Source organism: Pristiophorus japonicus, chromosome 2 (assembly GCF_044704955.1).
Source record: "Pristiophorus japonicus isolate sPriJap1 chromosome 2, sPriJap1.hap1, whole genome shotgun sequence".
Lineage (NCBI taxonomy): Eukaryota > Metazoa > Chordata > Chondrichthyes > Pristiophoridae > Pristiophorus > Pristiophorus japonicus.
The window spans coordinates 252133946-252206034 of NC_091978.1; the positions used below are offsets into that span (position 1 = coordinate 252133946).

General features: G+C 44.5%; 1 protein-coding gene across 2 annotated transcripts; it reads left to right on the top strand.

Annotated features, from left to right (window-relative positions):
• The first annotated feature begins 13211 nt into the window (after positions 1-13211).
• arsj (arylsulfatase family, member J) lies at positions 13212-42129 on the top strand. Of its 2 annotated transcripts, XM_070864107.1 has the most exons (3): positions 13212-14007; positions 37098-37927; positions 41986-42129. In XM_070864107.1, the coding sequence occupies exons 1-3, from the start codon at positions 13700-13702 to the stop codon at positions 42045-42047; spliced, it is 1200 nt and encodes a 399-aa protein (XP_070720208.1). In that variant the 5' UTR covers positions 13212-13699; the 3' UTR covers positions 42048-42129. The 2 variants fall into 2 exon arrangements, with proteins under 2 accessions (XP_070720208.1, XP_070720201.1); XM_070864100.1 differs by lacking the exon at positions 41986-42129 and having other exon boundaries at positions 37098-38819.
• The last annotated feature ends 29960 nt before the right edge of the window (positions 42130-72089 follow it).

Sequence of the window (72089 nt, forward strand, 5' to 3'; positions counted from 1 at the left end):
GCATCCACCTTGTCGAGCCTCCTCATTATCTTATATGTTTCAATAAGATCACCTCTCATTCTTCTGAACTCCAATGAGTATAGGACCAACCTACTCAACCTATCTTCATAAGTCAACCCCCTCATCTCTGGAATCAACCTAGTGAACCTTCTCTGAACAGCCTCCAATGCAAGTATATCCTTCCTTGAAAAGGGAGACCAAAACTGTATGCAGTACTCTAGGTGTGGCCTCACCAATACCCTGTACAGTTGTAGGAGGATTTCCGTGCTTTTATAGTCGATCCCCCTTGCAATAAAGGCCAACATTCCATTTGCCTTCCTGATTATTGCTGTACCTGCATAATTAACTTTTTGTGCTTCCTGCACAAGGATCCCCAGGTCCCTCTGTACTGGAGCACTTTGCAATTTTTCTCCATTTAAATTATTAATTTGTTTTCTGTTTTTTCTGCACAAGTGGATAACCTCACATTTTCCCACATTATACTCCATCTGCCAAATTTTTGCCCACTCACTTAGCCTGCCTGTATCCCTTTGCAGATTTGTTGTGTCCTCCTCACAATTTGGTTTCCCATCCATCTTTGTATCATCAGCAAACTTGGCTATATTACACTTGGTCCCTGCATCCAAGTCATTAATATAGATTGTAAATAGTTGAGGACCCAGCACCGATCCCTGCGGCACCCCACTAGTTACTGTTTGCCAACCGGAATTATTAAAGATAAAATATCAGCGCATTTGGAAAGCAGTGACCAGATCGGTCCAAGCCAGCATGGATTTATGAAAGGGAAATCATGCTTGACAAATCTTCTGGAATTTTTTGAGGATGTAACTAGCAGAGTGGACAAGGGAGAACCAGTGGATGTGGTGTATTTAGACTTTCAAAAGGCTTTTGACAAGGTCCCACACAAGAGATTGGTGTGCAAAATCAAAGCACAGGGTAATGTACTGACGTGGATAGAGAACTGGTTGGCAGACAGGAAGCAGAGAGTTGGGATAAATGGCAGGCAGTGATGAGTGGGGTGCCCTAGGGCTCAGTGCTGCGACCCCAGCTCTTTACAATATACATTAATGATTTGGATCAAGGAATTGAGGGTAATATCTCCAAGTTTTCAGATGACACTAAGCTGGGTGGCGGTGTGAGCTGTGAGGAGGATGCTAAGAGGCTGCAGGGTGACTTGGACAGGTTAGGTGAGTGGGCAAATGCATGGCAGATGCAGTATAATGTGAATAATTGTGAGGTTAACCACTTTGGGGGCAAAAACACGAAGGCAGAATATTATCTGAATGGCAGCAGATTAGGAAAAGGGGAGGTGCAATGAGAACTGGGTGTCATACATCAGTCATTGAAAGTTGGCGCGCAGGTACAGCAGGCGGTGAAGAAGGCAAATGGTATGTTGGCCTTCATAGAAACATAGAAAATAGGTGCAGGAGTAGGCCATTCGGCCCTTCTAGCCTGCACCGCTATTCAATGAGTTCATGGCTGAACATTCAACTTCAGTACCCCATTCCTGCTTTCTCGCCATACCCCTTGATCCCCCTAGTAGTAAGGACCTCATCTAACTCCTTTTTGAATATATTTAGTGAATTGGCCTCAACAACTTTCTGTGGTAGAGAATTCCACAGGTTCACCACTCTCTGGGTGAAGAAGTTCCTCCGCATCTCGGTCCTAAATGGCTTACCCCTTATCCTTCGACTGTGACCTCTGGTTCTGGACTTCCCCAACATTGGGAACATTCTTCCTGCATCTAACCTGTCTAACCCCGTCAGAATTTTAAATGTTTCTATGAGGTCCCCTCTCATTCTTCTGAACTCCAGTGAATACAAGCCCAGTTGATCCAGTCTTTCTTGATAGGTCAGTCCCGCCGTCCCGGGAATCAGTCTGGTGAACCTTCGCTGCACTCCCTCAATAGCAAGAATGTCCTTCCTCAGGTTAGGAGACCAAAACTGTACACAATACTCCAGGTGTGGCCTCACCAATGCCCTGTACAACTGTAGCAACACCTTCCTGCCCCTGTACTCAAATCCCCTTGCTATGAAGGCCAACATGCCATTTGCTTTCTTAACCGCCTGCTGCACCTGCATGCCAACCTTCAATGACTGATGTACCATGACACCCAGGTCTCTTTGCACCTCCCCTTTTCCTAATCTGTCACCATTCAGATAATAGTCTGCCTCTCTGTTTTTACCACCAAAGTGGATAACTTCACATTTATCCACATTATACTTCATCTGCCATGCATTTGCCCACTCACCTAACCTATCCAAGTCGCTCTGCAGCCTCACAGCATCCTCCTCGCAGCTCACACTGCCACCCAACTTAGTGTCATCCGCAAATTTGGAGATACTACATTTAATCCCCTCATCTAAATCATTAATGTACAGTGTAAACAGCTGGGGCCCCAGCACAGAACCTTGCGGTACCCCACTAGTCACTGCCTGCCATTCTGAAAAGTCCCCATTTACTCCTACTCTTTGCTTCCTGTCTGACAACCAGTTCTCAATCCATGTCAGCACACTACCCCCAATCCCATGTGCTCTAACTTTGCACATCAATCTCTTGTGTGGGACCTTGTCAAACGCCTTCTGAAAGTCCAAATATACCACATCAACTGGTTCTCCCTTGTCCACTCTACTGGAAACATCCTCAAAAAATTCCAGAAGATTTGTCAAGCATGATTTCCCTTTCACAAATCCATGCTGACTTGGACCTATCATGTCACCTCTTTCCAAATGCACTGCTATGACATCCTTAATAATTGATTCCATCATTTTACCCACTACCGATGTCAGGCTGACCGGTCTATAATTCCCTGTTTTCTCTCTCCCTCCTTTTTTAAAAAGTGGGGTTACATTGGCTACCCTCCACTCTATAGGAACTGATCCAGAGTCAATGGAATGTTGGAAAATGACTGTCAATGCATCCACTATTTCCAAGGCCACCTCCTTAAGTACTCTGGGATGCAGTCCATCAGGCCCTGGGGATTTATCGGCCTTCAATCCCATCAATTTCCCCAACACAATTTCCTGGCTAATAAGGATTTCCCTCAGTTCCTCCTCCTTACTAGACCCCCCGACCCCTTTTATAACCGGAAGGTTGTTTGTGTCCTCCTTCGTGAATACCGAACCAAAGTACTTGTTCAATTGGTCCGCCATTTCTTTGTTCCCCGTTATGACTTCCCCTGATTCTGACTGCAGGGGATTTGAATATAGGAGCAGGGAGGTCTTACTGCAGTTGTACAGGGCTTTGGTGAGGCTTCACCTGGAATATTGTGTTCAGTTTTAGTCTCCTACTCTGAGGAAGGACGTTCTTGCTATTGAGGGAATGCAGTGAAGGTTCACCAGACTGATTCCCAGGATGACAGGACTGACATATGAGGAGAGACTGGATCGACTGGGCCTGTATTCACTGGAGTTTAAAAGGATGAAAGGGGATCTCATAGAAACATATAAAATTCTGACAGGACTGGACAGGTTAGATGCAGGAAGAATGTTCCCGATGTTGGGAAAGTCCAGAACCAGAGGACACAGTCTAAGGATAAGGGGTAAGCCATTTAGGACTGAGATGAGGAGATACCTCTTCACTCAGAGAGTTGTTAACCTTTGGAATTCCCGACCGCAGAAAGTTGTCAATGCCAGTTCATTGTGTATATTCAAGAGGGAGTTAGGTATGGTTCTTACGGCTAAAGGGATCAAAGGATATGGAGAGAAAGCAGGAAAGGGGTACTGAGGTGAATGATCAGCCATGATCTTATTGAATGGTGGTGCAAGCTTGAAGGGCTAAATGGCCTACTTCTGCACCTATTTTCTAAGTTTCTATGTTTCTGTGTTTCTATGACCCATTTATCCTGATGCTCTGTTTTCTGTTAGTTAGCCAATCCTCTATCCGTGCTAATATATTACCCCCAACCCCATGAACTTTTATCTTGTGCAGTAACCTTTTATGTGGCACCTTATCGAATGCCTTCTGGAATCCAAATACACCATATCCACTGGTTCCCCCTTATCCAGCCTGCTCGTTACATCCTCAAAGAATTCCAGCAAATTTGTCAAACATGATTTCCCTTTCATAAACCCATGCTGACTCTGCTTGATTGAATTATGCTTTTTCAAATGTCCTGCTCCTGCTTCCTTAATAATGGACTCCAGCATTTTCCCAATAACAGATGTTAGGCTAACTGGTCTAGTGTTTCCTGCTTTCTGTCTGCCTTCTTTTTTAAATAGGGGCGTTAAATTTGCAGTTTTGCAATCTGCTGGAACCTCGCCAGAATCCAGGGAATTTTAGTAGATTACAACCAGAGCATCCACTATCTCTGCAGCCACATCTTTTAACATCCGAGGATGTAAGCCATCAGGATCAGGGGACTTGTCTGCCTTTAGTCCCATTATTTTACTGAGTACTACTTCTTTAATGATAGTGGTTGTATCAAATTCCTCTCTCCCTATAGCTCTTGCTCTTATATTTATAAAAACTTTTGCTATAATCTTTGATAGCCCTTGCAAGTTATTTTTTTCACATTATCTTTTTGCACTTCTTAATCCTTTCTTTGTATCACTTTGTTGCTTTTTATAGCTCTCCTAGTCTGCTGGATTTTGACTTGTGGTTGCATTTGTGTAGCATTTTATTTTAGCTTGATACTGTATCTTACCTCATTTGTTGACCATAGTTGTTTAATTGAATAAGTGGATATGTACTGGTTTTGTATTATACCAAATACTTCTTTGAATACTTCCCATTGTTTGTCTGTAGGTTCATCCCAGTTTACTTTCGTCAACTTATGCCCATCCTTTCAATGTTTGTCTTGCTTAAATTTAAAACATTGGTTTGTGATTCTCTCTTCTTCCACTCAAACCTAATATTCCAATTCAGTCATATTATAGTCACTCTTTCCTTACCATCAAATTTTTAGCGAATGCTGATTCGTTATTCATCACAAAATCAAGTATGGCCCGTTCCCTTGTCAATTCTAAAATATACTGCCCCGGATTTTGCTGTAGTAATGACGGCAAACTGACAGCGTTCATCATCATTACCCATCTGAAACTGACCGTAACTTCAGGATTTAGCGCATGCGCAGCTAAACGTGGAAATCCTGAAGTTGTACTTAGTCATTCACTGCTCCGTTATAGGCTGCACTATGGACTGCCATCCCCATAGCCGGCAATCAGTGAAATCAGTGAAACTGACAAAAGCTTATGTTTTCTGCATTAATATTGATTTTAAAAACCCCATTAAATATCAACGGCCGAAAATTTGTTACCACCCAGGCAGTAAAAGCTGCGAGGCCGGAGTTCCTGCGCCAGATGCAGAAGTCCCCACCATGAGCTATATTGGGCTTACCACCCCCAAGAGGAACTGGAGCACAAAATCTCAGGCTCCACATCCTCTTGGGGGCAGGACTGGGGTGCAAAGCAATTTTCTATTTTCTAGCCCTTGTTTCCTCTGTCTTCGAAATTCACCTTCTACTTTTCTGTTTTCCAATTCCAGCTTTGCTTCTCTCCCTTCTGAATCTATTCTCAGGTTCCCATCACCCTGCCAAGCTAGGTTAAACCCTCCCCAACAGCACTAGCAAACCCCACCCCCAGCGACGTTATTGGTTCCAGCTCTGTTGAGTTGCAACCCGTGCGGCTTGTACAGGTCCCACTTCCCCCAGAAACAGTCCCAATGCCTCAGGAATCTAAAGCCCTCCCTCCTGCACCATCTCTCCAGCCACACATTCATCTGCTGTATCCTTCTATTTCTGTACTCACTAGCATGTGGCACCGGGAGTAATCCGGAGATTACTACCTTTTATGTCCTGCTTTTTAATCTCTCTCCTACCTCCCTAAAATCTGCTTGCAGGACCTCATCCCTTTTTCTACCTATGTCAGTGGTACCAATATGAACCACAATCTCTGGCTGTTCACCCTCTCCCCCCAGAATGCCCTGAAGCCGCTCGGTGACATCCTTGACCCTGGCACCAGGGAGGTAACATACCATCCTGGAGTCACGTATGCAGCCACAGAAATGCCTGTCTGCTCCCCTAACTATCGAATCCCCTACCACTATTGCTCTTCCACTCTTCTTCCTCACCCAACCCCCCCCCCCTCCCACTCCACTCGCCCCCCTGTTCAGCTGAGCTACCTGTGGTGCCGTGGACTTGGCTCTGGCTGCACTCCACAGAGTACTCAGAACAGAATACTAGTTGGAGAGTGTGATGCACTCCGGGGACTCCTGCACTACCTTCCTGGTCCTCCTCTTCTGTCTGGCAGTCACCCATTCCCTCTCTGTCCGCACAATCTTAAGCTGCGGGGTGGCCACCTCTAGAAACATGCTATCCACGAAGTTCTCAGCATCGTGAATGCACCGCAATGACTCCAGCTGCCACTCAAACTCTGAAACCCGGAGCTCGAGTTGCTATAGCTGCACATGTGGTCGTCCAGGCTATATGAAGCATCCAGGGCTTCCCACAGGGCGCAGGATGTGCACTCCATGGGACTGAGCTGCCCTGCCATTTGACTATGAAACAAACTAGGAACTATGAACTATTTGACTATGAAATAAACTTAAAACTAGAAGTCAAAAACACTCACCGGCTACTCACCAATAAGCGGTTTACTTCAGCTGACAACACTCTGATGTCACACTTTGTATTTTATCTCTGGTGAGTCACTCCCGCTCTTTTATCCCGCTTCTCTGCTGCTCTGCTCCCCCTCCGTTCAGGTCCACTGCCTCTGGAAGGTCATTGATGAAGTAGCTGAAGATGGTTTGGCCTAGGACACTGCCCTAAGAAACTCCTGCATTGATACCCAGGGGCTGTGATGATTGACCTCCAACCACCACAGCCATCTTCCTTTGTGCTAGGTATGACTCCAGCCAGTGAAGAGATTTCCCCCTGATTCACTTTCACTTCACTTTTTCTTGGAGTCCTTGATACCACACTTGGTCAAATGCTGCCTTGATGTCAAGGGCAGTCATTCTCACCTCACCTCTGGAATTCAGCTTTTTATTCATGTTTGGACCAAGGCTGTAATGAGGTCTGGAGACGAGTGGTCCTGACAAAACCCAAACTGCGCATCAGTGAGCAGGTTATTGATGAGTAAGTGTCACTTGATAGCACTGTCGACGACACCATCCATCACTTTGCTGATGATTGAAAGTAGACTGATGGGGCAGTAATTGGCCGGATTGGATTTGTCCTGCTTTTTGAGGACAGGACGTACCTAGGCAGTTTTCCACATTGTTGGATAGATGTCAGTATTGTAGCTGTACTGGAACGGCAGCTATTTCTGGAACACAAGTCTTCAGCACGACAGCCGGGATGTTGTCAGGGCTCAGAGCCTTTGCTGTATTCAGTTTGTTCACTAGTTGTGCTTCTAACAAGTTTGTTTTATTCCTTTTGCTACATGAATTTGTGTCAAGAACCCTTAGTTAGGCAACTGTCACCACCCTGCTCAAATTTTTTGATGGTACTCTTATCTCACTTTTTCAGCTATGATACTTTTTGTTGCTGTTGCTCTGTACATGTAACAATGTAAGAGCAGCAGAAATATCACAGTATAGCAATAGGCTCATCCTACTCACTGAGACAAAGGTGAGTCATGAAGTGTCCTTTTATGTTCAAATTTATACTCTCGCACAGTCCCACTACTATAGTGCTGAATAAATTGAACATAAAAGGCACCAAATGTCACGCTCACCTCAGTTACATAGCACGGAAGCAAATAGGGCTCTGACGTGGATTTGGCAAATTAGTCAATGATGCCTTGGTACTATGCACCTGTAATTTGGGGATTTGAGTAACAAAAATCATGTGTCTTTATGACCCCTTTTGGTGTGCCAAACAGTTTGAAAATCTATGGAGTTGACAGTTTCAATTGAAGAGCTAGCATTAGCAGGGGGAGAAAGGGTTAATGGCCTTCTTCTGTGATGTATGATTCTAAGTTATGGAAATATGGGCCAAGCACAATATGCTCCAACACTGTGCCTCAGAAAAGTACCTCAGCTCTATCATGTGAATCCTCAGTTGCATACATCAGTCACTATGTGACCTCATGTAAGGAAAATGCCAATTCAACATCAAACTCATTTTCCATTCATGCAAATTGTCCTCTTTTGTGCTGTGGGTTTGTGGGTGGGATAAAACTGCAAACTCATTTTACTTAGGCCAACACAACCAGCACAGAGAGAGAAAGTGAAAAGTATTCATCCCATCTGTTTGGATTGGATTCAAACTGTACTCTCAGAAATGAAAGGACTGTGTTCTAATCCACTTTGCTAATCAATTCCCCTGTAACAATATCTTCTTTAATATAATTATATTCTAGAGATTGTTTGCTACGATTACTCAACAACTTCATTATCATTGTACCATGCAACTACCCAACTACAAGGATGGTAGAGTGCAAACTAGATGGACCATGGTCTATTTTCTTCTACCAGTTCCTATGTTACTGATGTAAACTGCACATAATGGCACGTTTCTGTTGTTCTTTGAACATTTTGTTAGAATTAGATATCATTGAATCATAGAATGGGTACAGCATGGAAGAAGGCCATTCGGCCTGTCGAGCCTGTGCCGGCTATCTACAAGAGCAGTTTGCCAATCTCACTCCCCTGCCCTTTCCCCATAGCCAGGGGAGGATTAACCATGAGGCAGATGGAGCTGCAGCCCCAGGCCCAGCAAAGAACATAGGCCCACCAAATAAATGTAGGAAAAATATATAAGGCCTCCCAAGTAGGCTGAATAGAATCGACAATAAGAGAGGAAAAACAAGACTGAGGAAAATATTGTTTATTAGCCTAATGTGTACATACCTATTTTTGCAGAATACCTATATGCACTAATGTACCTAAATACAGAACAGAATATGTACTAGCCTGTTTTATTTCACATGTTATTGAGAGAAATTTGTACATAAGTATAGGAATCTAGTATTGCAATGCTACCAGAACCAGAATATATACCTACTTGATACAGAATATATGCTTTCATTGTTGAATATACTGGCCTATGTTTTCATACTCAGAATCAGAATCATATATGTAATGTAATGAACATGAACAAATATAACTATCAGCCCAGTTAGATCAGTTTGCCCCAGGACCATCAGGCCCTTAATCCGGCCCTGCCCATAGTCTTGCTAATTTTTTTCCTTCAGGTACTTATCCAACTCTCTTTTGAAAGCCGTGATTGAGTCTGTCTCCACCATTCTTTCAGGCAGTGCATTCCAGATCCTTATCACTCGCTTATGTCGCCCTTGGTTCTTTTGCCAATCATCTTAAATCTGTGTTCTCTGGTTCTCGACCCTTCTGCCATAACAGTTTCTCTCTATCTACTCTGTCCAGACCCCTCATGATTTTGAACACCTCTATCAAGTCTTCTCTTAATATTCTCTGCTCTAAGGAGAACGACCTCAGCTTCTCCAGTCTATCCACGTAACTGAAGTCCCTCATCCCTGGAATCATTCTCGTAAATCTTTTCTGTATCCTCTCTAAGGCCTTCATATCCTTCCTAAAGTGCGGTGTCCAGAATTTGACACAATACTCCAGTTGAGGCCGAACCAGTGTTTTATGCAGGTTTATCATAAATTCCATATGGTACATATGTTAAACTATAAAGAACAAAACTCTAAACCTTTTATTTCAAAATAAAGGAAAAGAAACACTTTTCTTGAGCACATATTAAAGATTACTGTGGCAATCATTTCAATGCATATCATTACCAGTGAATGTTGAACCAGGGACTAGCCACATAGCAGATGCAAAAGAGAACTCCCATTATTTGTTACATTAAAATTATATGGACAAGGAGAGATCATCACTGCTGGACAATGTACAGCATCTAGAGAAAAGTCTATTCCTCCAACTGATCCAAAACATCAGAATAGTTGTACTTGAGCTGATTAAAGTTACAAGAATGCATCTATCAACAACCAGGAGTGCAGCATCGTGCTTAAATTACTGGACTAATAATCCAGAAGCCTGGACTAATAATCTGTAAAATGTGAGTTCAAATCCTGCAGCAGCTATGGAATTTAAATTCACTTAATTAAATCTGAAATTTAAAAAAAAAGCTTATGTCAGTAATGGTGACCATGGAACTACTGTTTTGTCATAAAAAATGATTTGGTTCACTAAAGCCCTTTAGGGAAGGAATTCTGCTGGCTGTCCTTACTGGGTCTGGCCTATAGGTGACTCCATACCCACAGCAATGTGGCTGACTCTTAACTGCCCTCTGAAATGACCCAGCAACCACTCAGTTGTAATAAACCGCTACAATAAACAATAAGAAGAATAAAACCAGATAGACCACCCAGCATCGTGATGCCCACATCCCAGGGAATGAATAATTTAAAAAAATTAGGAATGATTTTCTTTAAATCCAAAGTTCACTGGGAATCTGCAAAATAAGAAGCTCATATTTTGCGCATAGTTGACCTAAGAGCCAAAGGCCGGAGATTACATTGTCCAGTACTTTTGGTACCAGTGCTTAATGTTTTTTTTATTTTTTCCGGTGATGTGGGCATCACTGGCAAGGCCAGCATTTATTGCCCATCCCTATTTGCCCTTGAGAAGGTGGTGGTGAGCCACCTTCTTGGACCGCTGCATTCCTTCTGGTGAAGGTACTCCCATGGTGTTGTTAGGAAGGGAGTTCCATGATTTTGACTCAGCGACGATGAAGGAATGGTGATATATTTCCAAGTCAGCATGGTGCGTGATTTGGAGGGGAACTTGGAGGTGATGGTGTACCCATACGCCTGCTGCCCTTGTCCTTCGTGTGGAGGTCGCGGGTTTGGGAGGTGCTGTTGAAGCAGCCTTGGCAAGTTGCAACAGTGCATCTTGTAGATGGTACACAAACAGTGTGTCGGTGGTGGAGGGAGTGAATGTTTAAGATGGTGGATAGGGTTTCAGTCAAGCAGGCTGCTTTGTTCCGGATGGTGTCTAGTTTCTTGAGTGTTGTTGGAACTGCACTCATCCAGGCAAGTGGAGAGTATTCCATTACACTCCTTACTTGTGCCTTGTAGATGGTTGAAAAGTCTTGCGGAGTCAAGAGGTAAGTCAGTCACTGCAGAATACCCAGCCTCTGACCTGCTCTTGTAGCCACAGTATTTATGTGGTGTGGCTGGTCTTGTTAAGTTTCTGGTCAATGGTGACCCCAGGATTTGGAGGATATGGTGGAGGATTCGGTGATGGTAATGTTGTTGAATATCTAGGTGTGGTGGTCAGGCTTTCTTTTGTTGGAGATAGTCATTACCTGGCACTTGTGTGGAGTGAATCATACTTGCCACTTGTCAGCCCAAGCCTGAATGTCGTCCAGATCTTATTGCTTGCGGGCATGGATAGTTTCATTATCTGATGAGTTGTCAATGGAACTGAACACTGTGCAATCATCAGCGAACATCCCCACTTCTTATGATGGAGGGAATGTCATTGATGAAGCAGCTGAAGATGGTTGGACCTGCCCTGAGGAACTCCTACAGAGATATCCAGGGACTGAGTGATTGGCCTCCAACAACCACAACCATCTTCCTTTGTGCTAGGTATGACTCCAACCAGTGGAGAGTTTTCCCCCTGAATTCCATTGACTTCAATTTCATGAGGGCTCCTTGATGCCTCACTCTGTCAAATGCTGCCTTGATGTCAAGGGCAATCACTCTCACTTCACCTCTGGAATTCAGCTCTTTTCTCTATGTTTGGACCAAGGCTGTAATGTGGTCTGCAGCAGAGTGGTTGAAGGCTTATGTAATGGCAGGGATCTCGGGAGGAGGCCATTATGGATCATCCACTCGACACTCCTGGCTGAAGATGGTTGCGAATGCTTCAGCCTTGTCTTTTGCACTTACCTACTGAGCGATGCCATTATTGAGGATGGGGATATTCATGGAGCCTCCTCCTCCCATTAGTTGTTTAATTGTTCACCACCATTTACGACTGCATGTGGCAGGAACTTGATCTGATCTGTTGGTTTTGGGATCACTTTGCCCTGTCTATATTATGCTACTTCTGCTGTTTTAGCATGTATGTAGTCCTATATTGCAGCTTCCCCAGGTTGGCACCTCATTTTTAGGTACACCTGATGCTGCTCCTTGCGTGCTCTTCCATACTCCTCCTTGGTCCCCTGGCGTGATAGTAACGACAGGGTGAGGGATATGCCGGGCCATGAGGTTACAGATTGCGGTGGAATACAATTCTGCTGCTGCTGATGACCCACAGTGTCTCATGGATGCCTAGTTTTGAACTACTAGATCTGTTCTGAACCTATCCTATTTAGCTTAGTGGTAATGACACACAACACGGTGGAGGGTGTCCTCAGTGTGAAGACGGGACTTCGTCTCCACAAGGACTGTGCAGTGGTCACTGCTAGCAATACATAAAAAAAAGGAGAAGGAGTAGGCTATTCGGCCCCTCGAGCCTGCTCCACAGCAGGTAGATTGGTGAGGAATAGGATTTTCCCCTCGTGTTGTTTCTCTCACTACCTGCCACAGGCCCAGTCTGGCAACTATGTTCTTCAGGACTCGGCCAGCTTTGTCAGTAGTTGTGCTACTGAGCCACTCTTAGTGAAGGACATTGAAGTCCCCCACCCAGAGTACATTCTGTGCCCTTGCTACCCTCAGTAGATTTCAAGTTCCTCAGCCAAAAGACAAGAAGGCGGTGGTTTTAACAGGTTAATACAGTACTTCATTTAAAGCAGCAGGCAAAAAATTTATATGAGTGCATTTGTAGGACTTTAAATATTTACTTTATATTTTGATCGCATATTGTTGAGCAGGAAATGTAAGTTAAAAGGAACTCACTGGTGGCTATTAAACGTGCAATGAAGTGATGTTACTTCACATTGGTAGGATATTGAATCTATTCGGTATATGTAAATAATTTAAGGACTGTAAATACTATAGTCACAAACCTGCCGCCCCCAACAGTTGGCAGGGCTATCTCTCTGGGACAAACTGCAGCTCACTGAATCCAGGCATGCCGTCCTCTATTATAACACATTTGTTTATTTTTTCGCATTCTTTAAAATAAATGCAAATCCCAACCCTGTTACTCATTAAATGATAAGGCTCTATTATGAGTTTTGTGGGATAAATGTGAGTGCGGCACATTCCTGGTATTTCATATGTTATCTGATTGGCATTAAAGCACTGTAGCAGGGTTGGGCAGCTGAAGGTTCGCCCCTTCCGCCCGCTGTATAAGGGAGCAGTGCCCTAGTTCTGAACGTGGTTATATGGCAGATTGTGTGTGCTGGCAAGATATTGGTTATCAGTCGGTCACCGTGTGCTGGACGCTGCGGACTTTGTGAAAGAACAATGAGCGAGGTGGGCGGAGAGCGGCCACACCGAGGATCAGCTCGACCGAAGGAGAAAGGAAAGCAACTCTCGCAGAAACGCCAGCAGCTCATCTGACACACACACACACAGACATATACATACAGCATCTCCGTGCATGAAGTGAACTCCAGTACAAGAGTCCAGGATGGTGAACACAAACCCCGGAGAAGATCCCAACGCCAGTCTGCAGAGTTCAATCTGAATGTGCCTGTCTTTTCTTTGCAAGAAAGTAACTTTTTTCATATTTATATATATTTTAAAAAGGCACCGTGATTATATTTCACCGAGTGCATTTTGAAGCGACGAGTCTGTAACACTGTTTAAGTGCTCCGGAAAACTGAGCTTTTAATGTCTCAAAGGAAAATCGTGAGAGGGAAGATCCCCGTCTAGTCATGTTTGGTGCTCTGGCTGGTTTTTCAGTGGCGAGTTTACTGACGTTTGGTTACTTGTCCTGGGACTGGCTCGAACCTGGACTCGAAGACCCCGGTTTAAAGGATCTGCTGATAGATAGCGTAAATCCGTCTAAACCTCACATCATCTTCATCCTAGCTGACGATCAGGGCTTCCACGATGTGGGTTATCACGGATCCGAGATCCACACCCCTACCCTGGACAGACTTGCTGCTCAAGGGGTTAAATTGGAAAACTACTACATCCAGCCCATCTGCTCCCCGTCCAGGAGCCAACTCATCACAGGCCGGTTAAGTACTGAATATGTTTCTCCTCGCCCTCCAAAAATAACATTTGTGTTATTATAAAGAGTCGTAATGATTATGCGTATGTTTGCAGGATCCGATCGAGGCACAGAACTACTTTAGGCGATTTCCACATAGTTTGTCAGTTAATTTAGATCTAATATATTACTGCAATGAATTACCAGGTTCCAGTAGCAATTGGCAGTTGGGTATTGCTTTTATTGTGTTAGCATGATGATACCTGCAGGTAATGCAAATAAAAACAGCAGGTGAAGTTATAAATCCCTGCCTGAATCCTGTTAACGTGCTGCCAATTGCTTGTATATATTTCTTCTAGATTAAGAGTAAAAACTGCATAGTGTGTGGCAATAGGTAAAAGTACGGTTCTTAAAAATGACTGGGCCTGAAATCCCGGCCTCACTGGGTCCGTACAGAGTGTGTACGGACCCGGGGAGGCATCGCAAAAGCGATGCGCATGCGCCGAAAACCGGCTTTTCCGATCTGTCAATTTCTGGCTTGACAGATCCTCCACATCTTCGGGAGAAGGACATTGCACTATTTGCCCATCTCTTGCCCAGCGAATGTCCTTTAAACTCTTGCGCCTGGTAAAAGCAAGCGCATAGCCTACTTTTACCAGCTTAAAAGTTTTAAAACATATAAAAAACATTTAAAAATAAAATTTTAAAAACACATTTTTATGTTAAAAAAACCCTGCCCACTAAGGTAAGTTTATTTTAAACTCCGATTACAAAACTTTTTTTTTTTGAATCAGGAAAATATTTTTTTCTAACACATTTATTAACTTTAATTTAAATTAATTTTAATTATGTGAGGTGTTTTGTTTATGTGTTGTGTTTAGTGTGTTTGTTTATTTCTCATTAATAGCAATGAGAACTCATAGATACGGCATTCTTATTGCTATTAATGAGAATACTGTACCTGATTTGTTGTGCAGTCAAACGTCACTGCACCTTTTGCATCTGAACGTCGAGGACAGGAGCGCGCTCCAATGCGCGGGAAGAGAAGGCCTCCCCACCGGAATAGCAGGTGCCTCCGAGACCACCAGGTAAATTCGTAAAAAATTCTCGGGTTGTAGGCGTTTGTCCAAAAGAAGCCTCCGACCGGAATTTCAGGCCCATTGTATTTTCCATGAGGTGCTGGCAGAAGAGGTAAATAGTGCTTGCTTGACTAAAAACGTTCTGTAATTCTTCACAGCAAATACTTGGAAAAGGTTTCCTCCAAGCCCCATGTGTAAGAAAAATATAAACATATTGGCCTGGGATTTGTGGTCAGCGGCGAAGCGAAGGCGTTTGCCGCTAGCCCTGAGGTACACTTCACACAAAGATCTCTCGATCTCTGTATCATGAAGTTTGGGTTTTCCTACGTTCAAATCAACAGAGTATAATGGGAATCGCCTATTCCGAGCTGCTGTGATGTCAGCAAGCTGTCTAAGCAGCCAATCAAAATGCAGAATTCTCACAGACAGCGAACAATGAAGTGGGTAAGCTCTTAAAATTCTAACTTAAAAAAAATGTTAGCCAGAGCAAAACAAAGATTTGGGCTCTCACATGGGGAAAAGGCAAACCTGAAATAAAGATGGACAAACATAAAAACATTTTTTTCAAACGTTTCTTAAAAACTTTAATTTTATTAAAATGGACAAATTTCATACTGTGCAAATTTAAAATTAGATTTTCAGGCCCTCAACATTTGTTTATCAGTAATCACACTGTTAAAACCCTTTGGGTGTAGCTTTTAGTGGGGAATTTAACAGCATAATAGGTGAAGTTTCTCCCGGTTGAAGTGATTACACTGATTGCCGGCTCCGTGGCATGGTGGAGCAGGTGGGGTAGGAGGGAACAGCACAGCCTGTGTCAGAGCAGTGAATGTCAGATCACAACTTCCGGATTTCCGCATGGGTCTGCGCATGCACCAAATCCTGAAATTGCGTTCAGTTTCAAAGGCAGAATGACAGTGAACGCTGTTAGTTCACCGTCATCCGGACCATAAACTCCAGGTCGTTCTTTAGATATGATTTTGATTTTGTTACACATAGGGCACAGAATAATTATTCCTGGTGAATTTGAGCTGTAGCCCCTCCAAGGCCAACATATCTTTCCTGACGTTTAGTGCCCAAAACGGAACAAAGTAGTCCAGATGGGGTGTGACAAGGCTCTGTACAACTGTGTCAGCTGTGGTTCAGTTGGTAGCACCCTCACCTCTGAGTCAGAAGGTTGTGGGGGTCAAGTCCCACTCCCGAGAATTGAGCACAAAAATCTAGGCTGTCATTGAGGGAGTGCTGCAATGTCGGAAATGCTGTCTTTCGGATGAGAAATCTGCTCTCTCAGGTGGATGTAAAAGATCCCATGGTACTATTTCGAAAAAGAGCGGGGAAGTTATCCCTGGTGCCCTGGCCAATATTTATCCCTCAATCATCATCACTAAAAACAAACAGATTGGGCCATAATTTGCGGTTCCTACGGGTACGTACGAGGTGTATATGTGCCTGTAGGGCCATGCAAGTTCGTGGTTTAGGCATGCTAAGCGCATGCGCTAAAACCCAGAACTTGCGATCTGTCAAGAATCTTCTTGGCAGATTGCACTCATCCCGAGGGAGGATCTCCACATGTGGAGAGTTGGGCTATTTTACCAACTTCCACCCAGCGAATGCCCTTGAAATTCTTAAGCTGGATAAAAGCAGGCTCCACTTCCTGTTGGGCGGTGTCTGAGGTGCTACATGGGCAGGATCGGCAGCGCTACACAGCCTTTCCACATAGCACTGATGCGTTTAGATGCCCCTCCCCTTCCATTAAACTCTGCAGGCTCTTTGATGGCCTCCACTGGGCCACCAGGGCTGCGTAGTTTCGTGGCCACTAGCACCAAAACAGAGTGCCGGGCTGCACGATGGCGGCCCAGACCACGTGACATCGATGGAGCACAGGTCGACCGGTGACTCGGCCAAAGAAAAAATGGTGGCGTGCGGCGCAGCACACATCCCCTTTAACTTCTGCCCTGTGAGCAGAGGTCGGCCCGGTTCACGACTTGCGAGAATGGCGCAGGCATTGCAAGCAACAGCCTCGTGGGGCGCTGGCCAATTTCCACCACGGGGTAGAAAGTGGTCGCTGCGGGGCACAAAGGGGTTGCCGCACACGCCGATGCTGTCATCGCCAGAGGCATGTCAGCCTGGAGCGTTACTAGTGGGATGCAGCACTATCATGTTCGCGCCTCTACTAACTCCCGCGGGAGCCGGAAGCAACCCCCCTCCTTGGGCGAAGACTGGCTCGCCACCCCGGAGACGCTAACGAGAGGTGCACAACAAGGGAATTTCGCCCCCTGGAGTTGTGGTGAAACAAAGGGATTTATGTGTACATGTACACAAATCATTAAAAACGAGTGTACAGGCGCAAAAAGTAACTTGATAAACCAATGGAATGTTGGCTTTTATCTCAATGGGGTTGGAATACAAAAGTAATGAAGTGATGGTTCAGTTGTACAGAGCCATGATCAGACCCCATTTGAACGACTTTGTTCAGTTTTGGGCACTGAACTTCAGGAACGATTTCAACAAATATCCACTATAAACCCACTGACTCGCACAGCTACCTGGACTACACTTCCTCACACCCCACTTCCTGTAAGGACTCCATTCCATGTTCCCAGTTTCTCCACCTCTCATCGCAACTGTTCTGACAGTGCCACCTTCCATATTAGTGCTTCCGATATGTCTTCCTTTTAACGCAATCAAGAATTTGCCTCTACCGCAGTTGACATGACCCTCGACCGTATCTGTTCCATTTCCCGCACTTCTGCTCTCACCCTTTCCCCTCACTCCCAGAACCATAATAGGGTTCCCCTCATCCTCACCTTTCACCCCACCGGCCTCCACATTCAACGGATCATTCTCTGCTATCTCCAGCGTGATCCCACCACCAAACACATCTTCCCCTCCCCTTTCAACATACTGAAGGGACCGGTCCCTCCGCGATACCCTGATCCACTCCTCAATCACCCTCAACATCCCCTCCCCTTCCTACGACACCTTCCCATGCAAGCGCAAGAGATGCAACACCTGCCTATTTACCTACCCCCTTCCCACTATCTAGGGCCCCAAACACTCCTTCCAGGTGAAACAGCAATTTACTTGTACTACTTGCAATTTAGTATACTGTATTCGCTGCTCACGATGTGGTCTCTTTTATTTGGGGAGATCAAATGGAGATTGGGTGATCATATTGTGAAGCACCTCCGTTCAGTCCGTAACCATGGCCATGAGCTTCCAGCCGCCTGTCACTTTAATTCTCCGCTCCATTACCACTCTGACCTCTCTGTCCTTGGCCACTTACACTGTTCCAATGAAGCTCAATGTAAGCTCAAGGAACAGCACTTCATCTTTCGATTATGCACTTTACAGCCTTCTGGACTCAACATCAAGTTCAACAATTTCAGACTATTATCTCTACCTTTATTTTTTCACATGGCAGCTATTGATAATTCTGCCATTCCCATTTACACTTCTTCTAGACCCATCTTTTGTTTCTTTACTTGTTCCATTACCATCTCCTTTTGCTTTGTACTATCATCCCTCTTGTCATTTAATCACTCCTGCCTTCCACCCCATTACAGACCTTCCTTTTTGTTCTTTCCTCCCCTGCCCCCTTTCTCTGCCTCTGCACTTGCTTAAAATCTGTTACATCTCTTAACTATTTCTAGTTCTGACGAAAGGTCATCGACCTGAAATGTTAACTCTGTTTCTCTCTCCACAGATGCTGCCTGACCTGCTGAGTATTTCCAGCATTTTCAGATTTTATTTCAGGAAAGATATGTTGGCCTTGGAGGGGGTACAGCTCAAATTCACCCGAATGATACCAGGGCTTAAAGGGTTAAATTGTAAGCACATGTTGCATAAACTTGGTTTGTATTCTCTTGCATTTAGAAGGTTGAGGGGTGATCGAATGAAGTATTTAAAATTGTAAAGGAATTCAATAGGGTAGGTACAGAGAAACTATTTCCACTGGTGAAGGAATCCAGAACAAGAAACAAGAGGGCATAATCGTAAAATTAGAGTTAAGCCATTTAGAAGTGAAATCAGGAAGTTCTTTTTCACACAAAGGGTAGTGGCAATCTGGAACACTCCCCAAAAGGCTGAAACTTTTAAGACTGAGATCGATATTTTTTAGGTAAGTGCTTCAATGAATATGGAGCAGAGGCAGATAAATGTTGAGGTGTACATCAGCCATGATTAATTGAATGGATGAACAGGCTCAAAGGGCTGAATGGCCTACTCCTGTTTCAATGTTCTTATCTGGTGCACTACTGGTTTGGCCAATCATTGTGAGATCTGGTTGGATCACTACTTAGGCTTACTGTCCTCTGCTAAAACCTTTCAGTATTCTAGGATTAAACCCAGAGGAAAAATACAATATTGGAATTTTCTCCATTATCAATCAACTCCTTAAACCCCTCTCCCTTAATCCATCTAGCCTCAGCTCGAACAGCAAGTGTGAGGAGTTTATTGATTTCTTTGTCAGAAAAATAAGACATCCAGTATTGGATAAGCTACAATTTCCTCCAGTTAAACCTTAGGAAGACCAAAGCCATTTTGTCCCTGTTACAAACTCTGCCTCAAACTTAGTTGCCTAGGTTACACCCTCTGGAATTTTTACTACAAACCTCTCTGTCTCACCAGCGCCCTCATCCAATAAGACACGACTCAAAACCCACTCTTTCACCAAGCATTTGGTCACCTCCTAATATCTCCTTCTTTAACTTGGTGTCTGTTTATTTTCTTACACTTCTGTGAAGTGCCTTAGGTAATTCTCTACATTAAAGATGCTACGTAAATGAAAGTTGTTGTATTTTTCACAGTCTTGATTAACATAGAATCGTAGAAATTTATGTCATTCGGCCGATTGTGTCTATGCCGGCCGAAAAAGAGCTATCCATCCTAATCCCAATTTCCAACTCTTGTAGGTTACTGCACTTCCAATGCATATCCAAGTACTTTCTAAATGACCTGGAAATCGCAGCCTCCCCGGTCCGTACGGAGTGTGTATGGACCCGGGAAGGCATCACGAAAGCCGGTTTTCAGCGCACAATGCGCATGTGCTGAAAACAGCTTATCCGATCAAGCTCCAGCATGACAGATCCTCCACCTATCGGGAGCGAGGACATTTGTATGGGCAAGATTGCAGTATTTACCCATATCTCACCCAGCAAATGTCCTGAAAACGCTTGCACCTGATAAAAGCAGGTGCATAGCTTACTTTTACAGGCGTAAGAGTTTTAAAACACACAAAAACATGTTGGCCCTGAAATTCTGGTCAGAGGCATCCTTTGAACGAAGGCCTCCGACCCGAAATCTCTCTACGAATGTACCCGATGGTCCGGGAGGCGCCTTGGATTCCGGTCGGAGGCCTTTTTTTCCCACGCTTCGCAGTGCATCCACATCTTCTAGATACGGACGGAGAAGCTGGAGACACATGGGCCTGGACCACCAATCACGATACAGTATTCTCATTGGTCGTAATGGGAACTCTGATTCTCCGAGTTTCCATTACTATCAATGCGAATAACCCCCTAAAACACCCAATTACAACATAATAAATTTTTTAAAAACACCACACATATTTAAAATTAATTGAAATTAAAGTTAACTAAATGTTTTAGAAAAAAACAATTGGGGGGATTTTTTTTAAATGTGTTTTAATAGGGTTTAAAATTAATTTACCTTAGTGGACAGGGTTTTTACTTATTTTTATGTTTTAAAATTCTTAGGCTGGTAAAAATAGGCTATGCATCTGCTTTTACCAGGCATAAAAGTTTGAAGGACATTCGCTGGGCAAGAGATGGGCAAATAGCCCAATCTCGCCCGCGCAGATGTCCTTCTCCTGGGGATGCGGAGGACTGATCAGAAAAAACAGTTTTCGGCGCATGCGCATTGCATGCCAAAAAACGGCTGTTGCAAGGCCTCGCCGGGGTCAGTAGGTATTCCGTACGGACCCAGCGAGGCCGGAATTTCAGGGCCATTAAAATAAAATTTTAAAAACACATTTTATTATTAAAAACCCGGCCCACTATGATAAGATTTATTTTAAACTATAATAAAAAAAATTTTTTTTTAAATCGGATTTTTTTTTTCTGAGACATTTATTAAGTTTAATTTCAATTAATTTTAACTATGTGAGGTGTGTTTTTTATTTTTTACTATGGTGTTTAGAGTTTTTTTTCTTCCTCATTAATAGCAATAAGAACTTGTAGATACGGAGTTCTCATTGCTATTAATGAGAAAGCTGTGGAATACTGTACCTGATTGGTTGTGCAGTCACACATGACTGCACCTTCTGCGTGGGCACCTCGAGGACCGGAGCTCGCTTCGCTGCGCGGGAAGAGAAGGCCTCCCCACCGAAATCGCACACTCCTCCGGGACCACCAGGTAATTTTGTAAAAATTCTCCAGTCGGAGGCGTTCATCCAAAAGAAACTTCTGACCGGAATGTCAGGGATTGTGATGAGGGTTTCTAAACCGTACCATCCTTTCAGCAGTGTGGTCCAGGCTGCCACCACCCTCTGGGTAAAAATGTTTCTCCTCAACTCCTATCTAATCCTTCTACCAATTACTTTAAATCTGTGGGAATCTATGCAGGGAGGCAGAGGGAAATAAAAGGGAGACAGAGGCAAAAGATAGACAGGAGAATAGTAAAAGTGGAGGGCAGAGAATCCCAAGGCAAAAAACAAAAAGGGCCACATTACAGCAAAATTCGAAAGGGGCAAGGTGTGTTAAAGGGACAAGCCTGAAGGCTCTGTGCCTCAATGTAAGGAGTATTCAGAATAAGGTGGACGAATTAACTGCGCAGATAGCAGTTAATGGATACGATGTAATTGGCATCACAGAGACATGGCTCCAAGGTGACCAAGGCTGGGAACGCAACATCCAGGGGTAGTCAGCATTTAGGAAGGATAGACAGAGTAGAAAAGGAGGCGGGTTGGCATTGCTGGTCAAAGAAGAAATTAATGCAATAGTAAGGAAGGACATTGGCTTGGATGATATGGAATCGGTATGGGTGGAGCTGCGGAGTACCAAAGGGCAGAAAACACTGGTGGGAGTTGTGTACAGGCCACCAAACAGTAGTAGTGAGGTGGGGGAAAGCATAAAACAAGAAATAAGGGATGTGTGCAATAAAGGTACAGCAGTTATCATGGGCAACTTTAATTTACATATAGATTGGGTCAACCAAACTGGTGACAATGCGGTAGAGGAGGATTTCCTGGAGTGTATTAGGGATGGTTTTCTTGACCAATATGTGGAAGAACCGACTAGAGAGCTGGCCATCCTAGACTGGGTGATGTGTAATGAGAAGAGACTAATTAGCAATCTTGTTGTGCGAGGCCCCTTGGGGAAGAGTGACCATAATATGGTAGAATTCTTATTAAGATTTAGAGTAACACAGTTAATTCAGAAACTAGTGTCCTAAACGTAAGGAAAGCTAACTTCGATGGCATGAGGCGTGGATTGGCTAGAATAGACTGGCAAATGATACTTAAAGGCTTGATGGTGGATAGGCAATGGCAAACATTTATAGATCACATGGATGAACTTCAACAGTTGTACATCCCTGTCTGGAATAAAAATAAAACAGGGAAGGTGGCTCAACTGTGGCTAACAAGAGAAATTAAGGATAGTGTTAGATTCAAGGAAGAGGCATATAAATTGGCCAGAAAAAGTAGCAAACCTGAGGACTGGGAGAAATTTAAAATTCAGCAGAGGAGGACAAAGGGTTTAATTAGGAGGGGGAAAATAGAGTATGAGAGGAAGCTTGCCAGGAACTGACTGCAAAAGCTTCTATAGATATGTGAAGAGAAAAAGATTGGTGAAAACAAACATAGGTCCCTTGCAGTCAGACTCAGGTGAATTAATAATGGGGAACAAAGAAATGGCAGACCAATTGAACAAATACTTTGGTTCTGTCTTCACGAAGGAAGACACAAATGACCTTCCGGATGTACTAGGGGATCGAGGGTCTAGTGAGAAGGAGGATCTGAAGGATATCCTTATTAGGCAGGAAATTGTGTTGGGAAAATTGATGGGATTGAAGGCCGATAAATCCCCAGGGCCTGCTTGTCTGCATCCCAGAGTACTTAAGGAAGTGGCCCTAAAAATAGTCGATGCATTGGTAATCATTTTCCAACAGTCTATCGACGCTGGATCAGTTCCTATGGACTGGTGGGTAGCTAATGTAACACCACTTTTTTAAAAAGGAGGGAGAGAGAAAATGGGTAATTACATCAGTAGTGGGCAAAATGTTTGAATCTATTATTAAGAACATAAGAACATTAGAATTAGGAACAGGAGTAGGCCATCTAGCCCCTCGAGCCTGCTCCGCCATTCAACAAGATCATGGCTGATCTGGCCATGGACTCAGCTCCACTTACCCGCCCGCTCCCCGTAACCCTTAATTCCCTTATTGGTTATCAGCGCATTTGGAAAGAGGTGACAGGATTGGACCAAATCAGCATGGATTTATGAAAGGGAAATCATGCTTGACCAATCTTCTGGAATTTTTTGAGGATGTAACTAGTAGAGTGGACAAGGGAGAACCAGTGGATGTGGTGTATTTGGACTTTCAAAAGGCCTTTGACAAGGTACCACATAAGAAATTGGTGTACAAGATCAAGGCACATGGTATTGGGGGTAATGTACTGGAGTGGATAGAGAATTGGTTGGCAGGCAGGAAGCAGAGAGTCGGGATAAACGGGTCCTTTTCAGAATGGGTGGCAGTAACTAGTGGAATACTGCAGGGTTCAGTGCTGGGACCCCAGCTCTTCACAATATACATTAATGATTTGGATGAAGGAATTGAGGGTAATAGCTCCAAGTTTGCAGATGACACTAAACTGGGTGGCGGTGTGAGCTGTGAGGAGGATGCTAAGAGGCTGCAGGATGATTTGGACAGGTTAGGAGAGTGGACAAATGCATAGCAGATGCAGTATAATGTGGATAAATGTGAGGTTATCTACTTTGGTGGCAAAAACACGAAGGCAGAATATCATCTGAATGGCGGCAGATTAGGAAAAGGGGAGGTGCAACGAGACCTGGGTGTCATGTCATCAGTCATTGAAAGTTGGCATGCAGGTACAGCAGGTGGTGAAGAAGGCAAATGGCATGTTGGCCTTCATAGCTATGGGATTTGAGTATAGGAGAAGGGAGGTATTACTGCAATTATACAGGGCCTTGATGAGGCCTCAACTGGAATATTGTGTTCAGTTTTGGTCTCCTAGTCTGAGGAAGGACGTTCTTGCTATTGAGGGAGTGCAGCGAAGGTTCACCAGACTGATTCCAGGGATGGCTGGACTGATATATGAGGAGAGATTGGATCAACTGGGCCTTTATACACTGGAGTTTAGAAGGATGAGAGGGGATCTCAGAAACGTATAATATTCTGACTTGACGGGACATGTTAGATGCGGGAAGAAGGTTCCCGATGTTGGGGAAGTCCAGAACCAGGGGACATAATCGAAGGATAAGGGGTAAGCCATTTAGGACTGAGATGACGAGAAACTTCTTCACTCAGAGAGTTGTTAACCTGTGGAATTCCCTGCCGCAGAGAGTTGTTGATGCCAGTTCATTGGATATATTCAAGAGGGAGTTAGATGTGGCCCTTACGGCTAAAGGGATCAAGGGGTATGGAGAGAAAGCGGGAAAGGGGTACTGAGGTGAATGATCAGCCATGATCATATTGAATGGTGGTGCAGGCTCGAAGGGCCGAATGGCCTACTCCTGCATCTATTTTCTATGTTTCTTTGCCCCCTGGTTATTGACCTCTCTGCTAAGGGAAATAATCCTTCCTATCCACTCTAGCTAGGCTACTCATAATATTATACACTTCAATTAAGTCTTCTCTCAGCCTAGAACAATCCCAGACGATCCAGTCTTTCTCCAGTCCTGACAATATCCTTTTAAATCTCCTATGTACACACTCTGGTACAATCACATCTTTCCTGTAATGTGGTGACCAGAACTATATGCAATACTCTAGCTGTGGCCTAACTAGTGTTTTATACAGTTCAAGCATAACCTCCTTGCTCTTATATTCTATGCCTCAGCTAATAAAGGAAAGTATCCATATGCCTTCTTAACTATCTACCTATCCTGCTACCTTCAGGGATTTGTGGACATGCAATCCAAAATCCCTCTGATCCTCTCTACTTCTCAATATCCTACCATTTAATGTCTATTCCCTTGCCTTGTTAGGCCTCCCCAACTGCATTACCTCTCACTTCTCTGGATTGAATTCAATTTGCCACTTTTCTGCCCACCAGACCAGTCCATTCTCTGTGGAATATAAAGCTACTTTCCTCACTATCAATCACACAGCCAATTTTTGTATCATCTGCAAACTTCTTCATCATGGCACCTACATTGAAGTCTAAATCATTGATATATACTACAAAAAATCAAGGGACCCAATACTGAACTCTGCGGAACACCACTGGAAAGAGTCTTTTAGTCACAAAAATACCAGTCAACCATTACCCTTGCTTCCTGCTGCTAAGCCAATTTTGGACCCAACTTGCCACTTTCCTTTGGATCCCTTTGGCTTTTACTTTTCTGACTAGTTTGCCATGTGGGACCTTGTTAAAATCCGTGTAGACTACATCAAATGCACTAACCTCATCAAACTTCCTTGTTACCTCCTCAAAAAAGTCGATCAAGTTTGTCAGACACAACCTTTCCTTACCAAATTCATGCTGACTGTCCTTGATTAATCCATGTCTTTCTAGGATGCGTTTATTTGTACTAACTGAATTGCAGCTGTTTCTCTGATTGGCTCTCCATTATCACATGACCTGTTGCTGATTGGTCCCCTTGGAGGATAAGCCACACCCTGGAGTTTCTCAGGAATGTGTAAATGGAACCGCCCAGCCTATCTGCACATTGTAACATGATTCATTTGGACTTCAGAAGTCAGAATGGAGACATCCCTCCCCCAGCCGAAGTCCCTCCTTGCCCCAGCGCAAGTGTATCCCTCCCCTAGCCAAAGTCCCTTACGCCAGCACAAGTGCTGCCTCTCCAAGTGTATCCCTCCCCTAGCCAAAGCCCCTCCTTACTCCAACGCAAGTGCATGACCTTACCACACCACCATCCGCCCCCCTCCCCCCACCACTCCCCCTCCCCCCCGCCATATATAGGGCATTGTGTGCAGATTGTTAACAGTTTTATTGGGTATGAAGTGAATAGTGACAGTCGTGACTTCTGGATTTTATCCACTCCAATGATGTCAGGTGTGGGTGTAAAGGGGGTTGGAAGAACGTGATTTGTCTTCCCTGAGTTCCTCCCCCCCCACCCCATCTTTCTCTCTCTCTCTCTCTCTCTCTCTCTCTCTCTTCCCTCCACCCCGCCCCCCCCCCCAACAACCAGGCTCTCTCTGCCACACTCCCTCAAAATCAGGCTCGCTCTCTCCCCCTCCTCCCCCCTCCCCCCCCCCCTGCCCACAAACTAGGTGCTCTCTTTCTCTTTCTCTCTCTCTGGTCGACCCTGGTCGCCTGCCGGCTCTCTCTGCCCCCTGCTCTCCACCCTGCTCAGGGCTCGGGAGCCCAGCGGGGAGCTTAGGGGCACAGCGGGGCGCTCGGGGCCCAGCGGGGAGCTCGGCGCTCAGGGGCACAGCGGGGAGCTCGTGGGCCCAGCAGGGAGCTCGGGGGCCCATTGGGGAGCTTGGGGCTCGAGGGCCCAGCAGGGAGCTCTGGGACGCAGCGGGGAGCTCGGGGCTCGGGGGCCCAGTGGGGAGCTCGGGGCTCGGTGGCCCAGCAGGGAGCTCGGGGGCCATTGGGGAGCTTGGGGCTCGAGGGCCCAGCAGGGAGCTTTGGGACCCAGCGGGGAGCTCGGGGCTCGGGGGCCCAGTGGGGAGCTCGGGGCTCAGTGGCCCAGCAGGGAGCTCGGGGGCCCAGTGGGGAGCTTGGGGCTCGAGGGCCCAGCAGGGAGCTCTGGGACCTAGCGGGGAGCTCGGGGGCCCAGTGGGAGCTCGGCGCTCGGGGGCACAGCAGGGAGCTCGGGGCTCTGTGGCCGGTGACTCAGCAGGCAACGTGGTGTTCGGGGCCGGTTCTGGCTTCGGATCGGGCATCAGTGTGGGTGGGGGAGAGGAGGACGCATGCGCAGAAAAGGGTTAATGTAAATTGCGCTGGGCGGGGGCCGGGGGTGGAGTCGGTGACTATTTCTCCTAACTCTCGATTCTCCGCATGTGTCGGGAGATGCATGTGCAAAATCGAGAGTTCGGTCAAATAGTCACTCTGGTCTTTCTAACTGACGATTAATACTGTCCCTCAGAATTTTTTCCAATAATTTTCCCACCGCCGATGTTAGGCTGACTGACCTGTGATTACTCGGTCTATTCCTTTCTCCCTTTTTAAACAACGGTACAAAGTTAGCAGTCTTCCGGCACCACATCTGTAACCAGAGTGGATTAAAAAATAAAAGTCAAAGCCTCTGCTATTTCCTCCCTTGCTTCTCTTAACAGCCTGGGATACATTCCATCTGAACCTGGTGATATATATACTTTCAGGGATGCTAAATCCCTTAATATTTCCCCCCTCACTATGTTTATCTTATCTAGTATTTCACATTCCTCCTCCTTAACTACAATATCTACATCGCCCTCTCTTTTGTGAAGACAGATGCAAAGTATTCATTAAGAACCATACCCACGTCTTCCATCTCCACACACGTTAACTTTTTGGTCTCTAATAGCCCTACTCTTTCTTTAGTTATCCTCTTCCTCTTTATGTATTTATAAATACATTTATAAGTCAAGGGTTTTTCCTTGATTTTACCTGCCAATATTTTTTCATGCCCTCTCTTTGCTTTCCTAATTTCCTTTTAATTTCATCCTTGCACTTTCTATACTCCTCTGGGCTCTACTTAGCTCTCACTATCTGACATAAGCATCCATTTTTTGCCTTATCATACCCAGTATACCTCTTGGCACCCAGGGGGCCCTAGATTTGAGAGCCCCACCCTTTTTCTATGTGGGTACATATTTGCTCTGAACCCTCACTATCTGCTCGAATGCCTCCCACTGCTCTGTCACTGATTTACCTTCAAGTAGCTGTTTCCTGTCCACTTTTGCTAAATCACATCTCAGCTTAGTAAAATTGTTCTTTCCCCAATTGAGAATTTTTACTCCTTTTTGTCCTTTTCCATAACTACACTAAATCTGACTGAATTATGATCACTACCATCAAAATGCTCTCCCACTGGTACCCCTTCCACCTGCCCAGCTTCATTCCCTAAAACATGCTAAATCCTGAGCACTTATCGATGCATCCATTCAAAACACACAATCAGGAAGATGTATTCTTGCAGTATATATGAGGAAGAGGGGAGTTGGGGGCTTGCTGAGATTTTTCCCTCCTGATCATGGTAGAATGCAACACGTGGCAAAATTTTACCAGCCTCCAGTAAATGGGTAATATCCTGATAACATTTTATGGTAGATAAAGAAGTTCCTGTGCAATTGGAAATCACAGGGAAAAATAGTACAACATCTTACGACTGATATCACTGGGATCACTAAACAGAAAGCAATACATTTAGGAACTAGGAGAAGCGTATCGGGTTTGATGGAATAATTAATCCATCCCACTGATAATACATACTCGTTAAACTATGATCCCTCACACACAAGACGCCCTTTTGCAAACAACCTCAACAAACACCTATCTGTGCCAGGTATGGTTTTAGTTTTGGGGGACTAGTGTTCTTTATACTGCAGCATAGAGACTTTTGGCTGCTGTTCTAATTGGTATCTACTGACTGAGTTAATTCTGTCATCAGATTTGAGATTATAAAGTACCAATATTGTACCTGTGCAATTAGTACTGCAAGAGAAAATTCTAATAGACCAAGCAAGGATATTTTTAAATTCATGTCTAGTTTTGAATAATCTGTATTTTGCCCACTTCTAAATTTTGCCTGTTCATTCATGCAAAATCTATACACTCTGACTTATGCTGTAAATTATTGTTCCAAGACGATATAGCCCTTTTAACCTGAATTTATAGTGCAACAGAATGACTTCAACTATACACATTCATATTACCTCCCAGTAATTTAAGATTGTTTAAAAATCTCTCATGGCATTGCAGTGATGCAGCAAGATGCTGCTTGCAAGCTTGCTTGGATTGGTAGGATGTAGGATCACACTTACATGCCTCTCAGACAGCAAGTTCCTGATTTCTTGTCCATGATATGACACAGGCTGCCAAGCAGTCGCACAGTGTTTTCACACAGGGACACAAGAAAAATAGCTGACCAAGTCAGGAGCTGATTATGGAACAGTTTCAGCAGAGGATTGGAAGTAGAATTTCTCACCCTGAGAATTGTATGTGTTGCATAAGATTTAAAAAGTGGAAAAAAATAGTGAGTAATTGGACTAGGAAACTTGGATCTGATTCCCAGTCTTGGCTGACATTGACATTTCGGCTCCCATCAGGTGGTTTAGATTGATTGAGGCGTTAGGTGCAACAGTAAGTTAAACTGAGATGTTTATCTTAAAGCTGTACTTTATATCCAGTTCCGGATGTTGGCAGGGCACAGGGAATGGTCGTAGAAACTATGGAATTATCAGCGGTCATTCACTTGTCCACTGAATACGAGAGACATAGTTGTGATAAAAACTGTGTTTTTTTACCTTTAGCAAAATGTGTATATATATATCAGAAAGTCAGGACAAATGTATTTTAAAAATTGACTGCAGCTACCTGTACTGAAAAATTAATTCCACAGTCTCTGTGTCTGGAAAATTGTAAATGTAGAAAATGGTGCATATATGTTCAAAATTTCCACAACAGGCAGCTATCATGATATCCGTTGTTGTTAGTGCCCTTTCCTGTGCTCAGAAACTGAATAGATCAAAATCTGGTAGTTAGGCAATTTTTCTTGAAAATGCTAATGTATATCAGTCAGTCTACAGACTAGGAACATGCTTGAAAGAGAAATGTTTCAATATTAATAACACCTGTGAAAGGAAAGGCTTGTTTTTGCATGAAGCTTCTCAATTTTAGTTCTGTTTAATTTACAGCTGAGCTCCATGCAGTAGACAGGAATTTTGCACCATCCAAATACAACCACTGTATCAGGAAATCGGCAAGAGCTTGTTTCATCCCAAAGCCTTGCAAATTATCAGACCAAATATGTGCCAAAAGAAATGTGTTAACCTCTAGTGAAATTATTCTCTTTATTGTTATCTTAGTGTTTGTACCATCACTATCTTGTATCTTTCTGCTTCTATGTAATTCTCTCACTTGTAAATAGATCTGACTATTAGGCTTAGCCTCCGTGTACGCTGACAGTGTGGCATTTACCACTTCATGGAGCAGAGAGGAGATCTTGGAGGGCACCCCATGTGATCTCTTGTGGAATATGCTGTAGCTAAGGAGGAATTGTTAGTCTGTGTATGCCATTCACAGCACACATAAGAGTACAGATTTTTATTCATAAGAAACTCAACCAGCTTATAGAAACTGCATTTCTGCCATGAATAGAGGGCAAAGTTTTGAAAGAAAGCCTGAACCATAACAGTAGTCATTCAGTGATCTAGTCTCAGATCTTGAAGCAATGAAAACTATTTACTAGTGTGGATCATATCTGCTTTATGAAATACGTTACTCAGAAACTTCAAAAGAAAAATTAAAGAAGCGGATGGACAACATCCTGGTTCACTCTTCTGTCCTTTCAAACTACCTCATCTCCAACATCCCTTTCTTCTCCAATGTTCTTGAATGTGTTGTTGCCTCCCAAATACGTGCCAATTTTCTTGCAACTCCTTGTTTAAATCTCTCCAATCTGGTTTCTGCCCCTAACCCTAACTGAAACAGCTCTAATCAAAGTCACAAATTACATCCTCTGTGACTGTGACTTTGGTGCACTCACTATCCTCATCCTTCTTGACCTCTCTGAAGTCATTCTCTATCTGCTCATCTGCTGCTGCTTGCCCTTGCAACAACGTGCTAACCCTTGTCCCTCTCTTTTTCTCTGCCAATCAGATAAGTCGGGTCATGGAGTCACACAGACTGAAGGGCAGAATCCTCCCAATGATGTGCCATTACTCTTTCTGGCCCTTCCAAGCACCAGCACAAAAATTGGCATCCTGGGTGGCATTGATAATCAGAGGCATCTGAACAGGGTGGTTCACCAAGCACGTGAGTAGGTGCTGGTGAAAAAGGCAGTTCAGGAAACAATTTATTGGAGGGTAATCTTGTGTCCTAGCCCTGCTGAAGCGGATGGAGATATACACTAAGAATTAATGCATTGGACCAGGGACATTTAGTTGCACATCGACATATGATGTGGAGTGCACTAGCAGCTTGTGTGGGTTTCAGCGCATGGCATCAACAGGCTGCGTACCGTCACCTCAATGGCTGCTGCGGCTGTGCCTTCCCTGCAGGAGGCTATGGTACCAATAAAAGGATCTGTCAGGGATGGTCACACTGGGGTCATGCAGACTCTGGATTTCAGCATCTCCTCCGCCTTGGACAAGCTCCATTTACCCTGCACCTGTTCCCATGTAAATCTAAATGAAACAATGTGGCTGAATTTTCATCTTACTACCAAACTGTTTTTTGGCAGTGAGGTGAACATTTCAAAAAATGTCTTAGCACCCTATACAATTTTGGAGGGGGCATTGAAATAAATGACCACACTCATGCCTGCTCCACGCAATGGAACTGAAAGTAGAGCAGCCTAACGAGCGGTCCTTAAAGGGTCCTGTGGAGGCAGTTCCAAAAAAAGGAAACTAATTTTGACTTTGTGCAATAATGTAAAACTGGCAGTGCTCCATTCTGCTGTGCGGCAACATCACCATGAGCAGCGACCCGTTTTCACCCCGTAGCTAAAATTCAGTAGCGGCCCCTGAAGCTGCGCTGAGCGATGCAGTGACGGCTTCAGGAACGTAGGCCGCTCGCAAGGCAAAATTTAAAGGGGAGGTGGCGATTTCAAAATTGAAAAAATAGCCGACTTACAAGTCGCGGCTTTTTTCCTGTTGAATCGTGGGGTCCACTCCGCTTGTGTGCCGGGCTGCTGCCTCGGCACCCCACTCTCTAGTGCTCCAGGGATGGCCCTGTTTCCCACACACTGAGTCAGCAGCTTGGCCCTCTCCTTTAATGAAGGGGAGGGCCCTGTCTACCACCATGTAGCACTGCGCCCCTCACGGAGCCCTTCTGCCCCACTCGCGCCCCGCTCGCGCCCCACAGAGCAAGTGGAGGGCAATAACCTGAATATAAGTTGCGGGGCGGGACTTCCGCGCCTAGCACAGGAACTCCTACCTCACGGCTGTTACCGCCCCCAAACGGATTCTAGATTCTAGAAGCTGGATTCTAGCTGCGAACATAGGAAACATGTTTTGAAAAAGCCTGCCAAATAACATAGCTTATAACATAGCTTCTGTTTAAAATAAGATAAGTTCTAGTTGTTTCAAATACAAAATACTCATTTTTTATACAATCATTTACACATTCGTGAGAAGCAATTACCAGGGTTAGATATAATTACGGATGCCTGATTATATCTGGCTATTATCTCGCATACAGACATTACCAAATAAAATTTTAAGAAGTAATAATTTAGATGTTTCCTCTGGAACATTAATTTCCTTATCAGATCTTAATATGTTGCAGGCTATCATTATTTAGGTGATTTTTTAATAAGTTTTTGCTGCCTGCCCTGTTTGAGGCCCATAATAGGGAACACATTGTGAAGCTCTGCCAGTAAAATTCCACATGTATTACAGCACCATTAGTTAGACCACAAAGTGTAGAATGGGTTTTAGCTTTCAAATGTGCAGAAATGTCAGAAAGAATCAAATGCACTGAACAAAGTTAAGCTGATTCTTTTCGTACAGTTTGTATTTAACTACATTCTTTTCAATCTACTAAATGTTCCAGTTTAGAATGGGAACAATTCCAAATAGTTTGCGTTCTGATTGTACACGTAATAAATACGGCTAGTAACTGGATACTTTAAAGGGGCATTGTTATCCCATTAGAGACATGAAGGAGGAGAATAATTATGGTAACAGCTTGTAGTTGTCTTATCTCTGCTTCTAGTGGAAACATAACTAACCACCCTGTGCCGTGTTATCAGCAATGCTGCTTCTGAAGAGTTTACATGACGATAGTACATCTGAAATTCTTCAATGACAGCACTATTTCAGAAGAGCATGATAACCTCAGGCTGCCACCATCTTGAATGTCAAAAAATTAGTTTGGTTAATTACAATAACACCAGACTCCAATCGGAAGCCAGAAGTTCTGTAGTACAACATATGTTTTAAAACTATTAATCCAGATGTATAAGTCCGTTATGATCTTTCCAATTAGATTTCATTCAGGTTTTATTCATCTACATTCTTAAGCAACAAATATAAGTCCTAATTTTAATTGGGGATGTAAGTGCATCCTGCAGGGGCCGAAGTGAGCGATAGGCTCGCATAGCTGTGCCAACGTGAAGCACAGGCCATTTTATTCTTGGGCCTCGTTTAAATTTTGGAAAACTGACTGCTGTCCGAATCTTGAAGTAATAATGTAGCAGTCGACAGGCAGGAGTGGGAATTTGGGCTGCCACCGAGGACGAAGGGAATGGTTGCAGGCACTATGGTAAGTCATGGGGATGGCAAGGTCGGGAGGTAATCACAGTCAGGAGAGAAGGGGAGGTCTAAAGCTTATTTTTGAAGCCCAGGGAAGCACTCTTGCTCCTCCTGACCCGTAAAGAAATCAATAAAAAAAATTAAAAACCTACCTTGATTGGCCTCTTCTGACCTGGGTCCCTCCACCAGCAGTTTTCCTGGGCAGGTTCAGCACTCATCGAGAGTTTCAAGGTCTGGAGTTAAATTTGTGTCAGGTTTTGAATTACATCATTGGATCCTGACTTTTGAATATTTACGAGGCCCTCATCTGTGTATGGAGAGATTCTCAAGCACCTCCCGAAACCTGGGAGTAAAAATATCAGCCAGCGGGAGCCTGATTCAAATGGGGAGTAATCTGCCCCGAATTTAACTCCCCACTGGCCCTGTTCCTGTAAGGCAAAGGGGGTCAAAATCGTGGCTATAGTCATTAAAATAATGTTATGTAAATATTAGCATATAAACTCTTAAGTATGCTGCTAACAAATTGTTTTGGCTGCAATTTTAATGGAAGCATTAACTTGCTTATTTACCAAAGAATTTTGTATATAAGCATTAAATGTTCAAAAGCTAATATTCACACAGCACAATTTCAAGATTAGAATTTCTGGAGAAAGAGGATGGATGGAAAACTAGCCCGTGTTCCACTATAACTGGTTCATGGAGGCCACTTGAAAGCAATGTGGGCTGGATTCACCCTCCCACTTTGCTTCAATCTGGGGGTGGACTTCAACTCTATTTGATGCCTTCTGAAATGACACACCGACTGGATAAACACCATCCACCATTCCTTCACTCATCTGCCTTAATCCGGTCAGATTTTGTTATATTCCATTATTATTTTTGAGTGCATACATGCAATCCCAAAGGTGAAAAGACAGGAAATATTGCCAGCAAAATGAAGAAAATCCTTCATATCAACCGTTGGAAAAGACTTTTACTGTTCCAAGAAATCTGTTGGGTTCTGCCTGAGTTTAGAGAATACAGGAGATTAAGGTTAGAAAAGCATGCAATGTTCTCAGTATCAAAATTTGAAAGACTGTATGACACCACAGATTTATTTTTGAAAATAACTATATGAAGTTAATGAAAGTCCAAATTGCAGTCTTTATGAGTTTCCTGTTTACCTGATCTTGCTCCTTTCAATTTTGTGCAGATCAAGTACAGAAATGTAATATGATTTTATAACTGTGAACAGAAGTGCATACCTCCATGCTGAGAATGCTTTCTTAAGGCATCCACTTGGGCTTTAGACTTGCAAGTTATTAACGTGGAGAATTTAGGTCTGAGTTGCTGCAGCAACAGAACACCACCTGCTTGAGAATATGAATTTCTGGCTTCCCTCAGTCCTTTGAGAGTATTTTCTGAAATTGTAAAATTGTATTACTCCTAACTGGTCTGAAATGGTTTATAAATATCTATCCTAAGAAACAGGAAAGAAGAATTGAATCCCTCATATTCAATTCAAGTGGAGGTTTCTTACTCGATTAAGCATCACAGCTCACAATGGTCTGGATTTTACTGTGCAAATAATGGTGAGGCTACAGTGCTCACTGTTATTTATGCGCAAATCAGAGAACCACTTCCGGCGAGCACACATGTGCAGTTGTAAGGATTCTATGGGGGTGAAATTTACTCTTTATATAGCTCCGTTAGTGCCTCTGGCGCAATGGCGTTTTCGCCTGGGGGATAGGGGCGCCACCGTCTCCCGGGAAATTGCCCCGGAGGTTTGGGGTCGCTGACCTGGCAGCGCCGCGCCCCGCAGTTAGTGCCCTAGGCTGGCATGCAACTGGCAATGCTGTCATCGCCGTACTTGTCAACCCCTCACTGCCCCGTGCCGACCCCTTAATGTCCCGCGGGGGAAATTGCCCCACAGGCCATGAGGCTGGTAGACATCTGCTGTAAGGGCACCCCTTGAAGGGGAGGCCTTCAGCGCCCCGGGCCACCATCTTTATTTGTTGGCTGACTCTTGGGTCGGCCTGACAATAGTGGCCCTCACGTTGACCAGGCCGCCATCGGGCAGTCCAGCACTCCGTTTTGGATGCCGGGCTGCTGATCTGGTCGATCGCGTCCCTGGTGGTCCAGTGGTGGCAACCAAAGGACCATGCACAGTGAGCAGTGGCTCTCCCCTTTAATGGAAGTGGAGGAGCGTTGCAGTGCACCGGCGGGACTTCTGGACTGGGCGCAGGATGTCCCAGCCCCAGTAGGTTACTGCCCTCAATCGGGGTGAGGGGTAATTTCTAGCCCATATGACGTTAGACAAAAGATTCCTCGAGTGTGTTGTTGAACATTGGTTTATGACACAAACACCAACAGCATAACAACTATTACAGTTATATAGTAAGAACATATACAACCTGGTTTCCCCGCAGGTCCAAGGTGATCAGGCTTACCCTAGACTGTAGACATCCGACAGAACCCAAAAACTCTAAGTGTCTTGAGTCCTCCCTTTGGCTGTCTCATTCCACACATTTCAACAAGCTGACTTAGTCATCCTAATTTGGCAACGTCTTCTTCCAATATGTTCTAATCCTGTCATTGTATACAACTGTTCTGTTTATTGGCAGTAAGGAGTGGATGTGTTTAGTCAACATGATTATGGCAACCCCATCCTTATCTTAGCTCATCTGACAGTTATTGTTCTCCTGAACTTAGCTTAGTTTTCATTCTTACGCAAGCACAGACGGCGCAGTGCCTGATTGGATACTTGACTACATGCTTCTTGAACCATGCTCATACAGCAGTTAAATGCAAAAATCCAGAAGTTGTTGTCCGAGATGCACTACTTCTCCATAAGCTGTGCGAAAACAGCATATCGCCGTCTGGCTCCGCATTCAAATGTATTGAATGCCGTGAAATTCCTGTACTGATGTCATAGATATGGACTAAACTCACCACAGAAAGTTAGGGCTTGTCCATCCCAGTCTAAGTAATTTATTATGGTAAGTCTTAATTTTCAGTGCCAAACAACCTCTCTGGCACTGAAAATTAACTTTTACAAATGTGGAGTCTCATTCCTTCAGCTTTTAATTCTTGGTGGAAATTGTAAAAACAATTAAATACATTTATTTTAACTTTTTCTTTCTTTTTTATCTTTCTCTCTTAATCCTCTCTTTATTTTGCTTTCTGTGCCTGTTTTGACATTAAATTAACTATTGAAACTTACAATTCCTGGTTCAGACTCTGCACTGCTCATTAACGATTCTTCACTCTGATTGGTTAAGGAGATACATAGTTGCTTGTCCTGTTCACACAGGTCCCAGAAGGCGTGTGCTGTTTGGATATTTGGCTGACAGGAACCTACCATGCAAAACCCCATAGCGCCGATCATTCAACGCTCACAGCAAATCTGGCCCTTAGTGTAAATAAATTGAAGATATTGTATTACACAATGAAACTGATATTGATTATTTTTGGTTTGTTTTGTAGATACCAGATACACACAGGACTTCAGCACTCTATTATAAGGGCTGGGCAGCCTAACTGTATACCCCTTGCTAATGTAACACTACCTCAAAAACTTCAAGAAGCTGGCTATTCAACGCACATGATTGGAAAATGGCATCTAGGATTTTATAAAAAGGAGTGTCTACCTACACGAAAAGGATTTGATACATTTTTTGGGTCACTTACAGGCAGTGGTGATTATTACACCCATGAAATCTGCGATGGGCCTAAGACTTGTGGCTATGACTTACATAAGGATGAAAATGTGGCTTGGGAGTACAGGGCACACTCTTATTCCACTTACCTGTATACTCAAAAAGCAGTGGAAATGTTAGCATCTCACAATCCTAAGGAGCCAGTCTTTCTGTACATTGCTTTCCAAGCTGTTCACACACCTCTGCAGGTACCCCAAAAGTACCTGGGCCGGTACATGTCAATTGACAATATAGGCCGGCGGAGATATGCTGCTATGGTAACGTGTTTGGATGAAGCAGTAAATAACATTACAAAGGCATTAAAAAAATATGGCTACTATAACAACAGCATAATAATCTATTCCTCAGATAATGGAGGGCAACCATTGGCTGGTGGGAGCAACTGGCCGCTTCGTGGACGGAAAGGAACTTATTGGGAAGGAGGAATTCGTGGTATTGGTTTTGTGCACAGTCCTCTGATAAAAAACAAAGGGAGTGTGAGTCGGGGATTGATGCACATCACAGACTGGTACCCTACTCTAGTGACACTGGCAGAGGGAGAACTTGAGGAGAATTTGGATCTTGATGGATATGATATATGGGAGACAATCAGTGAAGGTAAACCTTCTCCACGGACTGATATACTGCATAACATTGATCCCCTTTACACGCGTGTTAAAAGCAGATCACCTCAGGATGGATTTGGAATTTGGGACACAGCAATCCAAGCAGCAATCCGAGTTAGAGATTGGAAATTACTGACAGGGAATCCAGGTTTCAGTGACTGGATCCCACCTCAAACATTCCCAAATTTTGGCGGGAAGTGGTGGAACCTTGAAAGAATATTATGGGCTAAAGGAAAATCAGTATGGTTGTTTAATATAACAGCTGATCCGTATGAAAGAGTTGATCTTTCTCAACAGTATCCTGAAGTTGTCAAGAAATTACTCTTGAGACTTGCTCAGTATAATAAAACTGCAGTTCCTGTCAAGTACCCCCCTAAAGACCCTCGGAGCAACCCTAACCTCAATGGCGGTGCTTGGGTACCATGGGATAATGGCAATGAAGAAGAAAATAACCTAATTAATAGCAATGCAGGAGAAAGATCGTGTAACATCTGTAACACAAAATTGCGTTTCAAAAAACCTGTTTGGGGTTAGTATTCACTTTAGAAATTTAAGTTATAAAAAAGGACAACATTTAGCAAGTGCTATGATGGCACATTACACTTTAAAATGGTGCTAATGTTAGTAATTTGTGATGTATAAACAACAAATTAATGTACAATCTGAGAGGGTACTTTTGCTTTTCCGTACCCCTCACAGGACCAACAATAAAAGATTAGTGAAGGCTGCTCAGGAGAAGAGCAGGGCTTCTCTCTGCACTTAGCGCACCAAATATAGCGAGATACAGGGTGAAAAACCTTATTAAAGCAGCAGTTGCAAATATGTGTTTATTTTTAAAGAATACATAGATTCATATCCATGGAAATTCAAGATGTCCCTTTCTTCTCAGGTGTACTTAAAATATATTTTTGTTAGCATTTGGGTCAAGTTTAGGAACAGACATTCCTAATAATAATGTTTATATAAGATTTTTAGTAGCATTTCTACTCCAAATAAAGATATTAGTATGTTCAGTAGATAAATAAAACAAAGCAAATTACTTACCTCTGGTTCTGAATATTTCCAGGAGGGATAATTTTAACTCCTGGTAGAAAGCCGGCTGGAGTGGATTTTAACTGCCGGGCCTCATTTGAAAGCCGTCGGTTAACTGCATGGCTGTTTCTGGTGGAAAGCAATAGCTGGCCAATGGGGAAGGACAAAAATCAGGTGGCCCAGTGGCAGAAGGTTGCCGGCAGCAATCTAATGTCCAGGTGGCAAGTGTTGAGAGGATCTAGGGAGTGAAGGGGCCCAGGACATCAGAAGCCCTGACTTTCAGCCCTGCTCCTCTAGGCCTCACTAAGGAAAGCTTTTTTTTTTAAACTTTCCTCAGTAGGCCTCGCTGATGTCCCAACAGGATCACTTGGAGGGGTGGCCGTGGTAGGCACGCCATTCAGGAGCGAGTTAATATTCCATCGGAGAACCATGTACTTCATGGGACCACAGTATGCATTTATTAATGTTGCTTTCGCCAGAGGCCAATGGCTGCCAAAACCCATGAAGTTAAAATTACAGATCAGTGTGAACAGAGGCAGAAATGGAGCAACTCCATTTTAGCTGCTCCACCCTCCATTCCTGCCGATCAGGGAAAGTTAAAATCTTCCCTCTAATTCCTTCATACCCATTATTCACCAATGGAAATGGAAGCTGCAAAATGTCATTGTATTAAAGGAATGTTTGACCCTGCAAGGTCATGTGTGAGAAAAAGTCCTGTCTGAAAATCATTTTTTTTTAGTATCAGCATTCAGATTATTCCCTTTCCTGCTTTGTTTGAAATCAATCTGCCTGTGCTTTTAGAATTGACAATCAATTTTTAATCATTAAATCTGCAGGACTGTACAGTGTTTAAAAACACTTAAAGAATAAGGAATAAGCCTCGTATATTGATATTGCCTGGGAGCAGCATTTCAAATCATAGAATTGATTTTCAAAATCCATCTTGGTTCCATGTCCACACGCAACAACACCTCATTCTTTTTTGTTTCCCCTTAGAGATACAGATATCACACATGCAAACAAATATTATTCTGTACAATTGTAATTGCAAAATAAGAATCTATGGGCTAGAATTTGCACTGTTTCACCACCCGGTTTCTCGGCAGTATTGGCCGTTTTGGGCGATAACCGGGTTGGCGAAAAATTCCCCAGCTGAGTTACGCCGGCGGTCTCGAGATACCACTGGAGAGTGTACAATCGGTGTGCACCGTCCTCTGATTGCCATGGCGTGATATTTGGCTCAGCGATGACCCGCAGGTAAGTATATAAAAAACGCCCTCGAGAATCAGCGGAGGTGGGCGGTAGGTAAGTAGCTCTGCAAGAAAAAGGTAATTAATTGTTTTTTTACTAATTATTTTAAAATTCTGTTTTAGTGATTTAAGTTAAAAGGGTCCAGAGAATGTTTTTATGAATTTTTATGTTACGTTTTTAGTGTTTTTCTCCTCCGAGGCCCAACACGCAGCCTCGAGGTAAATTTATTAATTATCGCCCATTTTTTTTTAGGAACCGCCCGATCAGCCCTAAATTCCACTCTTTCGACGAGAATTGGGGTGCAACACCCATTTTTTTCACTGGCCGTTTTTTTTCTTGTTTGGGGGTAAGTTTTCACCAGCGATAATCTTGGGAATCTTAGCGGTCTTTTGGGCAGCAATTGGGCGCTGGCAGATTGTTAGGAAATTCTAGCCCTTAATCTCCTGAGTGTCTGAATGAAATCATTGTGCTGCATATGATTAATACAAGACATACAAATAATGACGGAGAGGTCAAGACCCTCTGATCCATCAAGCCTGCCCCACACAATTGCAATACGATATATACTCCCCACCCCATCAGAAACCATGTGATCTCCTGGGAAAGGCAATAAAACAGATTAAAAAACCCAGGCCAATTCGGGGGAAAAAATCTGGGAAATTCCTCTCCAACCTATCCAGGCGATCGAAACTAGTCCAGGAGATCACACTGGCCCTAAATTCCCTGCAGTACCTACCTTCTGTAAGAGGTGATTTCCGTCCCAGCCAGAAAGAGGTGCAGCTCTCGCTTGAAGGAATTCAACGAATCAACATCCATCGCATGAGACGGCGGTTTCAGAGGTCCACTGTTCTCTATGAAAAGAATCACCTCCTGACATCTATCCTCGATCTGGCCTTATACAACTTACATTTGTGACCCCTGGTCCTACCTAACCTAGTCAATTGAAACAAACTGTCAACTGGAAAACAATTTATTCCCTTCATTACATTCAGGACGACATAAAACATTTCTGATTTGCATTTTTTTCCTAATTAAGAATAATTGAATAGTTATAGCCTGTCCATCATCGTCACGCTTTTTAGAGTTTTTTTTGCAAAGTGATATCTCCCAGAAATTCATGCGTGTGAAAGATTTCTTGTTAGAGTAAAGTGAACATCTGTAACATTTTTACTTGGTGAAGAAACACTGTTTGATAGGAAAACCCAAATCTTTATCCTAGCAATTTCTTCAAACTTGGCAACAACTACTAAAAAATTGTTAATTTTATTTTCGAAAAAAATTCAGATGAATCTAAACAACAGTACCAACCAAGGCAGACTCCATGGGGATGCACAGCAGAGGCTCTGATGCCGTGAGTGGTGGGGAAAATACTACTGGAGGGCCATATTTAAAAAAATTTAATTTTCTGGTCATCTATTGAGCAAATTAGCACAGTATCAATCAGCAAATAGTTAGCTAAGTCCAACTAGGACCCGTTTGGCTGTGTTTTTACATGTCAGTAAGTAGAGCTACTTGTTCAACCCCTTTACAGTGCAACTTATTCAACTCCTTTACAGTGAGACTTGTCCAACCCCTTTACAGTGTGACTTGTTCAGTCCTTTACAGTGTGACTTGTTCAACCCCTTTACAGTACAAATTGTTCATCCCCTTTACAGTGTGACTTGTTCAACCCTTTTACAGTGCAAATTGCTAACAAATGTAGCCCATCCATTCCTTACACTCATTCCATCCCCCTCACTCAGAGTTCTCTTCTTTCCCTCCTTGCAGGAAAAGAGAGCACAGAACAGCGAGAGGCAGAGAACCAAATATGGCCCTTTAGTCTTCAGTAATCTGACACCAACAGAGGAACACGCCCTTGAAATGTCTGGAGCTGGAGAGCTGCTGGAGATGGTAAACAGAAAGAGGGATACATCCCCGCAACGTGGTGACAGAATTAAATCTCATACAGCCACATGGTTGTAATGTATTTGCTTCATGGGTCCTTTGCTTAGGAATTCATAGCAACACATTGCTATTAAGAACTACAGGTGCAGCATCGAGAATCCAGAGTTCCGGAATCTAGAATGTTCCAGATCGGTGGCAGGATCATCCGGAATCTGTAAAATGTTCCTGAATCCGGACCCGATGACCTTGATGTCCTCAGGGCCCTGCGACTGCCTAACCTCGCCTCGCCACCGCTCACTTCACCGCCACTGCCCTTACCTCGGGGCCTTCTTGCCGGCCCGCCTGATGACATCCTTGGGAGGGCCCTGCCCAACAACATCTTCCTCAGCGGGGCCGGCCTGACGACATCCTCCTCGGCAGGGCCCATCTGACGACATTCTCCTCGGCGTGGGCGGACAGCCCAACAACCTCCTTGGCGGGACCAAATGGTCCGAGCAGCTGTTTGGCTCCCCCCCGACATTCTGAAACCTGAAAATACCCGAACCTGGGCTCGGATATTTCCGGATTCGTGATGTCAGAAAATAAATTGAAAGTCAGGAAAAGCCCGGAATCCAGAATGGCCTCGGTCCTGAGGGTTCCGGATTTTAGGCGCTGCACCTGTAATTGGTTTATTAGCAAAGGTTTAACAATCACAATACACATTACAATTCATCCAACCACCTGCCTTATCATGGACTCCTCGAACCTAACTGGCTGGGGTTTAATTGAGTCTGGCTAAGCCAATCCCAACTCAACAGCTGTACAAAACTGTGAGCATACTCACAGTTGCATACATTACACTGCTTCCTTTTTTTTTTAGAAGCAAGGTATTTATACAATATTTCAAAAAAATGACATGATTACAATTTTACAAATTCGACTGCTGAGCCTGATTATCTTGTTGTAAGCTTTTAGCTTCCTCCTGCTCCGACCTCCATTTCTTTGCAGTTGGCTGGCTATGCCCATTTTCTATATTTTTATATGACTCCGGAGATCGTCTTGGGGAATTTCTGTTTTCAGGGTGCGTAGCCAAGGATTCCTGACCTCTACCTGTGTCCTCTTGAGTTTCCTTGGAACCCTCACATTCGTCCTCGTGTTAGCTTTCTTCCTAAGATCTTGATATTCCCAGTTATCAATATCCTGTCTCGTTGGTTTCTGTTTCTTCATTGATCTTCTCAACTGAACCCCACCTCTTCTCCCCCCCCCACCCCCGCCACCCCCACCCTCCCGGAAGATACAGAGTCTCTGTGAGTTTGTCCCATACCTGCAGAACGCCTTCAGTCGCCTGCATCCGAGTTGGTGGGGATATGGACATTGTGACCGTTGTGTCTGTTGAAGTACTTAGACTTGCCAACTGACTCTGATCATCGTCCAAATCAGGCTCATAATCATCTCGTGGTACCGATGGTGCATCACTCGCTAGCAACATTAGAAGGTGCCTCCTGAAAGCACCGCTCTTTAGTACCGGAATGATAATGACATTTCTGCACCGATTGTGCTTTCTCGACCTGATCAGACAAGTTTGGCTGCAATAAACTGAGATGGGTCCTCAGCCTATGCTTCATCAATAATTCAACAGGTGTGTACCCTGTTGTAGAATGAGACGAAGTCCTTTATTTGAAAAGAACGTTCGCTGACCTGTGCTTCATGCTCGCAGATGATCCAGTCTGTAGAATTTGTCTCCACAAAGCTTCCTTGACAATGCTGACCAACCTTTCAGCAGCACCATTTGAAGCAGGATGATACCAACGTGTGTTTGATACCATTCTGTCTGGCAAAATTTGCAAATTGCATGGACCAAAATTGCAGCCCACTATCTGACACCATTTCTTCGGGCAGGCCATGGCAGTCCAAAATGTGTTGAAGTCTGTCAAAGTTTCCGCCGATTCCTATACTTATCAAGGTCTTGCTCAACCTGCGATTTTAATGCATATGGCACCGGCCTTGGTCTACAAAAAATAGGTTTGATGTCCGACCTAATCCAAATATGTGCATTGTATTCATTGATGCCCTCATATGAGTCCTCAAACATGTTAACATATCTCTTCAGCAGAGTATCTAGCCAAGACTTAACCATTTCTGCACTACAGACGCTGTACCAATCCAAACGAAGCACTCTTAGCCAATCTTTTCCCATAAGTGTTGGCCGATTGACGTATTTCCCTATAATAATAGGTAATCTGACTTGTTGCCCTTGGTATTGTACTATACACTCCACTGGTCCAGGCGTCTGCAGTTTTTCCCCTGAATATATTTTCAGCTTTGCTGAGCTCGCTTTTAGTGGTATGTCCCTGAAATTCTTGTAATACACATCCTGACTCATTATTGAGCAATCAGCCACTGTATTGTCATTTAATTCATCGACTATTAATCAGTACTAACGTTCTGAAATCCTGACATAAGAAATGTACTGCCTTGCCCTTCACTGCATATATACCAAAACCTACACTGTTCTGATCGGTTTCCCCACAGTGAAGTCTTTGATTATTGTTGGGCCTGTCCTTGGATTTACATGCAATGTGTCCTTTTACTTGGCCCCAGTAGCATATTGCCCACTTGGACCGACACTGTTGTGCAGTATAATTGCCATTACGCCTCTGACATCTATACTTCTTGGTTTCATAACTCTCCCTCCGACTGTGGCTCACCCTCTTCTGTGTTTCTACAGCCTGTGAACTGCTACTACTGCTGGTAATGGGTGAAATTCCTTAATATTTTTCTCTGCCATCTCCATGAAGGTGGCTATCTTGCAAGCTTTCTCAAGAGAGATCATCCATACCTAACAACTTTGATTGGGTGCATTCATCCATTAGTCCACATACAAATCTATCTCAAAGAGCCCTATCTATGAATCCTCCGAAATTGCAGTGTAGAGATCATTTTCTTATGGCAACAATGTATTCACTGATGGTTTCATCAGGTCTTCGGTTTCTCATTGCGAACTTATAGCTCTCCGCTATTTCTAAAAGCTGTGGATCAAAGTGATTCTCCAATATCTGTAGTATGTCTGAGAATGAAGCACCCTTAACCTTTCTTCGTGTGAACAAATAAGATACCACAATTCTGTGCACCAATCATGACTGACAGAATAGCTTTCATCTTCTCATGCACTGCTTGATTGCTTAGTTGCGAATCTGCCACACCTGCTGAGACTTCATTGATGTCATGAGCTCTAAAAAATTTGGAATCTTTCACTGTAGGATCTAAACAATTCCTTATTCCTGTCAAAGGCTCCCAAATTACTGACAGAACTCATTGTCACATCCATATTGCCTTCATAGCTCAATAACCATTAATCACTCTCAATAATCTTGAATTGCTTTTCAATTACTCTAAATGGCTTTCCACAAGCTCTTTTTGTCGGTCCAACACTATTCAGTACTCACAAAAAAAATGGTACTACCAGATTCTCATTCAAGAATCACGCTACCGGAAAATTCTTCTTGCTGTGCTCCACTTGCATTTGCCTTCTCATAAAAGGAAATTCCACCAAAAAATTCTTCATGAAGAAACTCCCATCCCCGTTACCATTTTGTAATGTATGTGCTTCCTGGGTTTTTTGCTTAGGAATTCATAGCAATACATTGCTATTAAGAACTAATCAGTTTATTAGCAAAGGTTTAACAATCACACTACACATTACAGTTCATCCATCAGGCTCACAACCACCCGCCTCATCCTGGACTCATCGAATCCAACTGGCTGGGGTTTTATTGAGTCTTGTGAACATCACGTGACTGCCTAAGCCACTCCCAATTCAACAGCTCTGCAACTATTTTGTTATGAACAATAAAAAATCATTAAATCAAAGTCAAGTGCCCCCTGATTAGGGGGTACACACCAAACACTTTCAAACAAGTGCCCCCATGTTTTTTGGGTTTTTTGGAGGGGTTTTTTGAGGGCACTAAAAACACAAATTATACAAGTGCCCCCTGGCTAAAAGGGAGGGGCACTAAAACCGGCACAATAAACAAATTAAACTTTAGACAAAAAACATCAAATTAAAATTTGGTTGTCGGGGGTGATGATGCACTCCAGTCCCTCCGGCGCCCACCTCTCGTGGAAGGCCGCAAGCGTACTGGTGGATACCACGTGCTCCATCTCCAGGGACACCCTGGCTCGGATGTAACCATGGAAGAGAGGCAGGCAGTCAGGCTGAACAACCCCCTCGACCGCCTGCTGCCTGGACCGGCTGATGGCCCCCTTGGCCATGCCCAGGAGCAGTCCTACGAGAAGGCCTTCCGACCTGCCCGCTCCCTTCCGCACAGGATGCCCAAAAAGATCAGGAATGTGGGACTGAAGTGCAACCAGAATTTCAGGAGCAGCCCCTTCAAATAATGGAACAGGGGCTGCAACCTCGTACATTCAATAAAAACATGGAACACGGACTCCTCCAGACCGCAGAAATTGCAGGCGGCCTGGGAGCCCGTGAACCGACTTAAACACTTATTGTACAGGACTGTTCCGTGCAACACCCTCCAGGCCAAGTCCCCAATAAATAGAGGGAGGACTCCCGCATAGAGTGCACTCCATTGGGGACCCCCGCCTCCTCCAGACGGCAAGTTGGTGTGCCATGGCATGTCCAGACGGCATCAACAGCTCTACAAAAAACTTCGAGCATAGTCACAATTGCATACATTACAATGGTATACAACAGTCACTTATGTTGACTGATGTCAGCAGCCAGTGAAATATCATCATGTGCACAATGGTAACGTTACCCTTATCGTAACACTTCTAATTCATCTCTTTACTCTCTGGCGCACACATGCATAATGATCTATTTATAGTTGCAGACCAGCTGCGTGTTGAGGGAAGCTCTTGCAGTTCACAAAGACTCATGGGTGATGTGGGGTTGCCTTAATGGCCACGTGTGCAGTCGGTGAAGCCCTGCAGAGGGCCAATTCCTCAATATACTGATAGTGACTAGCAATGTGGTGAGAGTGGCTTCCGAGATTGTAGAAATGACCTGCAAACTACTGACAGCTAAATCTCTGCACAAAATAGAGTCAACAAGAGCCTTTCCATTAGGCAAGGAAGCAGGTGTAATGTGGGAGTGCTTATGTATTTTTACAGCTGTTACTTAATGGACTCGCATAATGTCACTGAGCTTCTGCCTCCCCTTCACAGGCGAGGTTCCCAAGGTGCTTGAATCTTGTGTGTAAAAAGTTAAAATGCCTCTTGAGGGTCTCTCAGCAAGCAGTTAAATATATTAGTGAGGTCGCCCATCTCTCCCGAGCGAGTCCATGGCATGCTGGGAAACGTGCCCGAGTTAAATGCAGAAGTCGACGGGATGATGGCAGTTTCCCGACACACTGACAATTTCTGTAATTTTAACTGCCGACCCGGAACCAAACCTGCATGCTAGACACTGGGAAAATTCTGGCCAATGAGTTTGCCGTGCCTCAGATTTAACCTCCATTTTAAATTTAACTGCAGGCCCCGTGAAACACGCAGGCTAATGGAAGTCGAGGATTGCTAGATCCAGGAGGTAAATGCCTTTACATTTACCTCCTGGATCCAGCGACCCTAACTCACTCACCCTCAGTGATTGGAGACCCCACCACGAGGCCTCCAATCCCCCCCGCCCACAAGCCTCCAATCCCACCCCGGCCTTTAATTCCTCCCCCCCTCCTGGTCTTCAATGAGCTCCCAAGCACCCCCACCTCCCAACCCTCCGATCTGTCAATTCGGCCCCCAATGAGTTCCTCCTGCTCCTCCAGCTCCCCCCCTCCACCCACCCACCGGCCTCCCACACGATCCCTCCCTCTCTCCCCTGTGGCCTAGTGTTGCATACCTACCCACTTGCAGTCAGCCAGCCTCTCCATCTCGCTGGCTGCAGGTGGGAAACTGAGGTTTCCAATGCAAGTCAGGCCTTGCCATTAAATTCGACAGGGCCTGCGGGAAATCGTACTTTCGGGTTTCCCAACCGTTTCCGTGTCTTCCCTCCCTCCCCTGAATCCCAACCTGCCCGACTATAAAAATTCAGGCCGCTGCTTCCATGTAATATTACATGTCAGCATTCCGGGGTATTACCCCTGGCTGTATATTAGCTGTGCTTTTCCCAGAGGCACTGAGATCACTTATAGCCATCAGCTGCAGCTTCACTTGAGATCACTCAGCACAGACTGGGCATGTTTTGGGTAATAGCGGAAATGGGGCAATATCCAATCGACCATCTGTTATTCACCTCTCCCAATTTGTTCCCATCAACTGCAATGGAAGTCTACAGGTGTATAATAGACAGACGATTTAATATCAGCCCACTTACATCATCATCAAAAGTTAAAATCACCCCCAGGTTTTTGCGATTTCCACTGCAGAGACTATCGAGCTGATCTGGATTGCTAATGCATATCTGCTACCAGCAATACATGATCTGCATGCCTGGTGCTTGCAATTTTCTACCATTCATCATAACGTAACTCAACAAAAGAAAAATCCTTCCAGTCAACTAAGCTTTTTTTTCAAATTCCAAATCAACAATTCTGTAATTTCTATTTAAATTTTGGGTGGACGATTTATTGTGGACTATTTTATGTTTCAAGATTGAAGTATATCATTGTAAACCAAAGGTTTTTAAAATCCTTTAGAAGACGTCTTGGAGCAGAGCACTTCAAGGGCTGCTGCTGTGGGGGGGGGGGGGGAGGGGGGGTGATGTTGGCAGAAAGACCTCAGTGGATAGAAGAGAAGACGTTTGCGAAGAAAAGTCTTCTGAGTCAGAAGGAAATTCTTCCTCCTGTCTCACATCTGTCGTGCTGGTTGGAGGTCTGACACCTTGGGGTGCAGTGCCTCATCCCAAAACTATCGCGTGCCGCAAAACATCGAAAGAGTCGGTCGTTCGCCTCATTGCCGCAACTATCTGCTCCGTTATTCTCGCAGACAGTGTGGCAATGTTGCCGGTCAACCCACCAAGCGCCTGGAGGAGTTCTCGACCTATGTCGACGCTCGCCCTTGACAGTGACACCATGTCCTCATTGACATCTGCCCATCGCAGCGCGTGCCTACCTCGCCAACTCAACCTCCGCGGGGTCGGCGTGGGCACTGGACGACTTGGAGTGACCTGCTGCAAGCCGCATGGCCCCGTTACTTCATCTGTTGAGGATGATGTGGCCACAGGTACCACAGATGAGACGTCAGGCTCTGTTTCATCCTTCTCCTCTCACTTTGCTGTTCGTCACCCATGGTGATGACGACCTGCAGCGATACACATGTTGGTGCAGGGTCCTCCCATTGCGCCTGGAGTGTCTGGGGAGCTGGAAAACATAATTGAGGTTATTAGAAGAGAAGGGGAGACATGAGAATGCTTGTGCTGCGCTGGCATATGTACGAGGAGCAACACTACTGCAATAAATGTGAACAAGAAATGTTACATATGATTAACGAGAGTACAGAAACTGCATGCATAACATTACATCATTCATATATTATAATCAAATGACATTAAATTACTTTAAATTACCACTGGTTTACCACTGCTTTACACATTACTCACGTGGCGCAACAACGGGATCTGCACGACCACAGGTGGCAGAATGATTATGGGTGCCCACTAGTACTGCGGCACGTTCTTCCAGGTCAGTGAGAGGGTGCAGCTCAGCAGGCCCTCCGCCGGTCCGCCTCTGCTCAGCATCATTCTTAGATATCTTCCTCTGCAAACATGACAAGAGCATGGCATAAGCTAATTGACTAGGTACTATTATGGAAACACAACAGATATTCTAATCCACAATTAGTCACCCCACATGCTATTCATCGTTAACATTAACATTATATGCTAATACGGTTTGTATCCCCAATGGATGCATGGTTATAACATCTACATTCAGAGAAAATATTTAATAAGATCGTGTTTAGGAACTAATGCTTGACATCAAACATCTCGCGTACAATCTCCACGAAAAGCCCCATCCACGGACCGTCGCATTCGGTGCCTGAGGTGAGGTAGGTGGTTTATTTGAAATGATGGAGGTCACCCGGGGAGGGGGAATCAGGACCACTGGTGAGCTCGGCAATGACAGGACTGTAATGAGAAGGGGGCACCGTGTCCGTGAGCTGTGATCGGAGACCTACTTGTGGCCGCAGCTAATGTCCCAAAGTGTCCCAGCGCAGACAGTGAGCCAGGGCAGCTGTCCCCCAGTCCAAGCTGGGTCACTGTGTGAGTGACAGCAGCCGGAGAGACTCATACAGCCTGGGTAAAGGTGACCGGGCCCCTCAGTGCTCAGTCGTGCCCCATCCACCACCAACATAACCAAAAAGGAGACGGTGCCTAAGTTAAAGACTTGCTCACAGCACACAAAAATTCTCCCTCTAAACTAAAGTGGTAGAAATGCCGAATGTTTGCGGTCTGTCTGTTTCCAGTCATTCCTTTGGCCACAATTTTCGATCAATGCCTTTAAATAATAATAATAATTACTACTGTTGATTAAATGTAAGGCATCTCAGCAAAATTAGACTTAAAGGGCGCAGGTTCCGACCCCAATCCAAATCTTAGCAGAAAAGCTACCCAAGATTATCCAGCTTAATTACAATACAGCAGATTTACATTCTAATTAATAAGTCAATGCATCATTACAATTTAAAATGTAATAATTGAATAATTTTGCCGATGCAACCAGACTGTTCCACCGCTTGCGGCACTGATCTGCCTCACGCCCACCAATGAGACTAGGGCGGCGATATCACCCCATAATTTTTTATATATGTGGGGGGGAGGTTTCCCACGCCCACCCCAGGTTAATTGGCCCCACCGATTTTCGACTTCATTAACCAGGGCCTCATTCGCCTCATCAGAGAAGGCTTTCACCCTCCTTCTCCCTGAAAGTTCCTGCTGCATACTACTATCGCTAGATTCTTGGTTAGACATTTTGCACCCTGCACAGAATTATTTTCACCTTCCTTCTCTCTCTCCCTCTCTTTCAGTCTTCTGAGCATTCGCAGATGACCCCTGAACTCCCGAATCACGGGAAAAGTTCTTTGCTGAAAAAAAAACGTGCATGCGCAGAATAGCCATTGCTACATTGCTAAGGCCCATTTCACATCGCTAAGACTATCGCCCAAATGAAAAAGGCGAAACTGGCGGTTTTTAAAATGGCCGATATTCCAGCGATCCTGAAAAATAAAAAAAGCACGAAGGCCATAAATATCGCCCAAAAACGATCATAGTGGAAAGTCTAGCCCATAATTATTCCCGTTATGTAGCACTGTGCATGCAACCCTGACCAATAGGTCAAGCTATGGGAGAGATGTATGTCAAATCAGAATTTTTCATGCTGGAATTTACCCTTGTGTTTTTTCTTCTATGAGTCCTATTACGGACTGCCTAATGCAGATTACGGATAACTGAAATCTGAATATTAAGCCACTAATAATATTTGAGAAAACAAAAAGCAGCACCACAAGTTGATAGTACTGAAGTGCAGCCTCCTCATACACTGTTCCACTGGCACGTTGAAGTAATGCCTCGTGTTGCAAAACACCCGCATGCTGTAGGCCTCCTTCGCCCTCTTCTTTGAGCCTCCCCAGGTCTGTGCTGCCGTGGTTGCTACTGTTGCTATGGCAGCCTCAACAGCAATCCCAGCAACATTCTCATCTTTCCCAGTACTCCTGCAGCCAGTGAAGTTACAGAGCACAGCTGCATCCAAAAGGCAGCCTCCCAACAGCTATTTAGTATTAAAGACTTTCCAAACTCATCCAAAGCAGCCAAAAAATGGCTCCAAAAATCTCAAGCAGCCAAAGCTGACTCTCCAGAGACTTACCTTAATGGAGTTAGTAATTCCTTTAAATAGCTGCTTAGAAATGATCGAATCAAACCTTCCCAGAAACCAATTTCGCAAAAAGGTCCTTATAAAAGGGCAGGATCTCTACTTAACTATTTTAATGATACCAGGGTTCATTTCCGGCAGCTGCTAGGGACACCATAACTAAGCTGGTGGATGCCACACTTCATGCGCAGCTCCGTCATGGATATTCTATGATGAAGTTGATAAGTGAAATGCCAATTTCCCAACAATAATTGAGCAAAATCCTATTGACTTTCTACCCCTCAGTGATTTATATTTGATACATAATTGGAATGTTATTTAATTGTGAAAAAAATACCATTCTGATTTTTTTCTGTCCTCGTTTACATCGAAACATAGAAAATAGGTGCGTTTATCGCCCAAAAGCGGGTGAAGTTGCTAAAACCCGAATTTCTAGCCCTTGGGATCTTATATTCTTTTAAGCGTAGAAATTATTGTTGGAAATGTCATCAAACATGTCACAGTTGTGTAATGTTCTCATTTCTGCTACTTTAACACAGTTTAAATGGGTGTACACTTCTGCTGGAATAACAGACCAAGGATTATCATAGAAACATAGAAACATAGAAAATAGGTGCAGGAGTAGGCCATTCGGCCCTTCGAGCCTGCACCACCATTCAATAAGATCATGGCTGATCATTCACCTCAGTACCCTTTTCCTGCTTTCTCTCCATACCCCTTGATCCCTTTAGCCGTAAGGGACACATCTAACTCCCTTTTGAATATATCTAACTAACTGGCATCAACAACTCTCTATGGTAGAGAATTCCACAGGTTAACAATTCTCTGAGTGAAGAAGTTTCTCCTCATCTCGGTCCTAAATGGCTTACCCCTTATCTTTAGACTGTGACCCTGTTTCTGGACTTCCACAACATGGGGAACATTCTTCCTGTATCTAACCTGTCCAGTCCCGTCAGAATTTTATATGTTTTTATGAGAACCCCTCTCATTCTTCTAAACTCCAGTGAATCCAGGCCCAGTCGATCCAATCTCTCCTCATATGTCAGTCCCGCCATCCCGGGAATCAGTCTGGTGAACCTTCGCTGCACTTCCTCAATAGCAAGAATGTCCTTCCTCAGATTAGGAGACAAAAACTGAACACAATATTCCAGGTGAGGCCTCACCAAGGCTCTGTACAACTGCATTAAGACCTCCCTGCTCCTATACTCAAATCCCCTAGCTATGAAGGCCAACATGCCATTTGCCTTCTTCACCGCCTGCTGTACCTGCATGCCAACTTTCAATGACTGATGTACCATGACACCCAGGTCTCATTGCACCTCCCCTTTTCCAAATCTGCCACCATTCAGATAATATTCTGCCTTCCTGTTTTTGCCACCAAAGTGGATAACCTCACATTTATCTACATCATACTGCATTTGGCCACTCACCTAACCTGTACAAGTCACCCTGCAGCTTCTTAGCATCCTCCTCACAGCTCACACTGCCACCCAGTTTAGTGTCAGTCTCATTTGGAGATATTACACTCAATTCCTTCATCCAAATCATTGATATATATTGTAAACAGCTGGGGTCCCAGCACTGAGTCCTGCGGCACCCCACTAGTCACTGCCTGCCATTCTGAGAAGGACCCGTTTATCCCTACTCTCTGCTTCCTGTCTGCCAACCAGTTCTCTATCCACATCACTACATCAACCCCAATACCATGTGCTTTAATTTTGCACACTAATCTCTTGTGTGGGACCTTGTCAAAAGACTTTTGAAAGTCCAAATACACAACATCCACTGGTTCTCCCTTGTCCACTCTACAAGTTACATCCACAAAAAATTCTAGAAGATTTTTCAAGCATGATTTCCCTTTCATAAATCCATGCTGACTTGGACCGATCCCGTCACTGCTTTCCAAATGCACTGCTATTTCATCTTTACTGATGTCAGGCTAAACGGTCTATAATTACCCGTTTTGAACATATGTTGTACCATAGGCCAGGCTGCTGCAGTTGCTCAATTCTTCCTGTTCCACTGCAGGGTATTGCAGGCCAGTTAGAAGTGAGCGTGCAACGGCTCTGTGGGGCTGTGCTAAACCTCATGTATAAACTTTGTGTTATGAATACTGGTTCATGTTGAGTGTTATTAGGAAAGGTAGTGAAGTGTGTCTTTTATTATTTGTGTACTAAAGGAGTTCATTGAATTGTACAGTACAGAAGGCGGCCATTTGACCCATTGTGTCTGTGTCGGCTCTTTGAAGAGCTATCCAATTAGACCCACACTCCTGCTCTTTCCCCATCGTCCTGCAAATTTCTCCTTTTCAAGTATAAGGATGGGCGGAAAATGGGTGCCAAAAAGGTGTAAGTTAAAAGAGTTTTCATAGAAAAAAATTATTGTTACATTTTGCCTCCCAAATTTTTCTTTTGTAAATGTCCACAACCAGTTATTTATAGGTGTATTTTTAACCCCAAAAAACAGGTGGATTGGGGTCGTGTAGGAGGTCAAAATATTAAAAAACTGAATCCCGACCCCAACCCGCCTCCAACCCGTCCACTTCCAGTTTTAATGGAGGCGGGATAGGGGAGGGTGGGCAGCCAAGTCACAAGTAATATTCTCTGTGATGATAACCATGGTGCACAATCCTTTCTCTTCCTCTTCAATCTCTCTGCAGCCAGTGGTCGACCTCACCATCTTACTTCAATGCCTCTCCTCTGTTGTCCAGCGTAGGCGGACTCCTGTCACTTGGACCCATGTTTATCTATTCAGTTGTAGCCAGAGCATTTCCTGCACCACACCGTTACCTCTGAACTCCCCCCACCCACCTTACCCCCCAAAGGATCTATCCTTGGCCCCTCCTCAACAACATACCACCCCATAGTGATATCAACATAGACATGACGTCAAATCCCACATGTACACTGACGACACACAGTTCCACTTCGCCACCACTTCTTGCAGCCTCTCTACTGCCTCTGTGTTGTCTGACTGCTTGTCACAATTTCCTCCAGTTCAACTTTGGGAAGACTGAGGCCATCGTCTTTGACCCTTGCCCCCAATTCCATCCTACTCCTGCTCAGCTACTGTCTCATGTTGAACTAGTCTGTTTGCAACCTCAGCATCCTATTGGACCCCAAGCTGAGCTTCTGACCCCATATCCTCTCCATTATAAAGACCACCTACTTCCACCTCTGTAACATTGCCTGCCTCCACCCCTGCCTCAGTTCATCTGACACTGCTGCTGTCATGCATGCCTTTGTCACCTTTAAACTTGAGTATTCTAATAGTGTTCTGGCTGCCCTCTCATCTTCCACCCTCCATAACTTTCAGCTGATTCAAAACTGTGCTGCCAGGATCCTATCATACATCAAAGCCCGTTCACCTTTCACCCTTGTGCTCACTGATCTATATTGGCTCCTGGTCCTCCAATGCCTCAAATTTCAACTTATGGTTAACTCTCTTCATGGCTTCGCTCCTCCCTAACTCTCACCGCTCCCAGTCCTACAACCATCTGAGAACTCTACATTCCTCCAACACTGGCCTCTTCTGTATCCCCCATTCCCTTGGTGGTCGTACCTTCAGCCTTATAAGCTGCACTTTAGAATTCCCTCACTGAATCTCTTCACTTTTCCAACCTCATCTCTTCCTTTAAGAATCACCTTAAAACCCATCTCTTTGTCCAAGCTTTTAGTCACCCTTCCTAATATCTCCTTCTTTGGCTCAGCATCCATTTTTGGTTGATTCTGCTTCTGTGAAATGCCTTACGATGTGTTTCTATGTTAAAGGCACGATATAAATGCAGGTTTTTGTTGTTTAAAGTTACCTTTAAGTAACAGCTAGTTGTCATTTAGAATGCCCACTGATGCTTTTGGGATTTGTTGACTTGCTAGCTGCTAAAATAGGATATAGTTAAACTAAACATCTCTCTTTCACCAACAGAATGTCCAAGCTTGCTCCTGTATAATATAACATTTGTGGTGTTTGTTTCATACTGTGAGCCCTACTGATGTAACTTCAAGATTTTCATACTAATCTCTCTTTGGAATAAACTTTAAATAGCTCTGATTTCCTGTTTGCAGAACCTATTATACCCATGATATGTACCTGTATTGGCTCCTGGTTAAGCAACGCCTCAATTTCAAAATTCTCATCCTTGTTTTCAAATCCCTCCATGGCCTCGCCCCTCCCTATCTGTGTAATCTCCTCCAGCCCCAAATTCCCCCAAGATGTTCGCACTCCTCTAATTCTGCCCTCTTGAGCATCCCTGATTATAATTGCTCAACTATCGGTGGCCGTGCCTTCTGTTGCCTAAACTCTGGAATTTCCTACCTAAACCTCTCCGCCTCTCTACCTCTCTTTCCTCCTTCCAAGACTCTCCTTAAAACCTACCTCTTTGACCAAGCTTTTGGTCACCTGCGCTAATTTCTCCTTATGTGGCTCGGTATCAAACTTTTTTGTCTCATAATTCTCTTGTGAAGCACCTTGGGACGTTTCATTCTGTTAAATGTGCTATATAAATACAAGTTGTTGTATTAATCAATCGTATCTTTCATTTAATTCTGTATGATAGAAAGTTTAAATTATCACACCCTCTTTGATGCAAAAACTAGAACAGGCACCAAACATTAACAGTAATTGAAGCTGGGCAACAAACTAATTAAAGATGTTATTTAAAAAGTTAAAATTTGTTTAGAATCAAGTCAGACATGTTAAAATTGATCAAAGTAAATGCAAAGCAAAATACATTAAAAGGATTACCGAAAGGTGAAATTTAGCACATTGATGCAAGCAATTAAACTATTGATTGCTATTTATAGCTTTCATCAATGTAATGCTTTGGACAACAACCTTTAATTGCAGAGTTTAAGATACCGATATCAGGAAAACACATACGGAGATTGGTTTACCACTGACCACTGTAACCCTACAAAAACAGATTATGTGGAACTATCAGTCTAGACACTATTTAATTTAGATTATCCTCCTACTCCACATGTACATCAATATAAGGCTTTAATTGTTTTATGGGTCCTAACATTGGTGAGATGTGTTTACTATTGGAGCTTACTGATTACTTTTAACCAAGAAACAAATGGATAGACGACATACGCAATGGGGGTAAATTTTCCAACTTTGCACTCCCAGATGGGGGGCCCCACCACCGAGCATAAAAATAATTTGAGCATATATTAGCAGGTGAGGGTCCCAACTAGAATGGCAAAGCTGGAAAATTACCCTTAATGTTTATCTGTCAAATAAGAATTTATCTGGTTAATGAGGGGAATAACTATCTAATGTGGTGAGGTCTTTGTCAGTTTTGTCTCCTTCATAAGTGAATTAAATTTGATGTTTTTTTTTAAATTTTTCTCACATTCCCCAAATCTCCTGAAGGCCTGCCAAAGTCACCAATCTACAGTTCAGGCTGGTGGCATCGGCAGGCTATTTAACCATGGAGGGTAGTACAGTGAGCCAAATCCAATTTTCACCTGACATCCATTAGGAGTGGGACCCTGGTTGATTTTCCCCTTCCCAGCTTATGGATGCTGAAACCAATTATTGCATCCCTACAGTCATCTGGCTGAGATCAGCCAACTCAATGCTGATCAGGAATCTAACCCAGGACATTGTGGTCTGTATTGCTTGGTGCTTTGCCAGCTGGTGTTTTTACCCATGAGGCCTTCGAGAGAACTAGAGAACTTGTCAGTTTATTGAAAGTTATATGAAAAAGTAATATTCTGGCATATTACTAAGTCAGACACATATAATTGAAAATAAATCAACTGGGAAAAAAACTTCTAAAACATAAACAAGCAGCAGAACGCCCCAAATATACGCATTCCATGTAGAAACAGAAAAGTACAGATGGCATAGCAGTTTTTCCTAAAAGCTATATCGTGTTGTAAGATTTCTGTGTTATTGCAAAACTGCTTTATTTTCTTTAAAAAAACTTTAAAATGAAACTGAAAATGTCAACAACAAATTTTATCTTGTTGGTTAACTGATTTTAAGTCTTTTTTTTTACATCTGAAGCACTTTGGGATGTCCTGATAAGGTAATAAGACACTATATAAATGCAAGTACTTTATTTGTGTTAATTTACTGAGATGAGATATTCAAGCGAACATTTGGAATACTGTGTCAAAGTCAATAACCATGCCCTATTTAAATAATACATGTATGTGTCAGTTTAACTTCTCTTTCAAGTTCTTACTAGAATTTTGTGTTAAAGGTCATTTTGCAAATATCTTTAACATTACTCTGCTTCTGTTCTTTGGTAAAACCTTGGCATTCAATCAGCACAGGAGCAGTTTATTACCTGATACATACTGGATGAATGAAAGTGATCACTGAATTTAACATGCATCAGGCAAGCCACAACTGGTTTATTTTTTACTCAAAGTGTGAAACTAGATCCTATAGTTGTTGTATACCATACTTGCATTATTAAATAATTTTGCATTCAACAGTTTTCTGTACAAATGCTTATTTATGAGTACACCTCTTGAGCCACTGTTCGGGTAGGTGGCCCATTCTTTGTTGTTTCAAAGGTGTCCCATCAATAATTTGCACCAGATGAAAACTAAAGTAAATAAACCATTACTAGCTTGATAACATAGTTCATATACAAGAATTGAATTTGTAGTAAGAGGTTGGAGCATTACTCCACGAGAGATAATGATTATTGAAACAAATACACCACATTGCAAAGCTACTCAAATTAGTCGCTACTCTTTTCTGCAAGAATTTGAGTTCCTTTTTCCAGGATAACATCTGTCTTGCTTACTGCTGTAAGATATATTGATATAGGAAAAAGTTAAAAAGGTGGGTCTGACTATTATATTGGGTGGTCATCCTGCTGACCTATTTTGTCTCTAGGTACAACTTTGTTATGCTTGAAGTTCAGAATGTAGGTGAATTTAGGATTGGGTTGCAGGAGAAAGAAAGTTACTCTTATCATTGCATTCAATTTATTATATATCTAAAAGTCTTCACTTCCACACAGCTGGAATAAACATATTGTGGGATAGGAATCCAGCTGTGGTTTTTCATGACAATCTGGGCAAAATCAGTTTTTTAATTTTTACATTTGGCCTGGACTTAGCCACGAGGCTAATGTTCATTCCCTTCCCGTTACACAGGAAGTTATAATGCAAACATCATCATCATCATAGGCAGTCCCTCGGAATCGAGGAAGACTTGCTTCCACTCTCAAAATGAGTTCTTTGATTTCTGAACAGTTTGATACAAGAGCCACAGATCCTGTTACAGGTGGGACAGACATTCGTCGAGGGAAGGGTGGGTGGGGCTGATTTGCCTCGCGCTCCTTCCGCTGCCTGCGCTTGAACTCTTCATGCTTTTTGCGTTGAGACTCGAAGAGCTCAACGCCCTCCCGGATGCACTTTCTCCACCTCAGGCGGTCTTCGGCCAGGGTCTCCTAGGTGTCAGTGGTGATGTCGCACTTTACCGGAGAAACTTTGATGGTGTCCTTATAACGTTTCCACTGCCCACCTTTGGCTCATTTACCATGAAGAAGCTCCGCATAAAGCATTTGCTTAGGGAGTCTCGTATCTGGCATGCGAACCATGTGGTCTGCCCAGCGAAGCTGATCGCGTATGGTCAGTGCTTCAATAGTGGGTGTCATGTATCTTACATCATTATATATAACTGTATCCTAACATGCTATACATGACTGTAATAAGATATGACCTATAACTACCAGCATACCTTACCACCAGGGACAGGTATATCAGGAAAAGTCTCAGGCAAGTGCAGCATTCCAGAGCTGTGAAATAAAGGTGCAGGTCCAGAGTAACCTTGACTTCACTACATGCCTCGTGTGAATCTGTACTGAGGGGACAGGACTTTACAGTGGCGACGAGTTATGGGATTACAGAATCCACAGAATGGCGAACAACGGATCAGATGCGGGAGACAATTGGGAGGACTTTATAGAAAGGCTCCAGCAAAGCTTTGTAACCAAAGACTGAATAGGCGATGATAAGGCAGACAAGAGAAGAGCCCATCTCTTGACCAGCTGTGGCTCGAAAACATCCGCTTTAATGAAGGATCTGTTGGCACCCGAGAAACCAGCAAGCAAGTCGTTTGAAGAATTGAGCACACTGGTAAGAGACCACCTGAAGCCAGCGAGCAGCCTACACATGGCCAGACACAGGTTCTACAACTACAGACATTGTGTGGGCCAGAGCATACCCGACTTTATGGCGGAACTTCGGAGGTTGGATAGTTTATATGAGTTCTCCGATGAACTGAGGAGAGAAATGCTGAGAGACTTTTTCATTGAAGGAATAGGCCACGCAGACATATTCCAAAAGCTCATAGAGACCAAGAACCTGACCTTAGAGGCAGCAGCACTGGTTGCACAGACATTCTTGGTAGGGGAAGAAGAAACGAGGTTGATTTACAATGCAGGTACAACAACTAACGAAATATCGGAACAAGCAGTTCACAGCACTAAAAAAGCTGCTACCCCCACACACAGACAAAACCGGGAGAACAGGCTCTCGACAGCAGGCAGAAGCCATCAAGGGCCACAGGAACGGCCGTTCACACCTCATCAACCCACAATGCGAGCAATCAACTACAAACTGAGAGAAGCTCAAGAGAGATCAGCCAGACACAGCTCATTCTTTGGGAACACTTTGAACAATGGAACAGGTCTGTGCTGGAGGTGTGGAGGTGGGCACTCATCAAGGGGATGTCGATTTCAGTAGGCTGTTTGCAGAAATTGTGAAAGTACAGGGCATTTGGCCCGCATGTGCAAAAAAACGGCAGCTCGGCTGGTATACGAATTGGATGGGTCGGAAAGCAGACCAGAAGATGGTGGGGACAGTACCCGGGACACCGATGTACAATGGGTCAACACAATCAATGGCCACTGCTCCTACAAAGGAAGCCTCCTATAATGATGAGGGTCCTACTCAATGGGATATCTGTCAACATGGAGCTGGATACGGGAGCGAGTCAATCTCTCATAGGCGCTCAACAATTTGAACAACTGTGGCCGCATAAAAGAGACAGTCCAAAACTCACAAGGGTCGACACCAAACTAAGGACCTATACCAAAGAAATCGTACCAGTCCTCGGCAGCGCCATGCTCTCTGTCACACACAAAGGGACAGTGAACCGACTTCCCCTATGGATTGTCCCCAGAGACCCTCCAGCACTGCTGGGGAGAAGCTGGCTGGCAAAACTAAACTGGAAATGGGATGATGTCCATGCCATGTCATTAGAGGAACGGACCTCCTGCTCAACAGCTATAAAGCGATTTGAACATCTCTTTCAGCCAGGTGTGGGCACTTTCAAAGGGGCCAAAGTCAAAATCTACATCACACAGGATGCTAGACCGGTGCATCACAAGGCCAGAGCTGTACCGTATGTGATGAGGGAAAAGATTGAACACGAACTAGACAGGCTTCTGTAGGAAGGCATTATATCACCTGTGGAATTTAGCGACTGGACAAGTCCCATCATCCCAGTCATGAAGCCTGATGGATCCGTAGGAATCTGTGGGGACTACAAATCTACAATAAACAGTGTCTCCCTACAGGACCAATACCCGCTGCCCAGAATGGAGGACTTATTTGCCACATTGGCTGGAGGTAAATTTTTCTCAAAACTAGACCTCACATCTGCGTATATGACGCAAGAATTGACCAAGGAATCCAAGCTACTCACCACCATCAACACACATCAAGGGCTTTTCATGTACAATCGATGCCCATTCGGCATCAGGTCGGCAGCTGCCATATTCCAGCGCAACATGGAGAGTCTGCTCAAGTCCATCTCGGGGACGGTTGTATTTCAAGACGACATACTTATCACGGGCAGGGACACACCGATTCCCCTCTCCGTAATTTGGAGGAAGTACTAAAGCGGTTGGATCGGGTAGGCCTACGAGTCAAGAAATCCAAGTGCCTGTTTCTCGCACCCGAGGTTGAATATTTGGGCAGAAGGATTGCCGCTGATGGAATCCGCCCAACAGAGTCCAAAACAGAAGCAATTCGACTGGCACCCAGGCCCCGGAATGTCTCAGATCTGCGCGCCTTTCTCGGGCTACTCAATTACTTTGGGAACTTTATGCAGAACTTAAGCACGCTGCTGGAGCCTCTCCATGTGCTACTCGGGAAGGGGTGCGATTGGTTTTGGGGGGACGCCCAAGAACGCGGCTTCAATAAGGCACGCAACCTTCTGTGTTCCAACAGTGTTTTGACTTTCTTTGACCCAGGTAAAAAGCTAGTTCTCACATGTGATGCGTCAGCGTATGGGGTCAGGTGCGTTTTTCAACATGTCAATAGTGCGGGCAAATTATAACCCATAGCTTATGCCTCCAGGTCACTTTCGCGGGTGGAGCGCGGGTACGGAATGGTAGAGAAGGAGGCGCTCGCGTGCGTGTATGGTGTCAAAAAGATGCACCAATACCTTTTCGGGGCCAAGTTCGCGTTAGAAACTGACCACAAGCCCCTCACGTCCCTCTTATCCGAGAGCAAGGCAATAAACGCCAATGCCTCGGCGTGAATTCAATGGTGGGCACTCATGCTGGCATCCTACAACTATACCATAAGGCACAGACCAGGCACAGACAACTGTGCCGACGCGCTCAGCAGGCTACCCCTGGTGACCACGGAAGGGTCTGACGAACAGGACTGTGAGATAGTCATGGCAATCAATGCCTTTGAGTCCACAGGTTCGCCTATGACGGCTTGCCAAATCAGAGCCTGGACGGCCAGCGACCCCACGTTATCCTTAGTAAAAAGATGTGTCCTAACTGGTGACTGGGCAGAGGCTTGCGATGCATGCCCCGAGGAATTAAAACCCTTTCACAGGCGCATGCATAAGTTATCACTACAAGCAGACTGCCTGATGTGGGGCAGCCGATTAGTCATGCCTCTGCGAGGCAGAGAGGCATTTGTCCGGGAACTCCACCGCGAGCACCCGGGGATCGTTCTCATGAAGGCCACAGCCAGATCCCACATCTGGTGGCCTGGCATTGACGCGGACTTGGAGCTCTGCGTCCGAAGGTGCACCATTTGTGCCCAACTCAGCAATGACGCCAGGGAGGCTCCACTGAGCCCCTGGCCCTGGCCTACCAAACCGTGGTCGCGGGTGCACATAGACTATGTGGGCCCATTCATGGGCAAAATATTCCTCGTAGTTGTAGATGCATTTTCAAAGTGGATCGAATGCACCATTTTAAACTCGAGCACAACCTCCACCACTGTGGAGGCAACGCACGGAATCCCTGACATATTGGTCAGTGACAATGGTCCGTGCTTCACCAGCGCAGAATTCCAAGACTTTATAATTGACCACGACATAAATCACGTCAAGACGGCACCGTTCAAGGTGGCCTCCAATGGCCAGACGGAGAGAGCAGTGCAAATCATTAAACAAAGCATGCTTAAAATCCAAGGTCCCACGCTGCAGGGTCACCTGTCGCAACTGCTGCTGGCATACAGATCTCGTCCGCACTCATTGACTGGGAGCCCCCCCGCGCAACTGTTGATGAAAAGGACTTTAAAAACAAGGCTCTCATTAATCCTCCCAGACATGCACGAAATCATTGAGGCAAAGCGCTGTAAGCTGACTAGGTACCATGACAGAAATTCGAGGGGGAGATGGAATGAGATAGGGGACAAAGTGTTTGTACTAAACTATGGCAGGGGTCCCAAATGGCTTGCAGGGACAGTAACAGGCAAGGAAGGAAACAGGCTACTGGTAGTACAAATGGACAATGGCAAAACCTGCCGGAGGCATGTAGACCAAGTCAAAAGCAGATTTACCAACAACACTGCTGAACCAGAGGCAGACCACAATGTGGAACTCGCACCACATCTGGTGGACAGACAGAGGGAACAACCTGAGGAAAAGGCAATCCCAACAGACAGCCCAGTCGAGTCAACAACAATCACACCAATAGAAACAGACAGCCCAGGCGAGATACCAGCAACCACACCCAAAGAAAAACAGACACCAAGGCAAACAACTGAACCACAACTCAGACGCTCCACGCGAGAGCGTAGACCACCTGAGAGACTGAATCTATAAAGACAATAAGACCTTGGGGGAGGGTGATGTCATGTATCTTACATTATTATATATAACTGTATCCTAACATGCTATACATGACTGTAATAAGATATGACCTGTAACCACCAGCATACCTTACCACCAGGGGTGCACTTGCAAGAGACAAGTATATAAGGACAGGTCGCAGGCAAGTGCAACATTCCAGAGCTGTGAAATAAAGGTGCAGGTCCAGAGTGACCTTGACTTTACTACATGCCTCGTGTGAATCTGTACTGAGGGGACAAGACTTTACAGTGGGGATGTTAGCCTGGATGAGGACACTGATGTTGGTACGCCTGTCCTGCCAGGGGATTTGCAGGATCTTGCGGAGACATTGTTGGTGATCTATCTCCAGCGGCTTGAGGTGGCTTCTGTACATCGTCCATGCCTCAGGTCCATACAGGAGGGCGGGTATTACTATAGCCCTGTAGACCATAAGCTTGGTGGTAGATTTGAGGGCGTGATCTTCAAACACTCTTTTCCTCAGCCGGCCAAAGGCTGCACTGGCGCACTAGAGGCGATGTTGAATCTCCGCATCAATGTCTGCCTTTGTTGATAAGACGCTCCCAAGATATGGGAAATGGTCCACGTTGTCGAGGGCCGCGCCGTGAATCTTGATGATTGGAGGGCAGTATTGTGCGGCGGTGACAGACTGGTGGAGGACCTTTCACTTACGGATGTTAAGTGTAAGGCCCATGCTTTCATATGCCTCAGTGAATATATTGACTATATCCTGGAGTTCAGCCTCAGAATATGTGCAGACTCAGGCGTCATCCGCATACTGCATCTCAATGATAGAAATTGGGGTGATCTTGGACCTGGCCTGGAGGCGGTGTAGGTTAAATAGCTTCCCAATGATTCTGGAGTTTAGTTCCACTCCAGCGGGGAGCTTATTAATTGTGAGGTGGAGCATGGCGGCGAGGAAGATTGAGAAGAGGGTTGGAGCGATAACGCAGCCCTGTTTGGCCCCGGTCCGGACGTGAATTCGGTCTGTAATGGATCCATTGGTAAGGATCACGGCCTGCATGTCATCGTGAAGCAGGCGAAGGATGTTGACAAACTTTTGGGTGCATCCGAAATGGAGGAGGACGCTCCATAGACCCTCACGGTTGACAGTGTCAAAGGCCTTTGTAAGATCGAAAAAGGCCATGTATAAGGGCTGGCGCTGCTCTCTGCATTTTACTTGCAACTGTCGCGCTGCAAACATAATGTCTGTTGTTCCCCGTAGGGGATGAAATCCGCACTGTGATTCCGGGAGGAGCTTCTCGGCCACAGGGAGAAGATGATTGAGGAGAACTCTAGCGACAACTTTCCCAGTGGCTGATAGCAGGGAGATTCCCCTGTAGTTGCCTCAGTCAGACTTGTTCCTTTGTAAAAAATGGTCACAATCACTGCGTCTCTCCTGCCATGCTCTCCTCCCTCCAGATTAGAGGGATGAGGTCATGTATCCGCACCAACAGCGCTTCTCCACCATACTTTAGCGCCTCAGCAGGGATTCCATCCACACCCGTAGCCTTGTTATTCTTGAGCTGTTTTATGGCTTTGCCTACCTCGTGCAATGTTGGGGTTTCACTGAGTTGGTGGTGGGTCGCATGCTGCAGGATGGAGTCGAGAACACTCGAGTCAAAGGCAGAATCTCGATTGAGGAGATCTTCAAAGTGCTCCTTCCATCGGGCCCTGACAGCCTCGGTGTCCTTGATGAGTGTTTCCCCGTTCTTGGCCAGGAGTGGGTGGGGCCTTGGGAGTTTGGACCGTAGGTAGCCTTGACTGTAGTGAAGAATCCTCGCATATCGTGGCTGTCGGCCAGTTGCTGTATCTCCTGTGCTTTCTCCATCCACCACCTGTTCTTTAGGTCCCGGGTTTTTTGTTGGACCTGAGCCTTGAGCCATCTGTAATGTTTTGCAGCTCCCGAGTTGGGTTGTTGCTTGAGGCTAAGAAATGCTTTGCGTTGCGATATATTAGTTCTTCGATCTCCAGATCATTTTCATCAAACCAGTCCTGATGTTTTCTGGTTGAGTGACCAAGTGTCTCTTCATAGGCACTGGTTATAGAGGCCTGGAGAGCAGACCAAGCGCTGTGGGCATTCAGCATCTCAGGGTCATCAAGGCATGCCAGATAATGTTCATTCCCTTCCCGTTACATAGGAAGTTAAAGTGCAAACAAAAAATGCTGGGAATACACTGTCAGCATCAAAAGTGAAGAACAGGTTAATGCTTTGAGTGTGACCATTCATCAATACCTTCATTGGAGCCTTGCCCAAAACATGAACCTATCTTTCTCTATCAGATGCTAATCAACGTGCTATACATTTCCAACATTTCCACGGGAATTTCCTTTGGAGAAACTCCATTTACACATCTATCTAGGGATTTCCACCAAACATCCACCAAAGTTACAGTGGCCAATGAGGAGATCCCTCTGAGGAAATTCCTAGCATTCTGTTCTTCATTTCATATTTATTTTTGTCTCAATCTCATTATTTTAATTTTGAAGTTCTTCACCGCCATCCATAACATCTTAAGTTATAAAACTGCTGCAATAATGCTTTCTTTATCTGATCAAATATAGAATCATACAGCACAACCATTCAGCCCATTGTGCACATGTCAGCTCATCCAGTTCATTCGTGTACAATATGAAAAGTACAATAAAAACTCCCACCTGACAGCTAATCATTTTCATAAGGCAGATGCTGTTGTTGAGTGCATTGTCAGCACAGATTTAGCTTTCTAGAGGTTACAAGCGTTTCCATCAAAATCGGGAATCACTGTCACCTCATTGGTAGAATCTATCACATCATTGACAGATTGCTTCTGTCATCTCTACTTGACCCTCCTATTCCATCAGCATGGGTGCCATTTATACTATCTCACCTTGTCTTCAGAATCAGATCACGATGAGCCCCAACACCAGCAGCACCAACAAACTTCTCCTCAACCACCGATGCTGCACAAGACAGGGGGCATCATAGCACAGGGCTGCATTGCGCTAGAGGCAATAACCCCAACATGGAGTATACAGGCAGAAGATGAGCTTCTTCAACATGACAGAGCAGCAGTGCCAAAGGAGGCTCAGCCTATCGTGCCAGGTCATTGCAGACATTTGCAGATTGCTGGAGCAAGACCTGCAGCCCAGAGGAGAGGGTAGGCATGCCTTACCAGTGGCTGTCAAAGTCACCCACACCCTCAACTTCTTCGTCTCAGTCTCCTTCCAGGGATCAGCAGCAGACACGTGCGGCATTTCACAATCGGCCGCCTGTTGAATTGCTTTCTTGCTCTTTTTTGTTTTGTTGGTTTAAACATCAGATTACACACACACTCAGTTGTAGTAATGGCAGGATTAGGTCTTTATTGAAAATTCATGCTACACAAAAAACAATATGAAAGTTACTGAGACATACACTTCGATTCTAGTGTATGCTCCCTGTTCTTGAGACATACACGTTCTGATTCCAGTGTATGCTCGCTTTTGAGACACACACTAAACATGATTCCAGTGTGTACTGCTAAAACAGTGTTTGCTTAAACTTATTTTACAAAATCAGGTCTTTGCTCCCTATATTCCATGCGTATAATCAATAAATCATGGTACATCAAAGGTACATACAAATACTAAAAGAATGACAATGTAAATGAAACAATCAGCCACTCAACCTCCTGAAATTGGTTTATTGCCGCAATCGACTCTTGCCATGCATTGTATCACTATACCACACAGGTGACCAAATTGACGCAGTCGATATGGCTGAATAACACTCACACCTTCTAGCATCTTCTTTCCTGTGGAGACATCTCTGCTTTGATCTCATACCCAATTTATAATTCTTCGAATTTACTCTCATATCTAAGAAACTTAAAAGTGTTGTTCACTTCTCAAAGGGATTGTTCAACAATCTCATTACTACTGCAGTAATATCTTTGAAGAACATAATGGCTGGAATTTTCTGGGGCCCGTGCGAACGCGATTGGAGGCAGATCGGGCGGAAAATTTGAAATAAGTTAGAGTGAGTTGGGAATCCGCCATCATCCCGACCCCACACACCTTTCCCTCGGGCACATTGGCCGGAGCGGCAGAGGCGGACGAGTTAGTTAAAATCATTATGAGGTACTTGTCAGACCCTTAGGTGCCCTTTTCACCCTATCTTTCAAATTGGTACACCTGGATGGTGTACGTTGAGTGGCCATTGATCCAGTTCATTTCCACACAGCATGAAAAGTACCATAAACACTCTCACCTCACAGCTGGTCACTTTCTGAAGACAGATGCTGTTGCTGAGTGCATTGTCAGCACATATTTAGCTTTCTAGACATTACAAGTGTTTTCAGCAACATTGGCATCCAGTGTCACCTCATTGGTAGAACCTATCACACCATTGGCAGATTGCTTCTATCATCTCGACTTGACCTGCCATCTATTCCATCAGCATGGGTGCGATTTATACTGTCTCACTTTGGTCTTCAGAATTGGACCACAATGATCCCCAACACCAGCAGCACCAGCAACAACACCACCAACCTTCTCCTCAACCACCTGATGCTGCACAGGACAGAGGGCATCAGCTCGGGGCAGCATTGTGCTGAATGTGATACACTCAACACATGGTATACGGGCAGAGGATGAGCTTCCTCAACATGACGGAGCAGCAATACCAAAGGAAGGTCTGACTACCACGCAAGGTCGTCGCAGACATTTGCACATTGCTGGAGGAAACCTGCAGTCCGGAGGAGCGGGTGGATGCACCATACCAGTGGCTGTCAAAGTCACCAGCGCCCTCAACTTCTTCACCTCAGGCTCCTTCCAGTGATCTGCTGAAATCATTTGCAGCATCTCGCAGCTGGCCACCCATAGATGCATTATACAGATCACCGATGCCGTCTTTGACAAATCAACCAATTATATTAACTTTGCCACAGATGAAGCTAGTGTTACTGAGCGGGCACTTGGCTTTGCAACTCTGGCTTGCTTCCCATGAGTACTGAGTGTCATCAACTGCACACATGTGGCCATCAGGGCACCCCCATCATCAGCTAGGTGTCATTGTCATCCGCATGGGCTTCCGCTCCCTCAATGTGCAGCTCATCTGTAACCATTGGAAGATCATCACGCATTTTTGCGCAGAATTCCCTGGCAGCTATCATAATTGTTTCATCCTGCACCTGTCCAGCCTCCCTCAGCTCTTCGCACCTCCAAAAATATAATTCCAGCTGGCTGCTTGGAGACGCGGGCTCTCCACTGAAAACTTGGCTCATGACACCCTTGCAGAGGCAATGATCTGAGGCCCAGGAGAGATATAATGAAAGCCACATTTCCACCAGATGTGTCATAGAACAGACAATAGGTGTGCTGAAAATGTGCTTCAAATGCCTTGACTGATCTGAAGGAGCCCTTCAGTACTGACCACCTAAGGTCTCCAAAATCATCATGGTCTGCTGCACCCTGCACAACATAGAGCAGCAGCGAGGATTGGCGCTGCATGAGGAGCAAGGCTCTGAGCGCACAGCCTCTTCAAAGGAGGTGGAGGAGAAGGAGGAACGTCAGCTGGAAGATGAGGAGGAGGAGTTGCAGGAGGAACCTGCAGTCTACCTCCTACTAGCACCCGAGCTAATTGCTATCCAGCAGGCCAAGGTTGGCCTCATCATGGCCAGATTTACTAAACTTTACGCATTACACCCATATGGCTGCCACATGCAATGCCAGGTTGGCACCACCCCATCACAACACCATACAGCATCCCCACAATGACCAAGCCATTCCTTTCACACTGACCACCATTGCTGGAGGGAATATTATGTCTCACCATTCACTCCAACTCACTAAATCACTTCCAAAGGTGCACACAAAATTGTCTATGGCCGCAAAGTGGTGCAAATAATTATTTTTATCTTTAACATCACAGTAATGGAAACTTTACAGAAACATTTAATAAAACAATTTTTTTTTTGCAATTATATTAGGAAAAAGAGGGTGATTAAGAGCAATGTTGGCCCCATAAAAACTGACAGTGGTGTTATTAAAAATGAACATAAGGAAATGGCAGACATGTTGCAACAACAACTTGTTTTTATATAGCGCCTTTAACATAGTAAAACATTCCAAGGCGCTTCACATAAGAAGATATTAGGGCAGATGTCCAAAAGCTTGGCCAAAGAAATAGATTTTAAGAAGCATCTTAAAGGAGGAAAGAGAGGTCGAAAGGTTTAGGGAGGGAATTCCAGGCCTTAGGGCTTTGGCAGCTGAAGGCAAGGCCACCAATGGAGGAGCAATTAAAATCAGGGATGCTCAAGAGGCCAGAAATGGATGAGCGTAGATATCTCGGAGTGTTGTGGGGCTGGAGGAGATTATAGAAATAGAGAGGGGCGAGGCCATGGAAGGATTAGAAAACAAGAATGAGAATTTAAAAATCGAGGCATTGCTTATTGAGGGAATGGGTGACCATCAGGCAGAACAGTGGAAGGAAGGTAGTGCAGGGGTCCCCTGCGGTCATCCCCCTCCAAAACAGATACACCGTTTTGGGTACTGTTGGGGGAGATGACTCATCAGGGGAAGGAAGCAGCAGCCAGGTTCATGGCACCATGGGTGGCTCTGCTGCACAGGAGGGCAGGAAAAAGAGTGGGAGAGCTATAGTGATGGGGGATTCTATTGTAAGGGGAACAGATAGGTGTTTCTGCGGCCGCAAATGAGACTGCAGGATAGTATGTTGCCTCCCTGGTGCAAGGGTCAAGGATGTCTTGGAGAGGCGGCAGCACATTCTGGAGGGGTAGGGGGAACAGCCAGCTATCGTGGTGCATATAGGTACCAACGATATAGGTAAAAACCGGGATGAGGTCCTACAAGCTGAATTTAGAGAGCTAGGAGTTAAATTAAAAAGTAGGACCTCAAAGGTAGTAATCTCAGGATTGCTAACAGTGCCACATGCTAGTCAGAGTAGGAATTGCAAGATAGTTCAGATGAATACGTGGTGCAAGGAAGAAGGATTCAAATTCCTGGGGCATTGGGGCATCTGAGGGAGGTGGGAGCAGTAAAAACCGGATGGTCTTCACCTGGACAGGACTGGAACCAATGTCCTAGGCAGAGTGTTTGCTAGTGCTGTTGGGGAGGGGTTAAACTAATATGGCATGGGGATGGGAACCTATGCAGGGAGGCAGAGGGAAGTAAAAAGGGGGCAGAAGCAAAAGGTAGGAAGGAGAAAATCAAGAGTGGAGGGCAGAGAAATCAAGGGCAAAAATCAAAAAGGGCCACATTACAACATAATTCTAAAAGGACAAAGAGTGTTAAAAAAAACAAGCCTGAAGGCTCTGAGTTTCAATGTGAGGAGCATTCGTAATAAGGTGGATGAATTAACTGCGCAGATAGCTGTTAACAGATATGATGTAATTGGGATTACGGAGACATGGCTCCAGGGTAACCAAGGCTGGGAACTCAATGTCCAGGGGTATTCAATATTCAGGAAGGATAGACAGGAAGGAAAAGGAGGTGGGATAGCGTTAATGGTTAAAGAGGAGGTTAACGCAATAGGAAGGAGGGACATTAGCTTGGATGATGTGGAATCTATATGGGTAGAGCTGCGAAACACCAAAGGGCAGAAAACATTAGTGAGAGTTGTGTATAGACCACCAAACAGTAGTAGAGAGATTGGGGATGGCATCAAACAGCAAATTAGGGAAACGTGCAATAAGGGTACAGCAGTTATCATGGGTGACTTTAACCTACATATTGATTGGGCTAACCAAACTGGTAGCAATACTGTGGAGGAGGATTTCCTGGAGTGTATAAGGAATGGTTTTCTAGACCAATATGTTGAGGAACCAACTAGAGAGCAGGCCATCCTAGACTGGCTCTTGTGTAACGAGAGAGGATTAATTAGCAATCTGGTCGTGCGTGGCCCCTTGGCAAAGAGTGTCTATAATATGGTGGAATTCCTCATTGAACTGGAGAGCGACACAGTTAATTCAGAGACTAGGGTCCTGAACTTAAAGAAAGGAAACTTCGATGGTATGAGGCGTGATTTGGCTAGGATAGACTGGCAAATGATATTTAAAGGATTGACGGTGGATAGGCAATGGCAGACATTTAAAGATCACATGGATGAATTTCAACAATTGTACATCCCTG

Coding starts and splice junctions, on each gene's coding strand:
- arsj (XM_070864100.1), top strand. CDS start 13,700: ATGTTTGGTGCTCTGGCTGGTTTTTCAGTGGCGAGTTTACTGACGTTT. Junction 14,008..37,097: donor AGCCAACTCATCACAGGCCG/GTTAAGTACTGA, acceptor TTTGTTTTGTAG/ATACCAGATACACACAGGAC.